This window comes from Erigeron canadensis, chromosome 7 (assembly GCF_010389155.1).
Source record: "Erigeron canadensis isolate Cc75 chromosome 7, C_canadensis_v1, whole genome shotgun sequence".
Lineage (NCBI taxonomy): Eukaryota > Viridiplantae > Streptophyta > Magnoliopsida > Asterales > Asteraceae > Erigeron > Erigeron canadensis.
The window spans coordinates 2,323,814-2,395,902 of NC_057767.1; the positions used below are offsets into that span (position 1 = coordinate 2,323,814).

The 72,089-nt window shown below is 34.9% G+C and overlaps 6 protein-coding genes and 1 long non-coding RNA gene across 9 annotated transcripts; 3 read left to right on the plus strand and 4 right to left on the minus strand.

Moving 5' to 3' along the window:
* Positions 1 to 7,201: 7,201 nt before the first annotated feature.
* LOC122607942 (pectinesterase-like) lies at positions 7,202 to 8,968 on the minus strand. Its single transcript, XM_043781024.1, has 2 exons — positions 7,986 to 8,968; positions 7,202 to 7,893 (listed from the first exon to the last, which is right to left on the minus strand). Exons 1-2 carry the CDS (start codon positions 8,962 to 8,964, stop codon positions 7,202 to 7,204), a joined length of 1,671 nt encoding a protein of 556 aa, XP_043636959.1. The 5' UTR covers positions 8,965 to 8,968.
* Positions 8,969 to 10,810: 1,842 nt separating this feature from the next.
* Positions 10,811 to 13,613, minus strand: LOC122608171 (pectinesterase-like). Its single transcript, XM_043781261.1, has 2 exons — positions 12,716 to 13,613; positions 10,811 to 11,614 (listed from the first exon to the last, which is right to left on the minus strand). The coding sequence occupies exons 1-2, from the start codon at positions 13,569 to 13,571 to the stop codon at positions 10,923 to 10,925; spliced, it is 1,548 nt and encodes a 515-aa protein (XP_043637196.1). The 5' UTR covers positions 13,572 to 13,613; the 3' UTR covers positions 10,811 to 10,922.
* Positions 13,614 to 21,200: 7,587 nt separating this feature from the next.
* LOC122608483 (RING-H2 finger protein ATL3-like) lies at positions 21,201 to 24,139 on the minus strand. Of its 2 annotated transcripts, XM_043781589.1 has the most exons (2): positions 23,229 to 24,139; positions 21,201 to 21,512 (listed from the first exon to the last, which is right to left on the minus strand). In XM_043781589.1, the coding sequence occupies exons 1-2, from the start codon at positions 24,065 to 24,067 to the stop codon at positions 21,509 to 21,511; spliced, it is 843 nt and encodes a 280-aa protein (XP_043637524.1). In that variant the 5' UTR covers positions 24,068 to 24,139; the 3' UTR covers positions 21,201 to 21,508. The 2 variants fall into 2 exon arrangements, with proteins under 2 accessions (XP_043637524.1, XP_043637522.1); XM_043781587.1 differs by lacking the exon at positions 21,201 to 21,512 and having other exon boundaries at positions 23,125 to 24,139.
* A 3,047-nt stretch (positions 24,140 to 27,186) lies between these two features.
* Positions 27,187 to 31,243, minus strand: LOC122606884 (protein STRUBBELIG-RECEPTOR FAMILY 7-like). 2 transcript variants are annotated; one of them, XM_043779770.1, is made up of 17 exons: positions 30,944 to 31,243; positions 30,545 to 30,677; positions 30,385 to 30,456; positions 30,225 to 30,290; positions 30,075 to 30,146; positions 29,924 to 29,995; positions 29,733 to 29,804; positions 29,590 to 29,655; positions 29,447 to 29,509; positions 29,076 to 29,356; positions 28,668 to 28,951; positions 28,318 to 28,589; positions 28,104 to 28,236; positions 27,902 to 28,029; positions 27,671 to 27,827; positions 27,448 to 27,589; positions 27,187 to 27,340 (listed from the first exon to the last, which is right to left on the minus strand). In XM_043779770.1, the coding sequence occupies exons 1-17, from the start codon at positions 31,014 to 31,016 to the stop codon at positions 27,297 to 27,299; spliced, it is 2,130 nt and encodes a 709-aa protein (XP_043635705.1). In that variant the 5' UTR covers positions 31,017 to 31,243; the 3' UTR covers positions 27,187 to 27,296. The 2 variants fall into 2 exon arrangements, with proteins under 2 accessions (XP_043635705.1, XP_043635704.1); XM_043779769.1 differs by having other exon boundaries at positions 28,668 to 28,954.
* Positions 31,244 to 33,230: 1,987 nt separating this feature from the next.
* LOC122607176 lies at positions 33,231 to 33,935 on the plus strand. Its single transcript, XM_043780104.1, has one exon. The coding sequence runs from the start codon at positions 33,231 to 33,233 to the stop codon at positions 33,933 to 33,935; it is 705 nt and encodes a 234-aa protein (XP_043636039.1).
* Positions 33,936 to 42,898: 8,963 nt separating this feature from the next.
* On the plus strand, positions 42,899 to 44,385 carry LOC122606530. Its single transcript, XR_006324932.1, has 2 exons — positions 42,899 to 43,225; positions 43,907 to 44,385. It is a non-coding gene; the product is annotated as an uncharacterized LOC122606530 (long non-coding RNA).
* Positions 44,386 to 48,285: 3,900 nt separating this feature from the next.
* Positions 48,286 to 49,823, plus strand: LOC122608737. The gene is made up of 4 exons (XM_043781832.1): positions 48,286 to 48,384; positions 48,520 to 48,628; positions 48,722 to 48,842; positions 49,229 to 49,823. Exons 1-4 carry the CDS (start codon positions 48,313 to 48,315, stop codon positions 49,704 to 49,706), a joined length of 780 nt encoding a protein of 259 aa, XP_043637767.1. The 5' UTR covers positions 48,286 to 48,312; the 3' UTR covers positions 49,707 to 49,823.
* Positions 49,824 to 72,089: the final 22,266 nt, after the last annotated feature.

Sequence of the window (72,089 nt, forward strand, 5' to 3'; positions counted from 1 at the left end):
AGCCCCTTCTATTATTTTTACATTAACAATCACACCACCGCCACCACACCACTCGTCACTGTCGTCGCCACTACACCGCAATATCGCGTCGGCATATGACTAGTGCCTATTAATATGTCTATGACTCTATTATGTTCATTTATTGACACATGTATTACACATTTTCTCCTTGTTAATCTCCATTAATTTTGTCGTATGTTTACCTCTCTTGCTTATACACATCTTTATGTTTATTATTTTAGCATATCAAACATTTTTTCTTATTATAAATAATGTCTTCGTTCTTATTTTGACATGTGCTAGACACATGTGTTAAGCTTCAGAGCAACAACTATCACTACAAAAAATTAATTCCTTTGCACACATTTCATTTAACATTTCAATATGCATGAACGAATTAACACAAAATTAAACATAAAATTTGATTCTATTACACAATAATATGGAATTTTTCTATATAAAGAATATACATTTTGAAATTACACGTATAGAAATAGAAACATAAAGCATAATTGTTAAAAAAACATAAATATAATTTCAAACATATGAATAATGGTTTGTGGTTCAAAAATCTTTATATATACTATAAGACAGTTGAACTAATAACTTATTAATTAATCACATCGCTTAATTTTTATCAAATTGACTTTTAATGATGTCATAATTATAAATTAATTTAATTAACTATAAAATATTTAATAATTTCAAAAGGGGTTAAAAAAAACGGAAGGTATATGTTTATTTTGGATAAATCCTAAGCTAATTAATAAAAAGTGTTTAACTACAATAAAAAGTCTTATATCTTTATTTTGGATCAATTAAAATGTATTTAACATTAACATGTGTCCCCTTATCAGCCCATGTATTTTACATTTACCCAATATACATTAAAAAAAAAAATCCAATGTGTATCTACTTTCTGTTCGGTGTCGTCCTCTACCAAGAAATTCTTTTAAAAAATATGAAAACAAATCTTGTTCCTTATTTCCAGGATCACGATCATCTACACAAACACAAAAAGGTAATCTTCACAATATGTTCATCGTTGTTATTATTACTAATTGTTATCGAATTAGGTTTTTATCCCCTTTTAATTGTTATCCAATTAGGTTTTTATCTTCTTTTTGTGTATTTTAATTTATAATAATACCTGGATTTCAGAAGACCTAATTGTAATCATGTGACACCCCACTAAAACGGAATATACGGGATGCACAGATAAGCACAATTGTACACAGTACAAGTTCCAACACAACCAATAACATTAAAAAGAGAAGAAGTATAATAGTTATTACAGAACATGGGATATACCCAAAATAGTAAAATCAAAAGACAGAACAAATGTCTTTAAGTACCAAGTCTGAATTGAACAAGCAAAGGAAAGGTCTTCACAGCTTCTGATCTTGAATGCTCGAACAATCGCCAAATGAATGAGCTTAAAAGAGGAAGACTCCTATGCTAAAGATCTATTTAGCCTAGCCTGAAAAGCATGTAAGTTCAAAAGGTCAACTACGAAAGTAGTTGGTGAGATTCACATAAAGTACGATTTAGTTTACATATAAATAATATGTAGAGTAAGAACAAGATCACAAGATTCGTACGTTTAACAAAAGTACTTTGTAATAGTAGAAAAGTAAGAACTAGGTCATAAGATCTGTACGTTCACATAAGTACTTTGTAATAGTAAGAACAGTACAAGAACATATAATGAACTGTAAGTATATTTCGTCACTGCTAACCCGATTGGCCAGAACTGAATTGTAATATAAAGATATGCTCATAATATTCAAGTACGTCAAGTAAGATCTAGGTCAGAACAAGAACAGATAATATGCATCCTCCAGAACTGCGGAGAATGAGGGTGGGCCTACCCTAAACAGCGCTGTCCATAATTACCTACGGTTCAATCCCTGAACTGTGGGATGTGAATTGATAGCAGTGAACAAGAACTGAACAAGTACAAATAAGAACTAGAACATGATAATGAACAAGTAGAGTAGTATAAATGTATTTAAGGATCTTGCCCATTCAAGACTTAAATACTCTTTTTAAACAGTTAAATATCATATCATAAGTATCTCATAAGTTCATATAATAATATGTAAAATAGTTCAAGAACATATGTACAAGTACAAAATAGTTTTCATGTTTTTCAGTCCCCAATAAAAGAACTTGATCAAAATGTACGAAAGGGGGATTAGTGAACTCACAGTGATCTGGTACAAGCACAGTTTATAAGCACAAAGAACAAGTGCAGAGATAGATAGGTTGTATCTATCAAAATCCAAGCACGTCTTGATGGAAGTCTAAGTACATGTCATTGATCATAAATAAGTACGTATATTAGTTCATGTGATTAATTATTCACTGAAATGTCCTTAATGAACTGATGATTTGGTCCTTGATGATCTTTGAACGTTTTGACTTAAAATGAGTTTGAATGAACTTAGGTACTTGAAATGGACTCGATCTGAACGTTTTTGAACTCACACATAAGTAATTACAATGTTAATTAGTTGAACGTGTCTTTAATAATGAGCTTTAGCCCTAAGAACTTAATTTGATTGCTCATAGAACTTGAACTTTAATGATTACGATGAATCATGACTTTAATGTACTCTATTAGGGTTTGCACAATGTACATAGCTCTAGATCGTTTTAGGAACTAGCTTTACTGTCAAAACGTAGCCTTGAATGAGGTTAATCAGATGGTACTGAAGCTACGAATTGATTTGGTGATTAAGTACATGATTAGATCGTTTTAAGTTTAAGTATGATAAGTTATAGGACAAGTTTGTGTTGCTGTCTGATTACACAAGATCGTTCTAGGTTTTTGGCACAAGATCGTCTTAGCTTCAAGGTTCAAGATCGTCCTAGGCTTTTAGGTCAAGATCGTCCCATGGTACTTGGTTCAGGATCGTTTTAGATGACAAGCTCAAGATCGTTTTAGGTGACAAGCTCAAGATCGTTTTAGGTATTAAACCAAGATCGTCCTAGATGTATTAAGTACAAGATCCTTTCATGGTTACATGGTTCAAGGTCGTTTCATAGGCCTAAGAACAAGAACAAGATCATTTTGATTCAAGAACACAGATTGAGCGAAACCGATCTTAGAAGATCAATTACCCAGTAGTGTACCAACACAACATCACAACCACAACAACAAAACCACAACACAATTACCAAACGAGACCAATCGAGCAAGCACGAAAGAACAAGAGGCTGCCCTAGGACGGTCTTGGTGATCAAGATCGTCCTAGTACATCAAGAACAGGATCGTCCAAACTTCAAGGACAGGCACGAGCACTACAAGAATGTCTAGATCGATTCCAAGACTTGTTTAGACATAACACTAGTACATTTATACACAATAACATCATCTTTTAACACTTTTACTGGTTTTCAAGATCAAATATCACATGAACAAGTTGTGACTTCAAGAACATGTTGTACCTTTACTTTCAAAAATGGGTTTTGTAACTTAAAGCATGATATGACCCAAATTTGTTCACATAAATGTATTAAACACATTTAGACACAAATCCATGAACTATAAACACGATTTTCATTCAAAAATTGGACCAAATCATCAAGAACATGAACTTCAAAAAGTACATTTTTAATTTGATCAAAAACTCATCAAGTGTTGTTGTTACCTGAGAATTGATTCAAGAAGTGTGTTTTGATTATCACAAGGATGCTAAAAGTACAAACGATTTTGATTGAAAGTATCAAAATCAAGAGATGCTCTTGTGTGTGTTTTATGGTGTTTTGGTATGTGTTTTAGTGAGAGAGGTGAAAGATGGAAGAAGATGAATAGTGTTGTTTCTCTCTCTAGGGTTTTCCATCCCTTTCTATTTATACCTTCCCATAATAAATGAACTCAATAAATGCAAGGACTATTTGCGAACATTTTGAACTAAAACTTTTATGAACATGAACGTTTACGAACCGAACTTTAATATTTCATCGTACTTAATCATAAACTCATCATATAAACCGAGATTTAAGATCAAACTGACCTTCATATAAGCACATAATTTGGTCTAAAGCACGTCAAGAACTTAAATAAATTGAACTGTCTAGTCGTTCTAATGGCGAAAGTACGATTCAAAGAACTTATTTAAAACATTTCTAAGACGGTTGTTACAAATCAAACTATATTAAACTCATTATATAAACCGTAACATAATCATAACTTGCATAATTATTCACACCAACGAAGCAACTATGGCTGACAAAAACCCTACGACAACTATGGCTGACAAAAACCTTACGTTTTTGCAAGACATCAATGACAATTCTGCAAATTGCACAATCAAGGTTCAAATTTTGCTTCTCTAGAACACATTCTACCAAAAAACCCACTCTAAACCAAGCAGCCTCGATATGATTTTGGTCGATGAACAGGTAATATCTTTCATACTCTGCTTTTTATTATCATGTATACAAACATTTTAAATCGTTATATATGCTTATTAATAGGGAACCAAGATTTATTGTTCAATCCATAACACCTTGATTTCAAAATTTGAACACACGCTTGAAGAAGGAGGGTTCAGAGTTATTTCGAACTTTGATGTAAAATCCACTAAGTCCATGTTTCTGCTAGCAAATCACTCATATAGGCTTTGTTTTTTGGATGACACGGTTGTTTATGACGCTCTTGGCTTTAAAATTCCTGGCGACAAGTTTGAGTTTTATTCGTTTGAACAACTCAACCGCAGATAAGACTACAAGTTTTGGTAAATCTTCCTTTTTATCATTAAATTTTTGCATTGTTTATTAATAACTTTAAAAAATATCATAGGACAGGTGATTGGAAATAAACCTATTCGTGTTATGGGCACAAAACAAGATCCAAGACATCTACTTGAGTGTCAACTAGGTGATGACAAGTACGTTTTGTTAATTAAGTTCTTATTTGTTAATTCAGGTTGACTGTATAATTATAATATTAACAATGACATACTACTGATCCGATAAAACCATGTAACAAAGGAATTGTTATACAATGTGCTTTATGGGATGATTATGGCAAACAACTACATCAATACGTGTCAGCTAATGAAGACAGTGATAAACCAGTTATTATTCTGCTACAACTCGCGAAGTTCAACAACTGGAACAATAATTTTTTTTACCTATAGTTTATTTAGTTAGAATTCTGTTTAATATTTATTTATATTATATTCGTATTTTATATGTATTCAAATTAAGTAGATGACTAATGCTTACTTTATTCATAGACAAGCCTCAAGTCTCTAACTGCATGTACGGTGCAAAGCTATATATCAATGAAAACATTGGTCCTATCATTGAGTTTAAGGAAAGGTATACTTTATAATTTCAACATATTTTAATATTGACTTACATATAATAGTAATAATACTTTTTTGTTTTAATTCTTAATACTTATTTACCTTTATGTTTTAAAATTTTAGCTTAAAACAAAACTCTTCTCAAATGGAAGGCTCGGATGAATATCCAAAGCTTTCAAGCAAGATGATACACATCAAGCCTTAAGATACTTATTTGAATCTTCCATTAAAGAGCATTCTTGAGTTATCTGTTATAAAACAAGTATGATGTTTTTTTTAAACAACTGTTCAATTCTTTGTAAAAGTAAGTGTTATCTGATTCACATTACTAATGCAATATCACAGCCTACTACATGTGTTGTTATTGGTACAATTACAAGTATAATAACGGACAAAGGATGGAATTACTTAGCTTGTCGTAAATGCCATAAGAAGGTAGTGAAGCTTGAGAAAACTGATAAACAGGGAAAAGTCTACTATGAATGTGAAGATTGTAAAGTTGTTCTTGATGTTTACTGCCGGTAAGAAGCAACCACTTTATCCATACATTATCTGTGCTAACCAAAATACTTATATACTTATATACTAACTTATATACATGTTTTGCAGCATCAAATTGCAAGTAATGGTCAAAGACAAATCTGGAAGTGGTCCGTTGTGGATTTTTGAAACCGTTGTGACCAAACTGGTTAAACGGTCAGCTTCATACTTGATATCAAGATTAAACCGGTAATACAGTCATACATATGTATTTAAATAAAAATTATTATTCTCATAAATATAACTAATAATACAATTACATAATATAATTATTATGCAATGGAACAAGATTGAGGATAAGTGGATAACAAGATTAGGAAAGCATGTCATTGAAGCAGAAGTGATATCGGGCAACAACATTGGATACAAAACTTACATCCTGAGAATGAAGTTAATACCGTCAGATCAAAGAATCCCGTTCAAGTTTCATAGAAGACTATTTCCGTTGGTCGTTTCTTTCGCAATGACAATAAACAAAAGTCAAGGCCAATCTTTATCAACCGTAGGTTTGTATCTACAACGACCAGTTTTCACGCACGGACAGTTGTATGTTGCAATCTCTCGGGTGAAGTCGAAAAAGGGTCTCAAGGTGCTGATATGCGACAAAGACGGGAAGCCTAAAAACAATACAACGAATGTTGTCTACAAAGAAGTGTTGCAAAAGATGAACGACGATACATCCTTCTAATTTAACAGTATTCATTTAGCAAACATTTCATCGTTTACTTATTATCATTCGAATAGAATGGTGGCTTTTTTAATGCATATCAAATTACAAGTTAGAAGCTTCTACATGCTAAATATATGAATATATTTAATATTGATAATTTCATAAAATCCGTGTCAAGTATTGGACACGGGTCTAAAATCTAGTATAAATATTAGTTAAAAAGGACGTTTAAGAAATAAAAAGGTTTGACCGATTTATTCAAATTTGACTGATATTGACCTATTGATCGTTGAGTCCGATTAAAGCCCATGGCCGGTGACAATAATTCCGTCATGGGGGCGTCTTTGGAGCACATGACGCATCGTGAAGGTGCGTTGTCGATGGACGTCATGTTTTTGATGTTGTACGAGGATGAAGCGTTGATATATGATGTGGCTCACTTTTATTAGTTTACAGCGCTCGCAAGTAGCAACTATGTACACATTATTTATTTGCAATATATAATTATTTCTTTCTTTTAGATAACATAATATAATATTCATGAGAAGAAAATCATGATGATGGAGTGTGTACTGTGACATCGATCATGTATGAAGCAAACCGATCGATCTCGAACTCGAAGAGCTCTTATTTGAAGAATTTGTAGTTTGCCAAATTTAATTACCATTTACTACAAACCTAGAGAGAAAGGGAAACCCGTGTCTTGCAGCCAGCTATATCCAGTAATGAAGCTCCCGGAGGTAAAACTCTCTGCTTCTGTAGTATTCTTAATCACACCCCAACCTGTCCATGTGACCCTGTTAGCCGTATCGGCCCCTGGCCCCGTGTTTTGGTACTCTCGATAATACAAAGTGTCGAGAGCGAAATCCCCATCCCAAGGGTACCATCCTGCGGGGTTGATCACGTCACTGATGGTCGATTGCATCACCACTGTTCTAGAATACTCCTTCCATGGTCTTCCAAGATAAGTTGGAAAATTGGCTTGAACTGGTTGCAGGTCAGAAGTAGCACTTATTCTACATTTTTGAATGACGATACCCGTGTTTTGGTTGGGATCAGAGCGGCCATGAGCAGTGAGCATATTTCTTTGGTTAGGGTTGGGTTTGCGAGCTTGTATGTCACAGTTTTGAAAGACAACAGCTGCATTGCCAAATATAAAATCAACGGTACCGACCACCACACAGGCGACATAGAACTGACGATTGGCATGGACATAAAGGGTATCTTGGTAGCCTTCCATACCACATTTGTGAAATGCTGATAGATCTGCAGTTACACGTAATGCCACAGCTTGATGCCCCGATGGCCCTGCTGTATTTTGAAATGTAATATCTCGTGCCAAGAACTTCGCACCCAACACCGCTATACACATGCATATATATATATGTATAATTTGGATCAATAATAAATTAAAATGAAGATCTCTTAAACTAACACAAGCTAAGCTAGCTAACCTACGGTTGCAGAGGTGGAGGTAGTAACACCGCCGCCTGCGACATTCTTATTTCCAGTAATAATTGTGTTACTTCTTCCGTCTCCGATAAACATGATGTTGGTTTTCTTTTTTGGAATTTCCACATTCTCATCATAAACTCCTGCGGTTATCTTTATCGTGTATCTCTGATCACTTTTCTTTGGTGCCGCCGCCACTGCTTCTGCCACTGTCGTGTAGTTCCCCTTACCATTCTTATCTACTGTCACGTAACCTTTCACTTCTGGTAATTGCAACAATTTCCTGTCTGTTGCAGATAACCACTTGGGCCAAATGATGACCTCCTCCTTTAACTTTCGACGACCACCTGCATCGTTATTGTTATTGGCTAAATTTGTGTCTGATGATGTCAGCATGCTCTTGGCGATAGCCAAAACATTGCTACACATCTTTTCTGCATGCTCTTGGTGTTGGATAATTGAACTCATGTACTGTAATCCCTTAGAAACTTCTGAATTAATGTAAATGAGGCCGTCTAAACATGTTTCATGGTTGGTGATGGTGGTGCTTAGGTGAGTTATAAGGTTGTCGTCTTTCTGGTGAAGAAGAGATTCCTTTTTCCCGAGGAGCTCTTGTATCACCATGTCAAGATCTTCTAGAGTTGAGGCACCCATCTCTACGCACTCACGAAGAGCCAGTTTTGTGAGATCATTGGCTGTTGTTGTTGCAGTGATCAGCAGCTTCTCTGTTATTTCCAAGTTGGCTAATCGGATGGCATCCTTTGTTTTATTAATGGCTAGTTCGATTACATCCACTTTTGTTGAGACCCTTTGGGTGTCGTCGGTAGTGGAGAACATAGATGAGTAGCATATGTCTGGATATAAAGTGACCGCACATGCGGACTTGATGATGGCCGGCGGCATGTCATAGTTTGAAGTTCCATGGACATGCTGCAGGGAAGTTATTATTAGTAGTGAAGCAAGAAGACTTAAAAGTTTCATGTATGTTAAACCAATATTCCTAGCTAAATGCTAACAAATTGAACTGGCCGGATTTTTGAGAACTAAAAGTTTCATAAATCAATGATGGTTTATAGTTTTTTGGTGTTTTTATTTGCTCTGTAAATTAAGTTTATAACTTGAAGAATGGTGTTTGTGCACCAAACCGAGATTAGGTTTAGAAAGAGGGATGATTGGTGTTTTTGGTTGTTTGTTGGCGATTCCCCGAAGGTAGAGTGAATCTCTTTACGCCAATCAATTATGATTTTGATTGTTAGCCGATTAAGATCGTGCTATTATGCTTTAGATGTGATTGATCGAATTGAGTATATTATGAATAATAATGCCTTCGTGAGGTTTTATGAATCTCCTTTTATAGGGAGAATTTATCTTGGAGGAAAAGTTAAGCCTCTTTAGGGTTTCCCTAAGTCTTAGGCCAGGAATATTATTTCCTTAGTTATTGATCAGAAATGATAAGACCAAATCCCGACTTTGTAGGAGGGCGATCCTTATCACATTATGTTATTTGTAAGATTCTTCGTGACGAATGTCCCTTCGTATCATAGAGTCAAGTCCTGCGTACCGCTGGGAGGGTACGTCATCAAATGGGTAAAATTAATATGGATGTTTTCATTATCAAATAACCAAACTTAAAGTGGTTTCTTCGTATATTCAAATTGTATGCATCTCTTCATGTATACATGTGGAGTTTGTTAATCTGGCCAAACTTAAGCATGGTATTGTGTATCTAGTGTAATAACTAAAAGTTTCCAACATGTATTACCTGATAAAACCACAAATAAAGTGATGTAGACAGAATATCATCCATGTCAAACAGTACTACTTTGTTCTCAGGAAATTACATGAGACAACCCTCGGAAATAAAAAACAAAGCTTCAGATACTTCTTACAACACTACTAAAGTATTAATCCTAAACACATATATACTGAGACGGTTTAAAGTTTAGAAACCTATGGTCTTATTTATGTTATAGCATGCATGTAGTAGTATTGCTCAGGTTTTGATGTATTGCTATTCGGCTAATTAACCTTGAAATCGAGATTCGTTTATTAGCAGACTATCCTGTATTCTGCAGTAAGGTAGCAACAGACTCATAATATACCTTTGACCACTTTAAACTACCAAGCTTTGACGACTTTCATTGAACATTCACTACTCGATCGGTATCTACCTTTGGTAAGTGTTAAAAATGTAGGTTGAGCAATAATAAGTTAACGGTGTCGTCCTTCAACCACAAGTTTTGATCTGTATAAAATCAATCTAAAAATAGGAGTACACCAGAGACCCCTAGATCAGTTATTTTGCTTTCCAAACTTCTAGAACTATTTAGAACCTTATTATTTAAGTGTTAAGTATATTTGTAATGACAACATGCTTTCGATAAGCATTCATTACTTGGCATTACTGTTACAAATGCAGGCTGTACATCCATAAGGCGAACCTGACCCAAACTTCTTGGCAGATGGCCTGCAAGAATTACATTGACTACCCATTTGCGGATATACTGGTCCAATTATGTCCTGCCAACAACCTCACGTTTCTTAAATCATTTTATTCCTGTAATTAATTCAAAATCATTTTATTCTTTTAATTCATTCAAAATCTTTTATCTCAAAAACCGTATATCGATAAATTATAAAATTTGTATGGGTGTTCTTAAAATTTCATGTTCTTTTATTAGAGATGTCATTCGATGGTGGAGCCATGTACGGCTAAAGCATTTGGCTATCACACTCAATGACTTATCACCTCCTATGACCTATCACCCCACCATCTCACCGCCACAACGCGCGAACACTATCTCTCGCATATAAAAACAATACAGAATGAAGCAAACTGCATACCTCTTATTGGGACAATAATAGGTTCCCAAATTATTTAATTTATAGCTACTAAAAGCCCACCAAATCTGGTTCATTAATTGCCATTACAAATTAATTTACAAACCAAGCGAGTAAGGGAAGCCAGTGGCTGGCAACCAAGTACCTCCAGCAATGAAGCTTCCAGGGGTAAAACTGGCGGCCTCTGTAGCACTGGTAATGACACCCCATCCAGGCCATGTGACTCTGTTAGACGTATCAGCTCCAGGCCCGGTGTTCTGGTACTCTCGGTAATACAAAGTGTTAAGAGCAAAATCCCCATCCCATGGGTACCATCCTGCAGGGTTGATCACGTCACTGATGGTCGATTGCATCACCACTGTTCTAGAATACTCCTTCCATGGTCTTCCAAGATATGTTGGGAAGTCGGCTTGAACTGGTTGCAGGTCAGAAGTAGCACTTATTGTACACTTTTGAATGACAATTCCCGTGTTTTGGTTAGGATCGGTCCGGCCTTGAGCAGTGACCATGTTCTTTTGTTTGGGGTTGGGTTTACGGGCTTGTATGTCACAGTTCTGAAAGACAGCGGCAGCATTGCCAAATATGAAATCGACGGTACCAACAACCACACAGTTGACATAGAACTGACGATTAGAGTGAACATAAAGGGTGTCTTGGTAGGCTAGCATAGCACATCTATAAAATGCGGATAAATCAGAGCCGACGCGTAATGCCACGGCTTGTTCCCCTGAAGGCCCGGCTGCATTTTGAAATGTAATATCTCGTGCTAAGAATCCATCACCCACCGCAGCTGAACATCAATATAATACTCCAGTTATTATATATCCTTGATAATATTAAGTAACAAATAAAATATAATAATACTCGTAATATAAATTAAATAAAATCAGGTTGCAGGTTGTATAGGAAAAGAAAATTACTGTACTAATAAAAACAAAAAAGCACGTGGTTATATTCTATTCTGAATTAAAACAAACATATACAGATCGAGTATATCACAACGTGGGTAGGTTGAAAACTAAGACTAAAAGCTCCCCGCCTGTCTGGCCACTTTCAATCTTAGCCTAAACAATGTTTTCATACGAGTATTAATTAGTATTAAAAACAAAAAAAAATTGTCTTTCCTTTGTCTTTTAACTTTAATTTGAATCAAATCAAATCTTGAACAATCTAGCTAATAACTTATTTTACATTAAGTGTCACGATCGAGTTGATCAGAACATGGAGATATATATGTAAATTAAAAGCGACGTAAATCAGGGAAAAGTGAGTGAGTGAGTAAAGTCTATAAACGACAAAATCTGTGCACAAAGTAAATAATTAAGCTTTTGTTTCTTTGACAGGATGTTGATCTTCCCTATACATTTTACAGTATAATCTTCAATAAATTAACTAGCTATTGTTATTTGGATCTTACGATGAGACATAAATTAAAAGAGGAAAAGTAGTACAGTACGTTTTTTTCAATTACCAATGTTGTAGTATATATTTGGATCATATGTTAAGCGGGTGGTGTATCCCAACCATATTTTTTGGTATCTCAACCAAAATAGTGTGGGCTCCCATGTCTGTAATGGTATATATGGTAGAGTAAAAACGAGCCCCCTGTCACTAATAATCTGATCGAGTTACCAAAATCATGTCGGGATACCGGGCGCCATTTTAAGTAGGGAATTCATTACAATTTATTTAAGTAAGAGAAAACTACTTTACTGCAATCACGGCTGCAGAGTTGTAAATTTTTAGCTCAAAATGCATCCGTGCGACAATTATAAGTTTTTAGCCGATATCAGTTATTAGTAATTTGGCTTTATATATTTCTAAACTAAATAATTAATAGGAAAGAAGGTAGTAATGTATAATTAATGAATTACGTAACGTAGGTACCTACCTACGGTAGCCGAGTTGAAGGTAGTGTTGCCGCCAGCTACGCTTTCGCTTGCGGTGATAATAGTGTTACTTCTTCCATCCCCGATTAACATAATGTTTGTTTTGCTGCTTGGTATGTTAACGTTCTCCCTGTACACCCCTGCCTTTATCTTTATCACGTACCTGCTTCCGCTCTTGGAGGGTGCAGCTGCCACCGCTGCCCCCACGTTCGTATAATCCCCGCTGCCATCCGCGGCCACGGTCACGTTCGGGGTCACCTCCCCCCCCGACTGTAACAATCTCCTCCTATCTCCCACAGACAACCATTCTGGCCACGATACTACTACTTTTTTAATCCTTCTATCATCACTACTAGGAGTAGTCATGTTTATAATCATGGCTAGAGCATTGCTACACATCTGGCCTCCACGATCCTGTCCCAGGAAAATCTTTTTACGCACTTTCTTGGAAGGTGCATCATGGGATAATCCATCCAAACATGTTTCTTTGTTGGTGATAGTCGTGCTCATCATGGTTCTAAGGTTATCGGCCGCAGATGCCTTATTATAAATATTGTTGGTTGTTGGATACGCTCTAAGCTCACGAATGACCATGTCGAGTCTTTGTAAGGTTCCATCTCCCAGCTCCAAGCAATCTTGGAGGGCGATTTTCGTGCGATGATCATCGGGATTGGCTTTGATGAGAAGGTTGTTGATGGTATGTAAGTTGGTTTGGATGATGTGTTTGGTTTTGTTGATGGTGGATTCGATCATGTCTTTTTGGGTTGTAGTACTAGTAGTAAGGAGTAGCAAATTAGCAAATACAAATAAAACTACCAATGAACAAGACATGCCGGAGTTGGAGTAGTAATCCCACATCTTCTCTCTCTCTCTCACCAATAACTTTTATGATTGTGGGTGGTGTTTAAGTAAATCAAATTGTCGATCGTGGATATATGCCCTATTTTATATACATATCCCTGCCCCAGTCCTACTTTCCCTTTTATTATCAAAAGAAATTATTGTTTGCATCATGTTATTAAACTTAATTATTAAAAGCAAATATGCTTAAAATTATTACACACTCCAGTTATAAAAATAGTTAATTTACACTTTAAGTTTTTATTTTAATAATTAACACTTTAAACTTTTATTTTTCTAAAAATTTACACTATCATAATTATATCAATCTACACCACTTCACCGACATCACCACCAATAATACCATCACCGACACCACTAATGACTAAACCGCCTTCCCCACCACCGTCACCGTATTGCGCGGATACCATAGTCGTACGTATAACGTAATAAAAATTAGCATAACATTCACGTTAAACATTAGTTTAAAACTAGATTTTAAACTCGTGTCAAATACACGCGTTTTACAATATTTATTACTAATATAAGAATTGCTATATGGAAAACGAATTGACCAAGGCTTGTTAGCTTTATATTTTATGGTGTTTAATTGTAAAATTATATTTGTGGAAGGGGTGTTAATGTTAATTAGTGGAATGTATAAATATCCCCTTCCACCCCCATTTGTAAGAAATGCTTTCATATATATAAAATCCTTTTATTTACCTTTACCGGTTTTCTCCACAAACCTCACGTACACATATACACACACTTGATCTAATCTATCATATATCCATCATTCAAGAATAAATTTAAACTTTACAATTGGCATCAGAGCCCATGGCGCCACATCCTACCTGTTTTCGTGTTTAATTTCATATTTTCGGCGAGTTTTCCGGCCGCCGTTTTTCTGCTTCCTTCCTTCTTCTGCTACACTCAAATACCGGTTTTCCATTTTCTTTGATTTGTAATTTTAATACCGGTTTTCATACCGGTATTCCTGCTGGTTTTCACTTCTTTTCTTCTTTGAATTTCAGTTGAAATACTGGTATACCTACCGGTTTTCCTACCAGTTTTCACCTTTCCCATTCAAATACCTGCTTTACTTTCACCATACAAAAACCGGCTTTCATTTTAATCTATACAAATACTGGCTTTCACCTTATTGACATCATAATACCTGGTTTACCCCAAAACCGATATTAGTTCTTTAATTCTTCATTTTACAAAAAGAATCTCTGTCCAAATTTTTTTTCTCGAAAACCGGTATTAGTTTTTCATTCGCCAAAATCGGTATTTGTTCTTCATTTTTAATTTCTTCACTAATACCGGCTTTTGTTCAAATACCGGTATTAGTTCATCAAATACCCAACTCAAACCCAATAATCTTTAAAACCCATTTGTTTTATTAAGCAGAAACACAGTTACCAGTTTCTTGAACCAACCTTCTTCAAACTCGTCCTTCATTACCCGTGGTTGTGAGTGGTTGTTTGAGTCTTTTACGTGTTTAATCTCTTGAGTAGTTGACTTTGTAAAAGAAAGCATAATTGTTCAAAGCGTTAATCAAAGAAATTTTGTTAACAGAAAAATTGTGTTCTATTTGTTTGGTTGTGAGAACTGTTCGAGAGAGTGTGTGTGAGGTAAAGAGTTTGAAGTTGTATTGATAATAAGTAAAAAGAAAAGGAAATCGAGTGATATACATCTTGAAGACTTGAAAGGTATCTCGAGAAAGGAAAGATAAAACAAGTGTGGTAGAACGCATGCTTTCGTGTGTATCAATGGATAACGTGTATTGGTAATTGTGGGTGACAAGTTAAAGTGTGTCACGCGTGATTATATAGCAAAAGTGAATTGTCATTTTGAAATTGTGCTGTCACGTGGTGACTCTCTTGGAACTCATAAACTAGTTGTCAACTTTAAATTCATTATTTCTTTTACGTTGAGACAAACAGTTTATTTTTGGGTTGCCATTTTTGAAAATTCATTTTACTTTGTAAGACTGAAAGTTTCATTGGGCCATGATTTAGCACTAGTTGGTTTTGGGCTAGTATTTAGTTGTTAGGCTAAAGTTGTTATTAGGCTGAATATCTGGACTGAATTTTAGTCAAGATGTCGACTCCTTCAGACATTTTCTCGGATGATCCCATTTTGAAAGAGTTATTTTCGAACATGACAACAGAACCTACATGGGATCAAGAGTACCGTCATAAAAATAAGGTGTGCACATGTTATCAAACTACTTCCGTACAACCTCATAATTTTCCTTGTGCTGTAAAGATTTATTCTACAAAGTTTTATGCTTTTAACAAGTTTCACGGGATCAAGACTGAGAATGACAAACTTAAAGAAGAGAATAAAAAAATCAAATTATCAAATGATTTTTTCAAGAAAGAGAATGACAAACTCGAAGAAGATTTAGACAAACTCAAATTATCGAATGATCTCAGTCTGGAAAGCATTGAATATCTTGAAAAGGAAAATGATCATTGGTATTCAAAGGTTCGGAGTTTAACAAATAAATTGGAAGATTCTGAGACAACTCAAAGAAACCATCTCATCTTTGGAATCTAGTCTTGCAGAAAATACCACTCTTGTTTCAAAAAATACAATCTCTTGAAGATGAGCTTGCAAAACTTCTGAAACAGTCAAGTGAATCTTCTGTTCCAAAGATTGAGAAACCACAAAGCTATCCGAAACCAACACCATCCAAACCAAAATTCAATATTCCAAAACCCCATGAAAGAAAATTTTCTCATTTCACCAACTATTCCTTGCAAAAGGATAGAAGGTATTCTCCGAAACCAAATTTTGATGGAACCAAGACTCTTATATCTTTCCTTTCATTTAAAGATAATTCACTGTTTATCTCCCGAGCAAAATCTCATTTGACAAAGTCAAAATGGAAACCTATTCACAATCCCAAATCATCTAAGTCAAAGTCATTCAAATATTCGTTTTCGAAGCTGTTTGACCTTGCACCAAAACCAGTGTAAAAAGTGAATGACTTTGTTTCACCACTTCTTCCACGAAAACTCTTCTCATATTCAATTCCGAGTTTTCATCCTCCGTGGAATGCATATTCTATTCGTCGAATCGATGAAACTTTTCTCTGGACTGTCAAGACAAAAACCGTTGGGCCGGAAGTCAAATGGGTCCCAAAGGTTGTTTGTATGTGATTCGATGAAAATGGCTTATACATAACTCAATATATAACCCGAGCTGCAGCTGTTTATGTAAGACATCAACTTCATAATCAACCTATCCCTGTGATATGTCGTATTTTATACCCATTTCCCACGGTTTATATAGTTAAGTTAGCATGTTTAATGAGCGTTTCGTATACATTTGTTGCGTTTATGGTATTTGTTAGTGTTTCAGGTTAGTAGCAGCTACTTGAGCGTATTTCTTAAGAAAACGACACTCTTGGAGTGAAATAAGTGCTTACAGATGATTTCCGGGTCGTTTGGATGAAGTTTGGTGAAAGTCAACGAAAGTCAAACATGGAATCAAGACAAGCTGCGCAGCAGCTTATAAGCTGCGTGGCAGCTGTAAAACAGAGGGCCGAAGCTGCGCAGCAGCTCGTCTAGTAGGTTTCCAGCAAAGTCAATGAAAGTCAAGAAGTCAACTGCGGTCAAAGGGAGCTGCGCAGCAGCTTAAGGTCGATTCTGCACAATCTTTTTGGGAAACATATAAATAGCTTGTTTTTCAGTCCAAAACCCTATCTCATACTTTCCAGCCGTTTTTAAGACCTTTTGAGGAGACTTTTGATCAGATTTATCATCCTTGAAGATCGATATTACGATTGGATTATTCTCGTTATTTCCGTTCAATTCTTTGTATTCGGTAACGATGAATTCTCTTTATTTGATTTGTTATTTCATATTTAATATGAGTGGCTAATCGCCCTGTTCATCCATCTTGATGGAGTGAGACATTATGTAGGGATTGCACAATAATTATTAATTCAAGTGATTTTATTTAACGTTTTGTTGTGATCTTAATCTATTAATTCTTTGTTATTCAATTATTGATTGCGGATAATTTGTACTCATTGCTTAGTGACGACTAGGATTTGGGTATAAGTTATTTTGATTGCTTGGTTAGAAGCAATTGGTTCTATGACGGGTACGGTAGAGGGTAATTAATATTTGATAAGAATTAACGGGTTGATGGTTGGGTACAATCGATAGGCAAAATTGTTATCTGAAATGATCAAAACCATTGTTAAACTAGGGAAGTTATAAAAAGGCGTCTCGGGGTACCGGTCTTAATAATGAAACTAGTTTATACAAAAGAGTCGAATAAGTTGTTAACTTGACGGGTACGGGGTTGGCGATTAATTTGAGTCTCGGTCGTTTAATCAATAAATTGAATTTGAACTTCATCAAATGTGCAATCTTAACATTTTGTCGAGCGAAATCAAGATGGATGACCTTTAAATTATTGTTTTCAACAACAAACTTCTCTTTCGATTAATCCTTTGGGATTACTAACTTTTCAAACTAATTGCTCGCAACGTGGCAACTCGGCCACAAAACCCCCATTTTTACTTGAATCATTTAACGTTTTACAATTGCTTATTTAAGTCCTTGCGAACGATCTCGGCTTACCATTTTTAACTATACTGCATACGATCAGGTACACTGCCTGTGAGTGTGTAGTTATCAGTGTTTTTCGGTAAATCGTGTTATAAATTTAAAGCTAGATTTCGCACATCACCCTGTTTTCGACTTATCATTACACATGATGAACATGTTAGTCACACATTCATCATGAGGGGGGAGAAAAAGCATATAAAGTCGAAAAAGCTTAACTGAATGTTTATTTGAGGGGGAGCAAGAACATTACCCTCAAGTGAAACCCCCACAAAAGTTTGTTTGATCGCATATGCTTTTGGGTGGTATAATACCAAGCTTGTTATTGCCAATGTGGTGGGTTAGCCGCTAATACACCCTATATATAAGCGTTGGTGATACAAAGAAGATCATTTGTTTGAGGAGGAGCTAGAATTAAAGACGATCTGTTGAAGATCATTCATTTAGTTGATAAGTCGCTCCAAGATACAAATGTTTGTTTGAGGGGGAGCAAGAATAAGTTGATCAAAGAATCAAATGCCCAAAGATGATTGTTTATCCAAAGACAACTTAGAAATGAAGTTTCATAGTCAAACCAAATTTCCAATTTCCAAAACCAAGCTTCCGCAATGCCAAAAGAATTCAAAGATATCCAAGCTTCCGCAATGCCAAAAGAAATTCAAAGCCAAGCCAAGCTTCCACACTTTACACCAAGTCAAGATTCCGCATTTTTCCAGAAACCCCGAGTCTTCGCTTCCACATTATGTTTAAGGATCCAACAAGTCAAAGTTTCAAGATCACTCAACATCAAAGATTCTCAACAAAAAGGACCCGCCTAAAGCGAAAGACGATGCATCATTTACAATTCAACACCAAGGGGGAGATTGTTAGCTTTATATTTTATGGTGTTTAATTGTAAAATTATATTAGTGGAAGGGGTGTTAATGTTAATTAGTGGAATGTATAAATATCCCCTTCCACCCCCATTTGTAAGAAATGCTTTCATATATATAAAATCCTTTTATTTACCTTTACCGGTTTTCTCCACAAACCTCACGTACACATATACACACACTTGATCTAATCTATCATATATCCATCATTCAAGAATATATTTAAACTTTACAAGGCTGGATGGGGTAAGAGAGTTTCCTTTTATACAAAATTTTCCAGAGAATGAAGCATTATCTTAACTTTGATTACACAATTAATCAAGTTTTCATTGATATCTTGCAAAAGTAATTATATTTTCGTTAGTCATGGTTGTTAAAAACAATAAAAGTAACGGCTATTTCGAGAGGTTTTCAAGGATTTTTTGTGATTTTATATGTAGAGTTTATCTTATTTAAGAAGAATCTATATCCTAAAGATAGTTTGATTCTAGAAACTGATAACAACAATGATTATCCTAATTATAGTCTGATTACAATTACTAATAACAACATTATTTTAGTTTGATTACAATTAATAATGTAAAATAAAATATTGATATAAATATTAAATCGTATTAATCCAACTATTGTAACTTCTCTAACTTTTAGTTATATTTTGTTATTAGATAGACATTATGCAATAAATTATTAATTATTTATAAATTGGGTTAAATGTGTAAATTGGTGATGAAAAACCAAAAAATGTAAATTAATTTAGACATGTATTGATTTAATCAACTTTGAAAAATTAAGAGTTGTGATTGGTCAATTGATGTTAGCTCAGTTGCCTTTTAGTATATACTAAGATTAAAATTTTTTTTATCAACGATATTCAATAATTGTTCGCTTTTAAGTTTGTGAATAATTGAAATAATTATTTAAACAATAAATTTAAGGAATTTGCCTAAATTTTAAGCCTAATAATGTATGATTGACAAATGGCATGATCAAGGATAAGGATTAAGAAAGAAAATATGTGGAATCTATGTAAGGGTCAAGATTTCCCTAACTTGACTAGTCAAGTTAGAGAACTTTAAGTTAATCTTTGAATATTGTCCCTTGATTTTAGTTCAATGGTCAAGATTTTTGACAAACTGAAGAAACAGGAGCGCGCTTATGTGAAATAAGTTATGAAACTTTAGGAAATCCCTATCCAAATTTAATAGATTAGACATATTTTTTGGCATATTTATTAGGCATGTCTATATATCATTATCTTAAATTTAAATATACATACTCTTTCTTTATGAGAGATTGAGAGGCGGCCGATTGGATTGACCCTAAAAACAGAAAAGCCAAAACTAATTAAGAAAAAGAAAAAGACAACAACTTACGTACCCTTCTTTTTGTACTAAAACAATAAAGTTATGTATATAATCTAATAATAATTATAATAATAATAATAATAATAATAATATTATTATTATTATTATTATTATTATTATTATTATTATCTATACTATATTATAAAGCAAAAAGTTCATGTCTAATTTAAGTTTCAACATTTCCTTTTCCAAAATGTCCATATATCAATTCTATATTTACTTAAGTTATCTTCAATGCTAAGGATGCCCTTAGGCGTCCTTGAGCTGTCACATCATATCCTTACAAATCCTTACACATCCTTATAAATCCTTAAAATCCTATAATTTTATCTCCAACCATACAAACATCCTTACATATCATTTAACTCCACTAAAAACAAAAAAAAAATAAATAAGTAAGGACACCTAAGGGCATGCCCTTGGGTAAGGGCATGCATTAAAAAATCTTTAGTTTTAGACAAGCTTCAACCGCAAAGGATATCCAAGAGCACCAAGTGAAAGGACTAGACTCGATAAACTGAAAAACACAATTTTTTTTTATACCCCCACTGCGTCGCAATGGGATAGGACACTCCCCACTGCGCCGCAGTGGGAAACCACGGCTCTGCAGTGCAACACCCCCACTGCGCTGCTGTGGGATTGGACACACTCCCACTGCGCCGCAGTGGGAGAAAATCATCTCTGAGCCGCAGGTTTTCACTGCGCCGCAGTGGGCAAAATCACCCCCACTGCGCCGCAGTGGGCACCAGATCAGCAACCCTAAACTCCTTTTGACACTTGACCAAATTTACAACCTTCAGATTTCAAAACGAACTTCTTAAAACACATTTTAAACATAATTACAACATCAACTTGTTTAAAACCTCATGAACACCATCATTGGGTCATTTACCCATTTTGACACTATTCTCGCCCAAAATACAACTATACAAACTTCCCAAAAGCTTTGCGTTTGACCTTTTACAAAAATTTAACAAAAGTATAACCATCAACTGAATGTACCAAGAGCCTCTATTCCAAAAGATTGTCATTCATCCATGAATGACCTAATACCTTCTAGTCTTGCAAAATCTTTACTTCTAATGCTTCAAGCTTCAACCAACAACTAGTTTCTTCTTCCGGAACTACCTATAAAATGGTAAACAACTAAAATATAAGCAAAGGCTTAGTGAATACACTTGCATACATTTATGAACACGAAGGAGGGCATCGTACAAAGGACTATCACATGTAACCTATGACATCGTCATGTCACATTTACATACTCACCTTTGCACACTAAACACTTTACATGGATCCATATAAGCAAACAACATAAACATGATCGACTATCGGGGTTCTTAGGCCCCGGAGGTTCTTAGGCCTCATAACTATGCCCCACACGGGCCTATGCCAAATCAATCACCACACATGGATAAACAAACTTCAACATAGTGTGATCGATTGACCCAACGTATACATGAAGGTATGCAAATATACTCACCTCTTCCGCAACTTGGAAAATAAAGCTAAAACAATAACGCACAACAAGCTTCAACCTATGATCATATCATAAAAATGCATAAGCTTATATTCACAACTTGACTAGCTCAACCTAGTCAAACTCAATCACTAGCCTTTCTAAACCCAAACCCAACCCATTTGTCACCATTTGTCATTGAGTTACTTTCATTTCCAAAAATCACAATAGGTAGTTCAACCTACCATTTTCATCATCATTTCAAAAACTAGAAAAACTCATCTTTTCTCATAAACTCAAATTATCACATGAACTTATCAATTTCATAATCAAACTCAACACATAACTCAAAGACAACTAGGTTATCTAAGGAATTGAGAAAAATTAACCATAATTCACATTCTAGCAAAAACCCCCAATTTGGTTCATTCATGAACCCTAATTCCAAAAGAAAGATAAAACCAAATTAAGGGAAATCTATACCTCAACAATGGAAGACAATAGATTGTGGTTTTCAATTCACAATTTCTTCCCTTTATTCTCTCAATTTTCAGCCACCCCCAATAAACCAACAAACCCTAACTTTTGATTCTTGAATGAAGATTATTTGGTGGTGATGACTATTATTTTGATTTCTATCCTTGAATTTGAAGGATTTTAGCTTTGATTTTGAAAAGAACAATAGAAATTGCATGAAAGAAATGATGGGGGAAGAAAGAAATGGAGTGGAAGCATGAGTCATAACCAAAAGGGATGGCTGGCACTTCCTGGAGATGCCACGATCCATCTCTCCAAATATGGGTATTTTACCCGCTATCCGCTAAAGTTCCAACTAAATTAACCCCATAACTAAAAACAAAATACTAGGAAATTAATTTAATGTTAGAACTATAAAAAAAGAGTTAATTTCTTTTACCTTAAAATCTTTGGGGTGTTACACAAAGGGCGCCCAAAAACATCCCCATTGGAGATAGTCTTAACACCTTTTCTCTCTTCTCAAATCTCAAAAATCATTTTTTTTCACTCTCCCATAAATCATTTATTTTTCCAATTTATTCAAAATCTTTTATCTCAAAAACCGTACATCGATAAATCATAAAAATTATATGGGTGTTTTTAAAATTTCATGCTCTTTCATTAGAGATGTCATTCGATATACTTTCGAAAAATTTTTAAATCCGAGAGCGGAACCCGTAAAGCTAAGGTATTTGGCTATCACACTCTATGACTTATTAAGCCCACCATCTCACCGCCGCAACGCGCGAGTACTTGCTCTTGTAATAAATAATGTACATTGTAACAAATGGACGAATCAAATAAATGAATACAAAGTTTGGGGTTATTAGGGAATATTGGGAGTCGAAGGGCTAAAATTAGGATAGAACCTTCTACTGCTGCTCAAGATCCTTCTTAATGATCTCATCATCGGAGTAGATGATTGATCTTCTTCTTCACCATTATTATTATTGTTATCACCAACGCTTGTTCTTGGTATATCAATTACTAAATCAGCTGCTGGCTTCTTCAGTCTGTCATGGACATTTGTTTGTGATGTTGATGTTGAGGTTGGTTCAAAGGGTAATGAAATCATAGGATGTCGTTGTTGATCTTCTAGCTGAGAAGTTAAAGTAGTGCTTACTTCCGTTTCGTCACCCCAAAACAAAACATTTGCAGGGAATGTTATTGAGTCGCTATTATCGGTGTTGTCAATTGTCGACTGGTTATGGTGATGCAGCTGTAAACTTTGAACAGAGAGTCCTTGCTGCTGCTGATGATCATCAGAAACAAGGGTTCGACAAATGGGACAAGTTGAATGTGAATGAAACCACATGTCAATACATTCAGCATGAAACGCGTGATGGCATTTAGGCAATATCCGAATGTCCTCTCCTTGTTGGACTTCACATAAACAAACAGAACATTCCAAACACCCGTCTTTAAAGGCTTTTGAATCCAACTGTGAAACGGGTAAGGTTTTGAGGAAAGAAGCGTCAAGGCCACGACGAAGGACGGCGACACCTGATGATGCCATAGTGGTAGTAGAGGTGTGGCGACGATGGTTGATGTCATCTATATGCTGTTGACGACGTAACCATAACCACCTGGCGTAAATGTGGAACAAGAAAACAAGGACAATGACGACGAACAAGGCAACGATGGTCGCAATCAAGATTTTACCCGTGACCTCCATCATCCCTGGATCATCAGCACCACTGCTACTCATCGTATAGTAATTCCCTACGTACGTACTACCCTAGCTAGCTCGATCAGTGTATTTTGTATATATATAGTTTTTGGTGGAATATTATTCCAAAATGAAATGAAAATTGGGGAAGTTATGAGAAAGAATATAAGCAACACGGAGTGGCGGCAAAGATAATAGTTTGGTCGCCAAACACGAAGGAAGAAAAATTCAAAGTGCAAACCACTTTCCTCATTTCATTCATTATTTCATTCTATTCTTTGGCCATCACTTTGACCCAATCCACGTACACGTCCAGCCAACTAACTTTCAACAACTGGATTGACGAAAAATCATCTTAACTTATTAACGCTCGACTCTTTTCTTTCATCTTATCTACTTTCTTTCTTCTTAAATCGTGACATAAACATATTAGCATTAATTAGGGGTGTTCATCAAACCGTTAAACCCTCAAAACCGAACCAAACCGGGGTATATGGATTGATTTGGTCGGATTGAGTTGTTGAAGTCTGGTCCGACGGTTTATGTTTTGAAAAACCGGGTTCATTGGTTTTGTTACTGTATTTTAAAAAAAAAACCGTTATAAATTAAACCGGACCGGACCAAAAAGTATATATGTATATAACTTTTGATAATATTTAGCCGTTTAAAGGAAAAGGAATAATATATGTTTATATTTTACGATAGCGTGTTGGTACTACAATGGATATAATATATTTTATGTAAATATTTTGCTTCTACCTAATAAACTTTTTCTTGTTAATTAAATTATGTGGGATCTATATAGATAATATTATACGATGATGAATGTTTTTTATAATTGGATCAAACATATATTGTGTTCTAGTAATGCGATAAATGTTCTAATCTTAAGTGTTCGTTATTACTTTTTGTCACAAATTTCCACATATATACACAAGATTATATGGAAATAAAAGAAAGAGAAATAAGAATTTGAAACCGTTAAACCGGCCAAATCAGACCGGCTCACATGGTCTGGTCTGGTTCAGTTTGGCAACATACTTGGTATGATTTGGTTTAATATATTTTGAAATCAGAAATACAGGTTTGGTTTGAAATTTAGTCAAAACTGTACTAAACCGATCCATGAACACCCCTAGCAATAATATAGTTAATAATTATATATTGATGATTGAAAAAACAGAATTCGTTTACCGTCATCCGTTGATGGTTGACCATCGTCAACATAATGTAGAGTTCAAGCGATCTTTGTTCATTTTATAGATATCGACATTCAAAAAAATCTTATGAAATTGGAGAAATTTGAATATCCCCCTCTTCCTATTCGTTCCAATTAAGGCTGGCATAACAGGTCACACGAAACCTGTTAAGACACGAACCTGTTAAGGTCAAACACGAATACGACCTGTTAACTAATCGTGTCATTTTTTTCAAACACGAACACAACACGAAAATTAACAGGTGTACCTGTTAACATGTTAAGGAACCTGTTAACATGTATATTATAGAATTTTTGACTAATATTGAAAAAAAAACCTTAAGGATACAAAAATTCTTACAAATTCCAACTATTATATAGCGACAATAATCCTTACATTATAAAAGTTCATAAACATCTTACCTTATAAAAATCATATATCAAATCACAATATCAATTCTTGGTATTTTATATATATGTATAATCTTAACATGTCTTAACAGGTCCTAACAGGTCCGGATCTGTTAAGACACGAATCTTAACAGGTCTTAACAGGTCCGAACCTGTTAAGACACGAAACCTGTTAAAAACAGGTTGTGTCGTGTTAACAGGTTCCGTGTCAAAATTGTCAGCCTTAGTTCCAATAAACACAATTAATTCAATTGTTTCGTGTCTTAATCCATACCAAGATATCAGAGGAATAAATTTATAGAAACTGAAATTATTTAATCATATCCTAACAATTAAATATGAGGTATAATATACATTGTTTTAACCGAGTTCATATTAGAGGGCTCTATGCTAGACATATACTAGACATCCCGCTGTCGAATCGTGGCATGAAAATTCAAACGAAATTCATTTTTTAAAAAAATAAAGTAATAACTAAACGTTGGTATGAAACCAACAATATCAAACAAACGTTACCATCTAAGTCCTTAAAAAACATGAAATTACATTTTTACCCCTCACGTACAAGTCACGTGGGGGGTTTTGAGGGTCAGCTAACGGCGTTTGGGTCCAGGTATAATCCGAGTGGAATTTTAACAACGTTGGCCGTTGGGTATGATTCGCGTAATAACTAAAAGTAAGGTATGAAACAAGTATAATCGAACAAACGTTATACACCATTTAAGCAATTAACTCTTAAATATTAAAGTAAACTTTGCAATTATGTAACACTCATGACTTGACCTTGACGACTTAACTCTATGGTTATGTAGTTTAAAAATGTTATGCCAAACTAACACATAATTAAAGGAATAAGCTATATGCTTTTTAAAGCAAAAAAGAAAATAGAAAAAATAGAATACAAACCAATTAGGCCTTGGTTTTGAAATGTTTGTAAAATAATTTTATTTAGCGGTCTCATCCCCCACACACTTTTCTTGTCTACCCGTTGCTTTAGCTGGACAACGACGACCCAGGATGACGGGGCTTTGAGACGAGGAGACAAAGCATAATAGGGATCGACCGTATAATAAACATTAAACACATCTTGACTTTGCTTTAATAAAAATGTAGCATCTAACTTTTAAAACATTTCATTTAACTGTAAATGATACAAAGTGTTATATTAGAGTATAGCAAATGTTGCACTTAGTCTTACAAGTGTTGTCTTAATAGTGTAAAAAAGTGTTAGCACTTTCAAGACATAGGCAACACTTTGAAACAGTATTGCATATTATGACAAAAGTGTAATTCTAGAACTGAGACAATGTTAGCTAATGCAGGATCTGCAAAAGTGTTAGCTTAGGCAAAATTGAACATTTTAATGCCAAAATGCAACACTTTATGAGTGTCTGCCTCAACTTCATTTTGTTTTGCGATTCAAATCCCTGCCAAGATTGATCAGACCCTGTCTTGTTGTTTCTTGTTTGTTGAGCTGCCCTGATAGAACACCAGCACTTGCTAATAATAGTACCAATGCATACTATCGTACATATAATAACAAGAGCAATGGTAAAATTTTGGACCTAAAAGCTAACATGTGTGTCAAGTGATAGAACATGATGACTGATAACTAAAACAAAAATCAAGTAATGTTTTCCTTTCCAGCTCCATATATCTCTACATGGCCACATGGGTATCTACCTGTTCACACGGCCGTATACCTAACTCAAGGATATGAAATTTATTAAACAGTACCAATTTTGACCAAACAAGAATAAAGATGACTAAAACAAAACTAATAGGTACAAGAAAGGACTTTATGGCGTACTTTCCTGAGAATCTTGGTTGCCAGATCGTAAAGATGAACCTTGTTCAATACCAATAGTTCTCTTGCTCATATTTGCCCTCTGCACCAGTCGAACCAACGCCTCAACCAGTTCTGACATGGGTGGCCGAAACTCGGGCTCAACCTGACAATTGTTGTGACCAACCATATCAGTAACAAACTAAAAGATGAGATAATTACCACCAATTGAACTTAAAAACAGTACCTGTACACAAAGAGCAATTACATCTGCAAATCGAGAAAGAGATTTAACAGGATACAATCCTTTGAGCGTTGGATCAACCATCTTGGCAAGGGCATCCATGTCGTGAAGCTGAGGTGTCGCCCACCGCACCAAAGACTGTTCTGCCCTTGTCCTTGAGCTGTACCAGCATATAGCTTAATGTAAGAAAACATATTGGCAACTAAAATTAATTATCAAGGGAATTTCTTTTACCTATCAAATGGTTTTCTTCCTGTAAGTAGTTCCAACATGGTAACACCAAAACTGAAGATGTCACTTTTTATTGTGTAATTACCAGACATGGAAACCTCCGGGGCACTGTATCCGTTGTCATCCAACCCCTGCGAACAAGGATAAAAAGAAACTTTATTGATTAATACTAAAACCAAACTTCCAACAGGCACTTACAATGTACCTGATATGCATCTGAGACAAGGCTTGATAACCCAGAGTCCGAGAGATGGGGATTGAGCTCTGAGTCTAGCAATATATTTGCTGATTTAATATTTTTGTGAATAACAGATGGCGAGCATACTTCGTGTAAATATCTGAGATAAACAAGATGGCATCCACATTACTTAAACAATAAGGTCTCTCGAGTCAACTTAAGCAATGAAATTCTAACTTACTCCAAAGCACGGGCCATCCCTAAAGATATTTTGACACGGGTATTCCATATCAATGGTTTGCTGTATTCGTCTGAGAGATGCAAGAAATCATATAGAGAGCCATTTTTTAGGAACTCATAAACTAGGAGATGTTGTCCGTGCTCTGAGCAATACCCAACAAGTTCACTTAAATTAGGATGCCGCAATCTAGATACATCTGAAACTACATTAATGAAATACTCGGACAAACCACCATGGAGAGCAGATGATTTTAACTTTTTAACAGCAACAACCTAGAATACCAAGGATGAGATGAGATTATATACATTAATAAACTAAAAATTCTAGTGCATGCATAGAAGATATTATACCTTTCCATCTTCAAATTGAGCACAAAAAACACGTCCAGTGGATCCTTCACCAATTAGATTGTCAGCACTAAAGCTGTCTGTAGCTACTTGAAGATCCGCTATTGAGTATGATATGGCATCTGGTGGAGCCACACATGTTTTCTTAGGAATAACAGGAATTGCCGAGAAATCATCGTCATCAAATGATTTCTCATGATCCATAGGTGGTGGTTTCAGATTTATAGATTCTGGAGACTCGAATGCTTTTGTGATGTCCATGGATGAAGCTTCAACAGGCTTAATATCTACTGCAATTTGATAGGCATGTTAGTATAGCAACTAATTGAAAGTTTCTATATAAGATTGTAACAAAATAATACAAGTATTTTTCTGGTTTATGCCTCCAAATACATGTGAAGATTAGTTTACCTGGGACTGCCTGTTGCTGTAAAGCAACAGGAGCAAAAGACTGGTCCCGGGTCTTTTCTATATCCGTAGATGATCTTTTGGATCTTCTTTTCAGCAAAATGAAGGCAATAATTGCACCAACAACCAAAATGGATATCACAATTCCTGCTATAGCTCCACCACCGACACCAGATTGACTGTTGCCCTTCGGTTTCCGATTTTGACTCCCCCCTCCAGCTGCTGCAGGTGTACCAGGGGGAGGTGGGGGCGCATTCCCTGAGTTCCATAAATTCCCATCTTTTCTGGCAAAATATAACCATAAATAATGTTCAAAAAATTGTTGTAATTTCCATTTTATGTACAAAACAGATACATTAGAGTTTGATGCTCACTGCAGATTTATGTTGTTCAATTGACTAGGAATCCAACCAGTAAATTTGTTATTACGAACGTTCCTGAAACATGGACAGGTAAACAGCTGTTGATAACAACACCAAAAGAGCAGTTACTTAGGTGAAGTACAATAATTACTCACAGATTTTTAAGAGTAAGATTGGCAAGGACATCAATAGTGCCTGTAAACTGATTATTCTGCAAATACCTACACAGCAATCAAGCATGAAAGATGATTATATGGGATCCTGAACGCCACACCAGATTATAGATTCGTATACGTACATATCAGTTGCACTGGACAACATGCTGAAGCTCTTAGGAAGGTCACCCGTTAAAGAATTAAAAGATACATCCCTGAAGCATATACAATCATTCAAATACAAATAGTTATATTAACCGAGAAACGAGCGAGAACACACACACACACCAATAGCAAAAAGACGTAAGAATTTCAAGGTTGGGGGAGTTCTTACAGAGTGGATAGAGCTGAAAGTTGTCCAAACATGTCAGGCAGTGGGCCACTAATTTGATTGCGGGCAACATTTCTGTTCAAAATGTGAAGATAAATAAACTTTAATATATGTGAAATTATGAAACCAATATAAAAGGGAGGGGACGACTGACAAGTATTTTAAAGAAGGCATTTGTGATATGGAATACGGAAGGTTGCCGTTATATCCACATCCAGCAAGATTTCTGCATTACGATACATAAGGCGTTTGTATAAGAAACGAGATGAAAGGAGAAAACAGAAGAAGTTAGACAAGTGCATACAATGTTTGCAAGTTTGGAGGAAGACTGTAAGGTATCTGATTGCCAAGATTATTGTTGCTGACATCACTGTACCATCAGATGACAGAATGTCAGGTTTATTTATATGCATGTAGTAGCACGTAAAAAGAATTGAAATAAAGAGAAATGAAGTGTCAGTTACAAATCAGTTACTGATGTTAGGCTTGACAGTTGATATCCTATTCCACCAGAGAGGCCGAGACTGGGTAGTTTGCTAACCGAAAGGAAAAAGGAAAAGGAAAGAGTAAGTAAGTAAATAAATAAAAAGGTTGATAAAAGTAGTACAGTATAAGGTAGCATACATTTGAGTGACTCTCGAGCCCGAACAGGTAACGCCTTTCCAATTATCTCGGCAGGGATCACCAGCGGTTGAGGTCCATTTGGTTAATTGTCCGGGATAATTTAAGTTTTGGTACATGGCATTGAGAGCAGATACTGTGCATATACCAACTACTAGTAAATAAGATAAGAAAAATATGGAGCTGGAAAGGGACAACTAGTAAAAGTTGAATGCATTATCGGAATGGTTAATTAAAGTTATGATGATGGATGGGATTCTACGTTCTAGTTTGTGCGTAGATACAGATAATATACACCGGAAGTCCATAAACAGATATTAATTGAAATATAACAAATAATTAATTATGATCTATCTTAGTAATCAATCTGGAGGAACGGAAAGGGGAAAGAAATGAACTAACCATCGGAAGGATCTGTGTCGGCATTGACAACCACCACCAAGAACAATACTACCAAAAACCCTAATGCTGCCATTCCTTCCTCTGTCAACCCACGAACTAACTCACTCGGAGGATTTGGAGACTGATGATCATAAAGTGTGTATGTGTATGCATATATCAATCAATAGCTAACTAAGAATTAAAAAAAAATAAAAGCAAGAAAAGGGTGGTTTTGGGAAGAGCAGCCAGCCACAAGTAGCATAGCAGTAGCAGTAAGCAATGCGCTCTCTCTCTCTCTCTCTCTTCAGTACAATTTTCTAAACTCCACTTAAAATTAATTTAACACACCAAAATAAAATCTAGTTATAATTAGAACGAGATACGTAGAAATTATATTTATTGTGTTCTATACTATGTAAAAGTTATTATATGCTTTTAGAAACATTATATAGCTTAAAACCTGAGTTGATATTGATTTTTTAATGAGGAAGCAATTATAAATTAGAAAAAATCGACAGTATAATTTTATAACAGATTAATATATTATATAAATTCTAAATGATAATAAGTATGAATGTAAAATATTTAAAATAAAAAAACAAATTAATAATACAAACATAATTAAAGCTAATTTCTCAAATAATTGAAAATAAAAAGTGAAACAAAAATAATCCATAATAATAAAACATCAACCGAAATAAACATTGAAACTAATAAGTATTGCAAACAAATTTTTCGGAGATGGTTAACTGTATATATTCAAAACATACACCCTATTGTTATGTGTATATATACTATGTAATAGTTCAGTTGTAATAAGATGAGATAATCTTAAAAATGTTACAAACTTAAAAAATAATAATATGCAATTAAAATAAGTGATCTTTTGTAAACAAATTGAAAACAATTTAAAAGATCAAAACATAATTTGTCAAGCCCAAAACATAAGAAAATCAAGTGGCCCATTAAGAAAATGAAAACGGACCCAAAGAAATAAAATGGTCCGTTACTATTCTTTGCACGCATTTCCGTACCTTTGTTTTTAATACATATATTAATTAGTCTCTCTCTTCTTATCTTCTAAAATAAGGGCGTCTCCAAATGGAGAGTTTTTTATAAAACTTTTGTACTATTTAATCAAACTTCTGGACAAACTATTTATCATTGTAATGAAATTTTATTTTAAAATACTCTCTTTTTCTTCTTTGTTTTAACTAAAAATATTTAAAAACTAAATTAAGCCTCATACGATATACGATAAACTAAACATAGATTATTACGATATATAAAATGATATATGACCTATATCTTAGGGGGAAGGGAGTGGCGACGGCATAGGTCGCGGCATGCCCAGCCCTGCGAAGGAACACCGGCGCCATCTCGCTGACATGAAAACGGCATGGAGCTCAACGGGCTTAAAGCCCTGCGAGGCAAAGGAGAATCCGAACGTTGGGGGGAGCGGATTGAGGTGGGGTCCAGTTACTTTGGTGACTGCTGCACACTAATTAAACAAAAAAAATTTCCCTACCTATTTATCTATAAATACACTTCTTTTTTAACCAAAAAAATCACCAAACAAAAACATATCTTCACAAAAAAAAAAAAGTAAGTAAGTAACTCCCAATGCCGTCTTCCACGGGTTTTGGGTCCCAATACCGTCTTAGACGGTGTATGGGGGAGGTTGAGATGTAGACAGCCTTACCCCTACCTAAGGCAGAGAGGCTGCTTCCATGTTCTACCATAGGTAGAAAAGGCCCTCCAGCCTTGCTGGGCATGAGGATCGAACCCTTGACCTCTGTCTCCAGAGGCAAGGGCTCCAACCACTGATCCAACCCAGCTGGTTTTCTCATATCTTCACACTTTCACCAAAAAAAACACCACATTACTAAAAAAATGGATTCCTCTTCCTCATCTTCTTCATTTTGTGTTCCACCGAAGTTAGACGATTCGTCTACGGGGAGTACTTTCAGTTTTTTAATCAAGTGTACGCCGAGCTTGAAGATACCGGTACCCTTCCGACACTCGTAGGTATATCGATCGAGACCGAGAAGAAGCTCACGCGATACTAATGCGTGACTACTTCGTTAAAGACTCAAAGTTTGACGAACCATTTTTTCGTCATTGTTTTCGCATGAGCTCTCGGTTGTTTTTGAAGATTGTTGGTGATATTGAAGCTACATTTGATTACTTTTAAGAGGGGTACGATGCACGGGGTAAAAAAAGTTGCACCGCTCTTCAAAAGTGCACATTGGCGATCAAGCAATTGTTTACGGGTGAACCTTCAGACGCGTATGACGAGTATTTATGTATGGCTGCTAGAACGGGACGCGAGAGCATGGAGTACTTTTGTAATGCGGACATCAATTTATATCACAAGGTACCTACTATTATGATTGAATGTGTTGCTTCCCATGACTTGTGGATTTGGCATTCGTTTTTCGGTCCTGCTGGATCGAACAACGATGTCAATGTTTTGCAGCAGTCGCCGTTGTTTCAAAACGAGCGTAATGTATCCGCGCCAGACATTTCATTTAGCGTGAATGGACATGATTACAAGCGCAGTTACTACCTTACCGATGTAATTCATCCTAGGTGGGCTGCGTTTGTTAAAACATATCCTTATCCAGTGGAACAAGATGAAAAGAAATTTAAAAGACTACAAGAGGCTGCAAGAAAGGATGTTGAGTGGGCGTTTGGTGTTCTCAAGGTAAAATGGAAGATTTTTGACCGTCCCCTCCGGCTATGGACAAAGGAGAAGATCGGAAAAGTCGTCGTTGTGTGTACTATACTACACAACATGATCATCAAAGACAACGGGCGGGCAATATCACCGGTTCATATTATGGATCTACCGGTGCCAAGAGTTTATAACCCGGAAGCAAACCGGGAGTTACAGGACGAGGACGTGCATTATCGGCTTCGATATGATCTCACGACGCATATATCGGCTTTAAACTTATCATACCTTGACGATCCAGCGATGCAGCCACTATCAATTGCGAGTTTGATTTAGTTGTCTTCATTTTAGAAATTTAGAATTTAAATTTATGTACTTTTTAATTTATGTTTATGTAATGTTTAGTTTTAATTTTATTGAATATTAAAGTTTGATGGTCCACAAATGCACAACTTATGTTTTAATTAAATAGACAAGAAAGAAAGTAAGCAGGTAAGTAAATAACAAGAACAATGTAGAGTTCAATTGTAATACATCAATGCAAGGATAATCATATGTATCATTGATTAAACGATGAATACATGGTTGATCTTACACTTGACTTACAAGAATACAAAAGAACAAGGATAATTGCTAAGTCTAGACACACTAAAAACTTAAGCAATTACAAGTGACACACACTTTTCAGGTGACCAACCCCCTGATACAATGTGGCTGTGTTGCTTTATATAGGGGAAGACTTGAGGCAACACAGCCTGATTTGATTGTGACTTGATGGTGGTTGTCGACTTCCTATTGGCTCATGGTACTTGAATCATGTGCCCATTGTCTTCTATACCAAATCGGGTAAGAGAGAGAGAACCCTTGCTTTGGTCCCAACATGTACATTTGCCATTCAGGGCAAATTACAGTTGGTTAACCACCATGTGACTTCTTTGTCTTCATGCAATTTGAATGTTTCCCGCCATGATGAACTTTGGTCAGCATGCATCCCGCTGAAGAGTATAACTAGACTCACTGAAGACTTGCTGATTATACACAGCAGCGAGTAAGTCTTATCAGCGAATCCAGGTCTCAACAAAGTTTTTATTTAATGTTTGATTAAATTAAACGAAAAAGAAAAAAAAAAGGAGGGTTGAGAAAGTCATGAATGCCATTAAAAATGGTTGGGAGGATTGGTTGGGAGGGTTGAAAAGGAAAATTGAGTTGGAGGTATTTGATTGGTGGGATTTGGGAGGGATAAAATTTTGGGAGGCATGACTCCTCTCCCCCTTATTATAATATAGTTATTAGTATATCTAGAAAAGTTAAAAAAAACATTGCTTGATTAAAAAACTAAAATGTTTTAAAGCTTTTACTTGAGCAACATAGCATACGATAAATAATTTGATTTAATTAATGCTTTAAATCATTATAAACTTGGATTACTCAAACATATTTATAAGAAAACTCAATACACTGGAAAAAAAAAGTTAATTATCCACTATAAAACTTAAAGAAAGAATAAAATAGTTCGATTAAAAACCAATCATATGTATGTACTAGATTATTCTCTTTTTAACATCTCTTATCTCTTATATAAATAAAAAAGGATTGTGATGACATAAAATATTTTAGAAAATAATCTATGTGTCAATTTCACACATCGTTAGGCCTATCACGATATGGTTGTCAACAACACTTCGAAGGGCTCGTCGACGATGCCCTTATTGTGAGGAGGTCATCGATCACCCTCTTCGTTTGTAACCTTCGATCCGTCGACACGCATAGACGAGGGGGAGAGAGAGAGTGAGTGAAGAGCGTAAAAGAGAGAGAGAGAGTACAAACTGCAAAAAGAAAAAGAAAATTTGTTTTTCCAAATTTTGAAAGCAAATGGCTAGTTTGTTTCTTTTATATTTTTCATCTTTATATAAACTACTCTTTCCCAACCAATTTTTCACAAAAAAAAACACATACTATCAAAAACTCTTTCACAAACTTCTCCAACTAAAATTATGTCAAACAACGAAAACCAAAATCAAATTAACGATATTTGGAATGTCTTTCTTGAAAACCTGATCCCGGCTATGTCATCAACTAATCAAAGTCAAACAAGCCATGCATCAAGCTCCTCTAACCCACCCCCAATAGGTCCTCCACATTCTTGTCTCGTTAACTCATTTTCAACACCTTATTACAATCAAATTAACTATAGTTCAATTATGGGTCATACTTGGAACGAGGCTCAACGTATGGCATTAGGCTCAACACACAATCATCATCATTGTAATACTTAGATTGATTAATTAAGTTCTCATATTGTAATTATCTTCAATTATAATAATAAAACAACAAAGGCATGGACGATTCTTCCCTCCCGAGGTTTTTATGTCGGCAATCCAGAAGGATTTAGGGTTTTTCCTCGTAAATACTTGAGTCGTGTTGCCTACCTTATGGTGTCGTATAGTTTTCTTACTCTTGTCCTGTTTTTATGTTTAATCTTTGTCTTCATTAAGATTTTAACACTATATTTGTAACAACCCTACTTTTTAATATTATATACGTGCTAGTTAGGTTGTCTATGTTCCCGCAAGCCATAGTTATACTTGAAGCTAGTAGATAATGCCCCTAAATTAGCACTCTATAGCTATTGTTAGTGTTAAATTCAATTTAATAAAAAGTCATTGAACAAAAGTTTTTATTAATGTTTAATCAAATTATAAATAATAATATAAGTCTCACAAGTTGAGATAACGATCAAAATTCTTATAAATGTCCAACAAAATAAACACCAATCCAACTTAAGTAAATATGACAGGAGGATAAAAATTTCTATCTCATAGTATATCTATAAACTAATATGTACATAAAAGTGTTTAAATAATAATAAGTATATATATATATATATATGCATAATATAAATATAAGTTATAACCAAAGAGATAAGTAAAATAATAAAGCATCAAATTTTTGCATATACATATATGCATTCACCCCATATATATGTACATATTCTTGTCTTGAAATTGTTAGTAGTAAATGATTTAAAGCACCATGCATGAACCTAGTCAACTAACATATATCCATACCTTATGTATTTAACAAAAAATAAAATATCCTTACAAAACTCAAACCAAATTTCGGCTCTCCCTCTCCCTCTTAAAAACGAGACACCCAATGGGTGTAGATAAGCATGCTCACATTTTATTTCTCCAAGGAATATCAAACTCAAATTTGCACCAACGTTCTATACAACCATAAACACCCTTTACACTTCCGATACATACACACACACACAAGCATATTTTCTCTCAAAAAAAAAAAGGTCTCTCTTGTCCTCCATCTTTATCATTTCGGCCAGGACACAAAGCAAGAAAACACAACCTAAAATTAATCTAAACATATATTAATAATAAGGGTTTAGGTTAGATTAAGCAAGGGTTATATTAAGCTAAGGTTTAAGGGTATTTTGCAAGCATTAAAAAGGGTATTTTTGGGGTTAGAAGGCCACGAATTTTCTGCTCTTTTTCATCATCTAAAAATGTTCTTCAAGGGTATATATCTTCATCTCTTTACTAGATTAATCTTATTCTTGTTCATATTAAAAAGGTTTATCAAAAGATTATGTTTTCTTTTGAATATACACTTGATGAGGGCAAAGTTGATAGAATCTTTCTTTCCATGCTCATGCATGTTGAATCCATGAAGAAAGATCCAAGGATTCAACTAGTTTAAGACCCAAAAGTGTAGATATAAATTATATAACTTTTAAAATAATTGTTCCTTTGAAAGATGGTCATATTTATATCTATATTGAAGTTTTATTTTCTGGAAAACTTCCTGAAAAGATGTATTTGATGTTGTCTTGTTAGATCTATAGAAGTTTGCATCAAAAAAGTGTGGTTATATGATGATTGTTTGTAAAGAGACTTTTTGCATGAAAAGATTAACATGTTTCCATATAAATTTTATGTATATTTTCTGGACTTTTTCATAAAATAATATTTTCATGATGTTAAATAAAAGTATGGTCAAGATTTGTTGTTAGAATAGTGAGATCTTTGCATGCATGCTAGATTTAAGAAGGTTGGATTGTTGTTTGGATTATGAGATGGTTAGAGACTTGTATTTACTAAAAATATGTTAATCTTGAAGTTAATATTCTGGAAAAATTTATAAAATATCAAAAGTATAAAGCTTGGATCAAAACAAGTTAAAATATGCTTGAAATCGTAAACCGAAAGCTTGTAAAAATGCATTTTTAGCACACACATGCACCATAAATATTTTGAGCATGAAATCATGACAAACCTACTGGAAATATGATAAACCAAATGTATAAAATGCAAGTCACTTGATGTATGGCAAGAATTAGCTCAAAAATCACATTTTCGGGTCAATAAATCACTAACCGAAAGCACAAAATTACACATATCACACCACCACCACTATCACGACTTGAACCACCAAAATATGATGAACTTACTATAATATTTGAGTTAAGAATGAAAATCCATTTTGAAGTACCTTTATAGCTTAAGAAATGAGGCTAAAATCACTATTTCGGTAAACGATTTTTAATTATAAAGTCCTCAATTTAAGCAAGACACAAGAGAGGTTGAATTGATATGAATTTGTGTTGATATAAGTTGCCAAAAAGGCCTGGAATTTTCGGACTAAAACTCTTGTGGTGATTTGTAAGGATTTCTATGATTTAATGAATTAAAATGGTAATTAAAAGATATATAAATTAATTAATAAAATTATATAAACCATGAATCTGATCAAAGCTACTTAACCAATGATAAAAGTGACCAAAACCTACTGGGGAAAAATAATTACAAGCAAGGGAACAAGAACTATACAATTTAAAAGTAAATTATTAAGTAAAAGTCACTAATTAATCATTATTATTAAATAAATAGAAATAATGCACAAATAAATATAAAAATCATAATATTACAAATAAAAAGACTTGGAAATCAGTAGATAATCCATCTATAATTATCTATGAATTTTAGAGATAATTTAAGGACTTAAAAATAATTATAAGGAATTATTTAATTAATAAATCAATAAAATAAGTAAACAATTAATTAAATAATATTAAATTAAATAAATAATTATAAATCAGTAAGATATATCAACATTAATATTATGAGAACACAAATGTCAAATATGGTTATTAAACAAAGTATGCAATAGAAAATATATATAAAACAAAGTTAAACTACCGAAATTCCAATAACCGAACAAAATCGTATGAATGACCTTTACTACCAAATGTCTTCCAACCAAATGAGGTGAACAACATAATGTACTTAAATTCCATAATTAAACAACAACCAAAGTTGGGCAAGTCTACTAGCATACATCTCATGATCTAGTTTACTAGTCATGCAACACACACTTACGTTGTGCATATTTCGAATACCATGGTTTAGGCTTGCTTGAGGAAAGACACCACTAGCCGAAGATCTCACTTTTGATCAGCTCTCTTTCACTCTCAAATCAAGTGAGTCATAGCCCCCCTTTTAAACTATTTTATGTGTTTAACTATCGGGGTGAAAAGCATGATATGTAAATGAAAATTGCTTTATATATATATATATGTGAAATGATTCTTGATTTTATGATTATGAAATGAGGTTATATCGTATGTTCAACGTGATAAATATTTTATGATGAGCTTGAGTTCTATCAAACCGTTTTCTTTCGGTGCACTACTATTTACTCCGAAAGTGGAGGCCTGTAGTTAGATAGTTGCGCAACTAGGATTTGTCCACCCACCCAACGCGTAACGGTGGGATGTTTGGTTGCCTTTGTGACGGCCATCATTCCTAGTCCGACCACGCGGTGTTCTAGCTACCTTAAATTGAATGGTCGTCTCCATGGCACGACCCTATTATTATTAATACGGCACTTGATTGACAGCTTGTGCTATGAAATATATACATATTGATGGACTTAATAAAATGGTAGTAGTAGTGGCTCAAGCATTTACTCATCAAAGTTTACTTGAAATATGCCCATGTGGATAGATGACTTTGATATTATTATGTTGATTATTATAAGTTGAACATGCGCTTAGAAATGACTATTTGAAAGAATACTCGGAAATTTTAAGACTCATTATCCTTGAATATGGTTGGGTTGTATATATATGCGTTGCTAGTTAAAACCTATGAACTCACTCAACTCTCGTAGTTGACATTTTTTTTCTTCATGCTTTTCAGGTTTAGAGCAGTAAGTAGCTTCAAGGACCGCTCTTGGACTCTATGTGTTTCTTGTTTGGTTGGACAAGTATTGCAAACATTTGATCTTTTAAATTATGAATTTGGTTATGTAATGGATTTAGACGTCATCTTGGACTTGTAATCTTTTGGATTTGAATGTCATTTGAAAACTTGTGTTGATGTTTTATATTTAAATCTTTTGTACCATGTCGTTCTGTGACATCTCGTGTTTCCGTCTTAGTCGGGGTGTTACAATATTTGCACAATTATTAGCCTTTATAATTAAATCTTTAGTTTTAAAGTATTATCCTTATAAAAACAGTAGATGTATCTTCATTTTAAGAATTCACTTAAGATTTACAAATATGTTTACATTTTAGCAATTGTCATAACATTTTAGCATTATCTTGAACTAGTTATATGATCCGCGCTTCGCTGCGGAAATGATCAACTTTTGTTTAATGAATTATGTATTGTTAGCATTATCTTGAACAAGTTATAACATTGTTTACTTTTTTCGCCTTTAAATTACCGAATAATAAGAATGAGTAAACAAAAAATAAAACCTAAACTCATGAGTCATGTAGGTCTTACAAAAACACACGTATGAGTTGTAGGTAGTGGTTACAATTTAGATGAAGTTGAAAAAGTGAAACCAAAATCACCCTAAACCCTAAATCTCAAATATCGTGGGGTATCTTTAGTACCACCTCCACCTACTTTTTATCTACTTTACTGCATGTTAATATATTTTTCTTCCCATCATCATAGATTTCATAGTGATACAACAAACTAATCCAGGTAAATTTAATTTATTTTTTCTTTTAATGTTATTGTATCATAATTCTATACTAATTCCATGAAGAATCATCATGATCGTTTTTCTAATTTGTTATCAGTTTAGTCTTGAAAATAAATGTTTGGATGGTTGCTGGAAACTGTGGACAACAAAGTATATAGTACAAAGGATGCTTACGACTCCGGTTACCGGCGTGAAAGTCCCCTATTTCATGAATTTTGTTTTTTTTTTCATTTGTAATATCCATATAGATGGAGGTAGTTGTGTCAAATTTTACAAGTATTTTATTTTTTTTTCTTTGTGGAGATTGAAATGTCACGTGTTTTTAGGTTTATATAATAACTCTGATAAAAGTTTATAAAAAATGAAAAACCATGTGTAAGGCTCTTATTGATGGAGCTTAGCTACAGTTAAGGCAGACTTTTATTCTTTGTTATATTATAAATTTTACTTACTAGATCATCATTCTAATTCAATTATCTTAAAGTTTACATATTATTTAGTGTAATTTAGCATTTACTTTATTATAACGTACTTTCGCGAGGATTTGATTTCAAATTTTATTTATTTTTATGATCTTATAACACTAAACCTCACGAACGAAAGTTTGGACATATTATTTGCTTAAGTCTTCTTAGTTGATTATCTTAGCTAGATTTTTGACCAAAACACTAAAGTAGATGCAATGTTACATCATAAAGGTACTATCAATTAACTTTTAAGGACACTTGTATGTGTATTATAAGATTAAAAATAGGTAAGCACATGTTAAAACATTATAAAAGTATCCTAAATTGTTTTTAACAAGACGCTAATAAGATTGTTCATAAACATATTATGCGACCACAAAATTGGTTTCATAATCTTACTTGAGATATTAGGACACTTGGGACTTATTACGACCGTTTTACATGAAACACTTTTAACGTTGGTCCTATCATAAAAAAGTTCCTATAAAGTAGATTATAGGACATTTTTGGGTACCTAAAAGTCTTGTTTTGTTGTAGTATATATACCTTCTTGTCAAAGTGGTTTTTGTTGATTCCATTGAAGTCTCACATCCATCAAACATGACAACCAAAGTTTCAAAGGGTACACAATTTGGCTTTTTTTTTTCTTTTTATATAAAAATACACCTTAACTTATGGTACTAGTGATTAGAAATCTCGAAGCAAGAACATTTAGCAATGAAAATACCACATCGTCCCATCTTGCAGATAAAATTATACATTTTGTAAAATAATACCATTACGGTGTCCCACACGCTACAACCATTGTTGCTGCAACATACGAGTACTATATTAGTTATAGTTAACTTATTTCACTAACCACCTGAGGAGCAGTAACAAGTAGGGATGAGCATATGGACCGGAAACCCGAAACCCGTTTGCAAACTGACCGAACCCGGACCGACCGAGACCCATACGGTCCGGTCCTCGGGTCCCCATTTCCTGCCAATTCGGGTTTCGGTTCGGTCCGGTCCAAAACCCGAAAAAAAAACGGGTTGACCGAGAAAACCGAAATGTGTAATTTTCTTGGGCTTCAAGCGCGTTGTTTCATATAAATGTGTATAATCTACCGAAGATGATGGAGCTATTGATGGTTATGTTGATCGAGCAGTTAATGACTTGATGTTGTAATATATATATATATATCATTAACATTAACATTGATAATAAAGTAAAAAGGTGAAAAGAGAAAAAAGAGATATCAGTATGGGTTTTCTCATCAGACAATCATTTCTTTAAATCAAAAAGGAGATGAGTTTTTCAATAATGGATGTTTTTGAATTTTTTTGTACTATAAGAGAAAATAAATGGATGTTTGAGTAACTTGGTTATTGTGAAAGGAAATGAGAGTTGAAAATGAATGGAGCATTAAAATCGGTTATGATAGATATAGATACATATTAAGAAAAGTCTTAATATACGTGGAGCTCAATTGGTGATTTGGTGGTAGTAGTGTAGTACTCTGTACTTTTGTAGCCAATTACTCGTAGTATATATATTATAATAATAAAATAACAATAAAATAATAATAATAATAATAATAATAATAATAATAATAATAATAATAATAATAATAATGGAAATTCTATTTAATTTTAATGGGAAAAAAATAATCTATAATATTGATAAATGTATATGTTCATGTGGAGTACAACTCATTACATAAAACAAAACAAAAAGGTTGTACTTTCATATCCAAAGTAACACACAAAGTCTGTACTCCTCAAACGGTCAAACCAAAAAGCATTTTTCTTTCTTCCCCATTTTTACCCTCTATTAAACCTAAAAATAAAAAAATCAAAATAACATACTTTCATAAAACCATACCACCGTCAACCAGCATACTTGATCTACAACAGTTGAGCAGGATTCAAATTTACAGGCCCAACATCCATCCACAAGTTTAGCCCAACAAGATTTCGAGTCCATTTGCTATTTTCGGTCCAATCATACAAATACCGAACCCAACCGGAGCTAACCCGGGACCGAACCGGACCGCCCGAGCATGTATTGGGCCGGGCTTCGGTCTAGGTTTTCTTGCCATGTCGGTCTTCGGGTCAAGCCGGTCCGGTCCATCCGGTCTTAGGACTATGCTCATGCCTGGTAACAAGTACCTCCCTTGGGGTCGGGTGATCTCTTATTCTACTATAACACTTTAATTTATGATCCCATCACAATAAAAATATTTTAAGAAAAATCTCTAAATCAAAAGCCTTCCTTTAATCAATGGTATTTGAGCTCTTTCATTATAATAATAGATTTCTAAGCAATGTTGAAATAATACAAATTTCTATTGATTAAAGGAATTCATTCCATTTCAGATTCCTTCAATTTATCCAACTTAGAACAATTTTAAAAGTAAAATTTTCAAATTCCAATTCCAATTTAATTGCATTCCACGAATCAAACGACCCTCTGTTTTCTTCTTTAGATCAAAATAACTTTCACCGTAACATTGACATTTTGATTTTCCTTATGGGTAATGAATTAGTTTTTTAAATGAAACTCATAAAAATTATTTACGGTACTTTAAAGATTTCTCGGGTTAGCTATTTAGTCAATTGAAAAATATTTATCTTACGAAATTGAGCGTGAAAATTTAATTAAGGAATTCGATTCTAAAAATGCTGCAAAAATAAGCTTATTCGACCCAACTCGAATAACAACTACGATAACAACTATACTTGATATCGCGTATTTTATACACATTTATTTTATGCGATATTATTATATATATATGAAATGATAAACTTAATACTTAATATATGATTTGTTTGGTTGTAGGTTCGTATAATCACTGAGGATTACAAATATTGCTAAAAGATGGTGATTTTCGATGAGCAAATGAAAGAAATAACACATCAAACATCGGTGCCACAATTCTCATATTTTGAGCAACCATTATCTAGCTAGTCCATTTAATATTTTTACATAGTCAATATTTTGACTTTCACATGGCGCTTTGACAAATAATTCATTCAACTAGCTTTGGGATAGAGGGAAGTTTACGAACATGTGAAAAGTCAGTACTAAATTTGATTTTAGATTTGAGTGACAAACTTCTAAGATGGGCTAGTGATTGTTTGGTTGGGCTGAGAACAAAGAAGGAACGAAGAAAGAAAGCCCGTCAAGTTTATTGTTTCGTTTGATGGGCTCGGCAAATTATTTCGCATTTTATTATTATTAGTTTGCGTAATTGTGAGAGTGAGACTATCTTATAATACAATTATCATTATGAATTTCATCTATATGATTATTATGAATTTTGTTTGTCTTCTCATGAGTAGCTAATCTTTACTTCATTCATCTTGATGAAGTGAGACAATATATAAGGATTGCACTATTTTTAATTCGTTGTTGATTTCATTTAAAGTTATAGCGAGATCTTAGCGTATTTCTTCCCTTTTTTTTTATCTTGAATTGATTGGTGTTATATGTGTGTCTTTAATGGTAATTATTGATTTCATATATGTCATTCTGATTGTTTGGGTACAAACGATTGGGTCTATGACGGGTACGGTAGATAGTCGTTCATGATAATAGGGAGAAATGTGTTAACGGTTGGGTACAATCGGTAGATATAATTGTTACTTTAATAACCAAAACCATTGTTTGATTATGGAAGTTTTAAAAGATGTTTTCGGTCTTTGTAATGAAACTAGTTTAAACAAGAGAGTCAAATAATGTCATTAACTTAGACGGGTATGGGGTTGGTGCTTTGTTTGAGTCTCGGTTATTTAATCAACTTAAATTGGATTTGAACTTCGAACATGTTGTTGAGCGGATTCGAGATGGATGCCTTTTAAATTATTGTTTTAAACTGTTTGAGCATGAAATATCAAACTCAATCACAAATGAGATTTAACCACGAAAACCATTATAATCTCCTACTATGTAGTGCAAACCTACTAAGTTCTTCGCGAATCTAAGGTGAATAATGGTTTTCCCATAGAGATGTTTTGATATTTGGAGGATATTTAATATTGATGATTCTGATGATGATTGATTGATAGATTTAGAGAGCGAGAATGTATGTATGTGTAAATATGATGAGAATGTTGAATTAATATATATGTGTGAATAAATTGAATGAATTTTTCTAACATCCAATCAAGAGGTATTTATAGGCCGATAATTAGGGCATTTCGTATTTTGGGCCCTGTCAGGTATGGGCCTGGCCTCTGAATCCAAAATGTCAGTACCAGGAATAGAATCTTCCCGAATCATGATGATATACTTTTTATATTATGTCCATATCCTTGTTGATCAATCCTTGCTCCCTTGCCAAGAGAATGTAAAGAAGTTATGTCATAGACTTTATTCCCAAGGGCAAGGTTCCAAGGGCAAAGGAGTTCCCAACTAGCAAAGGAAATAAGACTTTCCAAGAGAAGGGAAGGAAGGAAGATTCCCAAGGAACTTTCGGCTGGCCTCACCTGGAGGTATACTCCCAATTCTCTCTCCTCACCAAGGAGCTCTCCCTAGGCTTGAGGATTCCCTCTCCTCCCTAAGGAGCTCTCCTTAGGCTTGATGATTCTCTTCCCCCCAAGGAGCTCTCCCTAGGCTTGAGGATTCTCTCTCCTCCTTAAGGAGCTCTCCCTAGGCTTGAGGATTCTCTCTCCTCCATATGGAGCTCTCCTTAGGCTTGAGGATTCTCTCTACTCCCCAAGGAGCTCTCCTTATGCTTAAGGATTATCCCCAAGGACAAGGGAATTAATAAGGATAGGGGATAATAATTGCCTGGGAACTCACATGGGTGTTTACTATACCCTTCGTGTGGGGATTGGCTTGGAGATAGCCGGACTGGTAATCGGCTGGGATTCAGGTCGGGGCAAGGGAAGGAAGCTTTATTCCCCACTTGAAGCTTTCCAAGGGGCAAGGGAAGGAAGCCTAATTTCCCATATTACTCTTTCCATCCTTTACGTGAGCAATCATACCCAAGCCTTTGTCTTTTCTTTCCTACCATAGACATTTTTATATATATATTTATTATTTATATTTATTATTTCTGAGACATAAAAATTGTGTTATCTTAACTCGAGTGTGGGTGTAAATCCGACCACACCTCATCAAGTCCCCCGAGTTCGGGTGTAAGTATTTTCTCTTGTTAAGACTTAAACTCGAACTCTATTTTTTCATTGCGCTATCATTTTTTCTTTATCAAACAAACTCTTTGTCTTCTTCTTATGTTTAGGCGGAGTTCCCAAGGGCAAAGGAGTTCCCAACTAGCAAAGGAAATAAGACTTCCCAAGGGAAGGGAAGGGAAGGAAGGAAGATTCCCAAGGAACTCTCGGCTGGCCTGACCTGGAGGTATACTCCCAATTCTCTCTCCTCACCAAGGAGCTCTCCCTAGGCTTGAGGATTCTCTCTCCTCCATATGGAGCTCTCCTTAGGCTTGAGGATTCTCTCTCCTCCCCAAGGAGCTCTCCTTAGGCTTAAGGATTATCCCCAAGGACAAGGGAATTAATAAGGATAAGAGATAATAATTGCCTGGGAATTCACATGGGTGTTTACTATACCCTTCGTGTGGGGATTGGCTTGGAGATAGCTGGACTGGCAATCGGCTGGGATTCAGGTCGGGGAAAGGGAAGGAAGCTTTATTCCCCACTTGAAGCTTTCCATGGGGCAATGGAAGGAAGCCTAATTCCCCATATTACTTTTTCCATCCTTTACGTGAGCAACCATACCAAAGCCTTTGTCTTTTCTTTCCTACCATAGAAATATATATATATATATATATATTTATTATTTATATTTATTATTTCCGAGACATAAGAATTGTGTTATCTTAACTCGAGTGTGGGTGTAAATCCGACCACACCTCATCATAAACAAAAACTCTCTTTTCGATTAATCTTGAGGGATTACTAACAAAATTCATTAACTAATTGGAAAGTGACAATTCGGTCACAAAACCCCCCTCATTTCTACTTGAAGTACTTTATTTTGACAATTGCTTTACTTAGTCCTTGTGATCGACTTCGGATTTACCAAGCTAACTATACTGCATACGAACGGGTTCACTACCTGTAAGTGTGTTGTAGTCAGTCGCTAAGTGATCCGTGTTTATAAATTTAAGACTCGATTTCACACATCAGTACCCAATTCTTATTCGAACCAACTCGAATAACCCGGACCTAAATAACCGGAATTTTTAGTGTTTGGATCACAGTTTAAACGTATGAATTATTAATTTATTATTGAAACCCATATTAACCAACTGGACTCAAATAAATGGAAACCCAATTAAACACCCGTAGTCCACGGCCCATAATAATACTAGTGGTTTCATACATTAGCAACTAAATTAATTAATTGGTATGCGGTTTTCATTCATTTGATGGATGAATCAAAAGTGGGGATTGATGATCTCACAATTCATTAATTGATTTCATTCGTTTGATTTCAGGTCTAAAATCTCATCTTGAATCCTAGTACGTTTTCTGCTGTAAGTTATCGATCCATCCATCTGTCTTTTATCTATTTTCTAAACTTTTTTTTTCCCTCCTGCTAGTTGGATCTGTTCTAGATGATGATCGATGATTATTGTTGGTGATTTACTTTTGATTTTTAGTTATGATTTTGTTGTTCATATATTTTATATTTTTTTAAATCAACCGGTTATTTTGCAGGCACCCTTTAATCATCATTTCGATGGACCTAGGCGAGGTATCTATCTGTGTTCATCTCTGTTCTTTTTTATGCTATCAATTTCAATAACTAACTAATTTGTTGATATATATATATATATAGGGTAACCTTATTTTGAGAATCCATTTTTTTTGTAAGAACCTTGAGAACTCTTAAAATATGTATTGGATCACATGTTTTTTTTTTGTACGTTCACATGTGAAATGTTATAAAAATACATGTTGTAGAAGAAAGTTTTTTTCAAAACCTTGTATATATCCATTTTATGTGAACATATTCATTCACAAGTTCAAAAAAGGCTATTTTGAAGGTTTTTAAAAAAACTTTCTTCTACATATTCATTTTATCTTGTTGGGAGGTACTGCCCAAGGAAATTTCACATGTGAATGAACAAAAAAAACATATGAACAAATATATTATCTAAGAGTTCTCATGGTTCTTAAAAAAAATGGTTCTCAAAATAAGGAAACTCTGTATATACATATATATTTATATAAAATATGTTCCATGGTATAGTTGTCTGTATCGACAATTCGAAGTCGATGATGGATAATCCAGAACAATTTGAGGCTCAATGCCATGTTATTCAAACTTATTGCCAAGCTAAACTTGCCGTACGTATTTCTCATGCCCAATAATAATAACTTTGTTCATTCTACTTGGAACTTTTCTGCATTATTAACATCTCGTTATCGTATTGATATATATATATATATATATCCAATGTGTTGTGTTTTGTTTTGTTACAGGCACATCCAAAGACTGTTGTGGCTTTATGCACAATGAGTACAGAAAGGTCTAGAGAGTACCTTACTCCTCCTACTAGATCTCTTGAAAAAATCATTGTTTATCTCGAACGTAGACTTCTTTTTAATTAATACTTAAATACGTACATAAAGTTTTTTTTCCCTTCATATTAAATTACTGAACAGGATCATGCTTGTTTCTCAGGTCTACGTCCTGACTGTGGTATGTTGGACTTACTAAGTGCGGCACAAAGTGGCCGGATCCCTATTGCTAATTGGATCCGTGGCCGAAAGAAGAAGTTGAGGATGCTTTTTCTAGTTGGAGGGTATTTAATTATTATTATTTATTTAATAGAAAATGCTAGATATAGCCGTAGGGTGTGTTTGGTTGGGGGAAATGGGATTAGGGAAACGGAAGTAGTTTCATTTCCCATGTTTGGTAGACCAAGGAGTTGAGCCACTGAGAAATGATGATTTCTCAGGAATTGAGTTTGTGTGTATGGATTTCCATCCAATCTGAGGTGATTCTTGGGGAAATGAGTTTGTTCATGATTTAATATACCTATGTCCATATTCATATTTGGTGGATGAATAATAACATCTAATTTTGGTATTGTCAGTTGTGTATTTCTTTTTTAGATTAGAAAAATATGTAACTTTAGTACATAGAAGGGGTAGTTTACTAATTAATTATGTGTTTCTTGGCTGCCAGTCTTACAAATGTGTCTTATGCATGGGTGAAGTTTCTTGGAGAGCAATATATACGCATGGGTATTGCTGTTGACATTGTCAGCTTCTATAAAGGTAAAGTCCCCAAATTAAAACTGGGGTTTTCTGAATACCGATTTGGGAATGGTGAGCTTGCTGCTTTTGCCAAGGTCTGCAATGGTAATCAGGATGGCCACTTTGTAAAAGTTAAACCTGGATTATGTGCTAAGGTCCGCAATGTTATTGAGGATGGCCACATTGTAAAAGTTAAACATGGATTATGTGTTCGTGACATCAATGATATCCTATTCAAGTCCATATTAAAAGGTACTCCTCAAGATGATGATGATGCTGCTGCTGCGGACAATGAAGCACAGGGAAGTAAATATGGTAAGCATGTCTCTCTTTCTAAGGTGGATTTTTACAAGCAGAATCCACGTCATGTAGATACTGAAGATTTGAGAATTTTTTTTGAGGGCTGATGCATCCATGCTGCTAAATTATCCATGCATGTGTACGTACACTGCCAAATCATATTTTATGTTGGTTTTATGTTTGTCTGCTCAACAGATGATAATGATATGTATCAATCACTCTAGTTTGTTGTTATCTTCACACATACTTTACAGTGTGTTTGAGTGAATTTGTTATTATGTCTTCTCTACTTGAGTTCATGAACCTTCTCTCATGTTGGAAGTAGACAAGTACCTTACAACAGAATGTGTCATTGCCCTTTTCAAGAAAGGTTTTTGTTGTTCGTTCTATATTAGGATCTTCTATGTTGATATATAATCTGTTAATAAGTCATGGGTATCTTTATATATACTAAAATAGACCTAATAGTTTATTAACCAATCAGAGGTCAATTTAATGAAATTAAGATTTAATGAAATTAAGATTTGATGATGTCATTATTTAATTCTATTAATTATTTAAAGATTTTATTATTAATATTAAATATTAAATAATTAATAATCTATCGATTGATATCAATATACTAACAAAGTTATTCAATTCGTATCAATATCTTAGAGTGAGTTTCACTTTTTTATCTCTCAATTTTAATTAATATTTTTTAGTAGGTTGATATATTTAAATTAATTGAGTAGATAACCTCTAGATTTATAAAAGATATATTTGTTCCGCGCTTAAAGTGTGATTAATATGCATGTATGAGTATATCTATATCATCCATTTATTCTTGAAAGCAAAATTAAAAGCAACCATTTGCATATACGCCAGAATAAATCAAGCATGCATCCATAGTTGCAGAAACAAATATACGTGTTTATATCTATCGTAAGTATTATTATCATCTTTCAAATTATTTTTAGTTGCTATGAATTGATTATGTGACTATTGAAATTTATCCGAATGTATCTATAATCATATTCTTATCTGACTATTAAAATCCTATATATGTAGATATATAGTCGTTTTTCATTTTTAGTGTATGGTTTTTTAGATAAAAAAAAAAAACATTTTATGTATTTCTGCTTTTTTTTTTTTTTATTATGAGTTGTGTGAAAAATTGATGACAACATGTGTTTTTATAGTATACTAATTTAATTTAATTTTTCAATTGTATATTAAACTTTGAAATTTTCAGTTCACTCATATATTTGTCTTTTTTTTTTTTTTTATAGTTGTATCATGGTCAAGACCTTATTTCTTACAATTATATAATCAAAATTAAGATAGTGTTATCTAAAAAAGTTTATATAGAAGAATATTTGTTATAACATACACCTATGCTTTAGCATTATCAAAAAAAATATTTAATATATTTCTATTTGACGTATAAGTATTTTTATTCCATATAACAATTCTTATATTGATAATATTATAAAACACGTGTATTTGACACGGGTCTAATATCTAGTAAAGGTCTATATGTTATATTGTTATAGTTAAAGTCTGGGTCAAATATGTATATTTAGAAGTTTATAACCGTAATTTAGTGGAAGGGTGTGATGAACGAGTGTGACTGTTCGTGTAGGGATAGGGATGTAACCATTAGTGAAGGGGTGTCTTTACATCCCTATATGGCTATATTATATGTGTACGTAAAAACAGACTTATAACCATGATTAAATAGAAATTCAGTTTCTGTCAATTTGGTTCGCTGTGTTGTGATTCGGGTCGATGAAGATACACGGGTTTAGGGTTTAGGTTTTTTTTTGGGTAAAAGGGCATTTGTCCTTTTAAAAATTTTATATCATAATAAAATAAAGGACAAATTACTATGGGCATACCCACAGGGGGATGTACATTTTACAAAACATTAATGCACATCCCAAATTTTAGAGTCATTAATACAAGAAATAAAAACTGAGTATTTGCCAAAAGGCTTATTACAATCAAGAAACAACACAAAAAACATATGATAACATAAACTAAAAACCATAGCTATAAATCTTTTAGCCTTCAGAAATCTTCCAAGAAACACTTCAGCCAAATCTCTAGTCAATATCCAATACAAAAGCCCATGAAGAGAAAACCTGTACCAAAGCCCAATAAAATGAGCAACAAAAAACTCTAAGCCCACCAACATTATCCAAGACCGGAACCCATTCTGCTCCAATTTCAAATTATACCCAATCAATATTCCCTCCACAATTAGATAACTGATGATATACCCCTATCGGTACACAGGACATACCACTAGGAACTGCGATACGAAGGGTTGTCCGTAACGAAGCCCTCCGCTGAAAAATAAAGAGATAGGAATTGTTCCCCTATAATTCAGAGATTTGGTCTTATCTCTTAGTCCATGAAAAAAGGAAACGGTCCTCCTGGACTTTCTATTCCCTAAAACTTAGAAAGTCTTTAGCTTTTCCTCCAAGATAAAGTCTCCCTATAAAAAGAGACCCATAAGACCTCACAAAGGCATTCAATTTATTATTCACACATATACGATCAATCAGATCCAAAAATATAATCATCGGCATGATCCCAATCGGCCGGATACTAATCATATTCAAATCGGCGTAAAGAGACTAACTCTACCTTCGGGGAATCGCCAACAAACAACCAAAACACCAATCATTCCCCTTTCTAAACCTAATCTCGGTTTGGTGTACAATCATTTAGTGTCATCCGTGAGACCCGCTAGCTTTGTAAAAAGAATTATGTACTCCCACCGGAGATGGTAAAGAAAAACAAAGGCGGACCCTTGAGCCGCAGGAGGCCCACCCTAGCAATCGGCCAGAGAGCCGCCCGCCACTCAAGCCCAGTAAAGAACCTGAAGGAAGGTTTTTACTTCCCACCATTGGGAAGAGATAAACCTTCCAATGACCCACTTATCATCCACGCCTTAATATTCAATATCGAAGTACGAAGGGTTTATCTGGATAGCGGGAGTGAATGTGATGTGATATTCGAACATTGCTTTCTCAAACATCTGGAGGCTCTAAGGGCCCGACGAACGGACCCCCGCAGCCCCTTGGTCGGTTTCTCCGGAGAGCATGCATGGCCACTAGAAGAACTCGATCTAGATGTCACTATCAAAGATGGGGAATACGAAAGGACCGAAACACTGGATCTATTGATAGTACGATCCCCCTCACCTTATACTATCATTTTGGGAAGAACAGCGATGCAAAAGATGGAAATGGTCCCCTCAGTGATCCATAGGCTTGTCAAGTTCCAATCAAAGAACGGGATAGGCACGATCCGCTCGTCCTATGAGCAAACAAAACAAATTAAAGACGTCAAAAGAGTGGAAGAGGAAGTTAAGTCCTTAAAAGAACCTTCGGAAGAAGAGAATATCGTTAAGATCATGGTTAATCCAGGATTCCCGGATCAAACCATTTCCATAGGTGCCAAGCTCTCCGATGAGTGTAAACGGAAACTCCAAAAATTACTACAATCGAATATGGACATATTCGCGTGGAAATACACAGACATGACTGGAGTCCCGAGGGTCATTACGCTGGAAGGTAAAACCATCGTAACGGAGCATCGCTTAAACGAACGAAAGCACATAGAACCGACCCATCAGAAGAAACGAAGCCTCTCCGCCGATAGGGACGAAGCGGCAAGAAAAGAGGTAGAAGAACTATTAAAAGCAGGAATAATAAGAGAGTCAGTATATCCGATCTGGATTGCAAACCCCGTAATGGTCAAAAAAGGAGACGGAGGGTGGCGGATGTGTGTCGATTCACCAACATAAACAAGGCGTGCCCGAAAGATTGTAACCCGTTACCCGAAATAGATTGGAAAGTGGAGTCGCTAGCAGGACACAGGTTGAAATGTTTTTTGGACGCATACAAAGGCTACCACCAAATACAGATGGCAGAAGAAGATGAAGACAAAACTGCGTTCTACACCAGCAAGGGGACCTACTGTTACCGAAAGATGCCCTTCGGTTTGAAGAACGCAGGAGCTACGTGTAACAACCGTACTTTTAATATTATATATGTGCTAGTTAGGTTATCTATGTTCCCGCAAGCCATAGTTATACTTGAAGCTAGTAGGTAATGCCCCAAATTAGTAATCTAAAACTAATGATATGTTATAAGAATTACCTAATGAAAATACCTCGGAACAAAAATTTTTAGAGGTGATTAATCGTTACGATAATAATAACTTAAGTCTCACAAATTGAGATACCAATCAAAATCCCTATGAAATATCCAACAAATCAAAAACAAAACCAAATCAAGTAAATATGATCATAATAAGTAAAATTTCCAACTAAAAATATAATTGGAAGTATTATGTGCGTAAAAGCGTCGAAAACTTAATAAGTAAGCATATAAGCTTAAAAATGAATACGAATTTACAACCAATGACCTATGCAACCAACTAAAAATACAAAAATATATCCTTACACATATATATACATGACATATGCATACATATACATATTCCTACCTAAAACAATCAATTACTTACATTTAACTAACTAAACACTTACAAAACAAATACATAATTAACATATACTTATACAACAACTTATACATTATAATTTAACAAAAAAAAAAAATATGAAACCCTTTCATTTGCCCCCTATAGGCCGGCCTCCATACCCTCCCACACATACATTCCCTTTTCAAATTTTACATGCTTTAAGTCTTGGAACTCACCACCAAAACACATACTACACACACTCACTAATCATTCCATCTCCTCCCAACACATTTCTCTCTCAAAAACTCTTCTTCTCTCCCTTTTCTCTCTTCATTTTCGGCAGCCAAGGAACAAGGAAAACACCAACAAAATCAACCTTAATACTTGATAATAATAAGGGTTTAAGTTAGGCTAAGCAAGGGTTGGATTAAGCTAGAGATTAAGGGTTATTTCAAGGCTAGATTGAGGGTATTTTGGAGGGTATAGGCCACGAATTTTCTGCACTTTTTCATCATCCAAAAACTTGTTCTTCAAGGGTATAATCTTCCTTCCTTTTTCTAGATTAAATCTTGTTTATGTTTATGCTTAAAGATTTTATCAAAAACTCATGCTTTCTTTATGAATCTTCAAGTTTTCTTTCAAATATACACTTAATGAGGGCAAAGTTGATAGGATCTTCCTTCTCATGCTCATGCACGTTAGATCTATGAAGAAAAATCCAATGATTCAACTAGTTTAAGACCTAAAAGTGTGGATATATGTTTAATAGTTCTTGATGTGATTCTTCCTTTGAAAAATGGTTATATTTATGTATATTATGAAGGTTATATTTCTGGAAATTTTTATTAAAATATAGATTTTGTTGTTAAAGTGTTGGATCTATAAAAGTAAGCATCAAAAAGGTGGATATGTGTTGATAGTTGTAAAGTAACTTTTTATATAAAAAGATGAACATGTTTTATATAATATTTGCATATATATTTTCTGGAATATTTCATAAAAACATGTTTTCATATTGATGGATTTGAGATGGATAAAGCTTTATGTTAAAAAGTATTGATTTAAGTGCATACATGCTAGATTTAAGAAGGTTGGATTGTTGTTGGATTATGAGATGAAGCTAGGCTTGTCATAGGTGAAAAATATGTTAATATTTGTGTTAATATTCTGGAAAAATTGTTAATATGTCAAAAATACAAGTATGGAACTAAACAAGTCAAATTAGGCTTGAAATCGAAAACCGAAAGGTTGTAAAAATGCACTTTTAGCACCCACTTGCACAAAAATCAAATGACCAAGAAAATATCACAAAGTTACTGTGAAGAATTTTTGGACAAAAACCCTTGTGGTGATTTCTAAGTGTTTTTATGAATTAATGAATTTAAAAGGGATTTAAAGGATAATTAAATCAATAATAAATTATATAAATCATGAACTTGGACAAATTCACATAACCAATGATAAGATAACTCAAACCTACTGTAGAAAAATAATTACAAGAAAAGAACCAAGTTTCATATGGTTTAAGAATAAATAACTAAGTTAAAATCACTAATTAATCACTATTATTAAATAAATAATAATAAAGCTTGAATAAATATATAAAATATAACATTACAAGTTTAAAAGCATAATAATCAGTAGATAAATACAATATAATTATCTATGAATTTTTAAAGGTAATTTAAGAACCTAAAGATAATTATAAAGAATTATTTAATTAATTAATGAATAAATGGAATAAATAATTAATTAAATAATAATAAATCAAGGAAATTAATATAAATCAGAAAATATATTTTAAGATTCATAATATTACAGTACCAATATCAAATAAAATTACAAGGCTAAGCATACAAAAGAAATCATGCGTATCAAAGCCAAACTACCGAAATTCCAATAAACGCGCAAAAACGTATAACGCGAAAACTACTCTTATCACCAATTCTAATTTAACCAAACATTTTGAACATCATAATAAACTTGATTCCATAATTAAGTAACAACCAAAGATAGGCAATCCTACTAGCATACATCTCATGATCTAGTTTACTAGTTCATGTAACACACACTTACGTTGTGTATATTTGAATACCATGGTTTAGGCTTGCTTGAGGAACGACACCACTAGGCGCATTCCACGTACTTGATCAGCCCCTAACACCCTCCAATCAAGTGAGTCATAGCCCCTTTCAAACTATTTTATGTGTTTAACTTTCGGGGTGAAAAGCATGATAAGTAAAGTTATTTTATACCTATATATATGAAGCGTTTCTTGAAAGAAAGTTTGATATATGAAATGACTCTTGATAAGTATGAATATGATATGAAGTTATAACATATGTTCCAAGTGATAATTGTTATATGATGAACTTGAGTTCTGTCAACCCGTTTTCTTTTCGGTACACTACTATTTACTCCTAAGGGAGGCCTGTAGTTAGATAGTTGCGCAACTAGGAGTCGTCCACCCATCCAGAGTGTAACGGTGGAAGGTTGGTTGCCTTCGTGACGACCATCACTTCCAGTCCGACCATTAGGGTGTTCTAGCTACGTAAGTTTAATCGGTCGTTCTCATGACACGACCCCAAGTATAAGTAAGGCACTTGATTGACAGCTTGTGCAAAGATAAGAAGTATTATAAAGCTTGGACTTGAAAATGGTAGTAGTAGTGGCTCAAGTATTTATTCACCAAAAAGCTATTTAAATTTTGCCCTCGTGGCTAAAAGAAATTGAAGTTGAAATGATCGGATATTAAGATTTGAACATACGTTTTTGGAAAAGAATATTCGTAAAGATATTTGAAGGTCCTTCTTGGTGGTTCTTTATTTTTGATCATAATTGGTATATTAATATGTATATGTTGCTAGTTAAAAACCTATGAACTCACTCAACTCTCGTAGTTGACACTTTTTCTTCATGCTTTTCAGGTTTAGAGCAGTAGGTTTGCTAATGGACCGCCTCTGGATGTTGTAACTGTTTGATGTTTGAAGGCTTGTAATGCAAACAAGTATCTTTTTAAATTCGGATTTGGATTTATGTAATGGTTTTAAACAATTGAATTTGAACTATGTAAACGGTTATTTTGGGATGATTTTAAGACTTTAATTATGATGTTTTCCATTTAAATCTTTTGTACCATGTCGTTCTGTGGCATCTCGTGTTTCCGCCATAGTCGGGGTGTTACACTACGTATCAAAGGCAGATATTGTCAAAACCTGAGAAGTCGGGAAGAGTAGCCAAATGGGCTATCGAGTTAGGAGAACACGACATAGAGTTCAGAGCACGACATGCAATTAAAGGGCAAGTACTGGCAGATTTTATTAGCGAGGTACATGAAGGCAACGACTCCATGACACACGCCGTGTCGCTAGAAGTAACGGGAAGTGTCGAAAATGACACCTGGAAACTATATACCGACAGATCAGCTAGCTCTGATGGTTGCGGAGCTGGACTTATGTTAATCAGCCCGGAAGAGAAAGAATTCACCTATGCACTCAGGTTCGAATTCGAAGTGACCAATAATGAGGATGAATACGAGGCACTGTTGGCAGGGCTTCGTATCGCAAGGGATATGAAGATACGAAATATCCAGGTATATGTTGACTCCCAACTAGTGGCGTACCAAGTGAAAGGAACATACGAGGCAAAACAAGGTACCACGAAGCTATATCTACAGAAGGTACAGGAGTTAATAGAATACTTTAGCCACTTCGAAATAGAGCACATAAGAAGAAATCAGAACAAAAAGGCAGACGCCCTGAGCAAGTTGGCATCTCTTACGTTCGGGCACCTGGGAAAACAAGCGCTAGTGGAAGTCCTGAAAGCAAGATCAATGGGAGAAAAACAGATATTGGATCTCGTAGAAGAGGAGGGCAAAACATGGATGACCCCCATCTATGAATACCTTGTAAGTGGGATACTCCAGGCCGATAGGAGCGAAGCTCGCAAGATAAGGGTCAAAGCCCCGCAATATAAGATATTGGATAAAAAGCTGTACAAGAGAGGTTTTGTTACACCTTGGCTCTGTTGCGTAGGGCCTAAGCAAGCGGAGATGATCATCCGCGAGATACATGAGGGGATTTGCGATGCCCATTCAGGAGCAAGATCTGTCGCTACGAAGGCCATGCGACTCGGATATTTTTGGCCAACAATGCACCAAGACTCCACGGCCTTATTAAAGAACTGCGAAGCCTGTCAACTACGTGCTAATGTTTCGCGGCAACCGAAAAATGATATGATTTCAGTAACCTCAGCATGGCCATTCATGCAGTGGGGAATTGATCTCGTGGGACCCCTTCCCGAAGGTCAGAACAGAAAGAAGTTCCTAGTCGTAGCCATTGATTACTTCACTAAGTGGGTGGAAGCAAAGCCACTTGCCACAACAAATGGGGACCAGATAAAAAAATTCGTATGGGAACATATCATATGTAGATTCGGGGTACCTCATACAATAATATCTGACAATGGCCCACAGTTTGCAAAAGGTGTTTTCCCTGAGTTTTGTAACAACATGCAGATAAAACAATCTTTCACATTTGTATATCGTCCCCAAGGAAATGGGCAGGTAGAGATGACGAACAGGGAAATAATAAAAGGCATAGAAAAGAGACTCGGACGGAGTCATAAAGGATGGATAGATGAATTACCATTGGTCCTTTGGGCCAATAGAACAACACCCAAAAGAAGCAATGGGGAAACCTCCTTCAGTTTAGCGTATGGGACGGAGGCTGTAGCACCTGCAGAGTTCCAAGTCTCTACATATAGGACACTAAATACCGAAGGAAACTCAGAAGAATTAAGGGTTGACCTCGACCTATTGGAGGAGCGACGAGAAATCGCAGCTATCAGAGAAGCTGCTTTCAAAAAGAAGATTGAAGGATACTACAATAGAAGGGTAAACCCTACAACATTCAAAACAAGGGACTATATACTACGATTAAATAGTGCAAGTGAAAAGGAATACACCGGAAAGTTAGGTCTAACATGGGAAGTCCCATATCGGGTACGAACAGCATTCGGGAACGGAACATATAAACTGGAAACACTCGAAGGAACCCCGATGGACAGAACTTGGAACAGTTCGAACCTAAAAAAATTCTATTGTTAGATTTTCTCTCTTTTCACATAAGCATTTTTTATGTATTTTATATAAAGCAGAAATCCTGCAAAAAAAAAAAAAGGACCAATAGTCTTCAACTAAGAGACGGTTATAGTCCTACATGGCCACGAACCATATTCAAAGCCCCACGAGGGACATACGAAAAGACTAGTCATTTACAAATAAGAGGATCGCAACCTCATAAAGGGAAAAAGCTGACAGGGACGCCTGAACAAACGACCCTATAAATACATAAATATAACGGAATCCAAATAGAAGGCATACAAGTCTGATATAAATTCCATATAGCTAATCAACACGGGGCTTAACCACAAGAAAGTGATACGCCCCGGGATCACGAAGATGAGTAATATCGTGAATATAGTTACTATGATAACTTGCCAGATTAAAAATGGATTGGTCGAATGCCTCCTTCGCCTTTAGGTATTCTGGAGACTCTTCGGAATGGGTAGCAAAGAGAATCCCTTTCTTCTTGGACGCATTCACAATAGCATCGACCAAAGCAACAGCCTCAGGACCCATTGCAAGAGTCTTGCAGACGTGAGGAATCACCTTCTTCACAAATGTCTCCACTTCCTCCCGTAGACACATGTTCTCCAGATCCTTCTGCAAGATCTCATCATGACGCCTTCCTAGACTAGCCTAGAGCGCTTTTACCTCCACGTCCTGTTCCGACAACCGCTTTTCAAGAACGGCGATTCTGTCAAGTAAATTCTCAGCCATCGCCTGCGACTCTTTCAACATATCTTGAGAATACTCGTATTCTCGACATAGCCCACGGACCAATAAGTTCTTGCGTTCACTCATTTCTTCTGATGCCAGCTCTTTCTCCATAAACTCACGAGAGGAATTACCTGAAAAAGATATGGGGGGAACAACAGTAACACCTTTTCCTTTCTTTGCTAGAGCATCATCCATAGGAGCAGCCGATGATCCAACCTCTGCCGCCTTTCTTTTTGAAGTCATGACAGTGAAGGACGATAGAAATTAAAGGTATGATATCACAATAGAGGAATAAGGAAAAAGCGAAAAAGAGTTATTTAAAGTGGTGGTTGTATACTGTTCTGAGGGAGCAGTCAAAAAACCTTAGGGTTTAGGGTTTAGGGGTTTTTTTTTTGGGTAAAAGGGTATTTACCCTTTATTGTTAAGAAAAAATAAAGTCATACAAGATACTATGAGCATACTCATAGGGGATTGCATTTTACAACAAATCAATGCACATCCCAAATACAAAAATTATAAACTAAAATTATAAAAATTAAACCAACATAAATCTTATTACAACAAAATAAAATACTAAACGAAAAAGAAAAAGAAACAATAAAATCACTAGTCTTGTAATCTCTCTTGAACCTTGTCAACGTAGTCCTCGGCCCATATTTGTCAGCCCATTTCTGAATATCTTCCAACCTTCGAACAAATCTTCCAAACACCCAATAATACTTAGCCCAAGAATCATACTCCAAAAGTCCATATATCCAAATCCAGCAATAGAATATTGCACCAAGTCCCTTTATCCTGCCTGAATTACTCTCCCAACCAATATAACAGATTTTCCCTCCGAACCTCAAACTAACTAAACAACCCATTAATAATTCAAACAATAATTCCCACATTTTATATTTCCAGACAACAACCAAGAACACCAAATGACCCCAAAACTCAAATCTTCCAAACTACACCTATACAACCTTTTTGTAAACACAATTCCCTCTATCACAAAAAACATAAACCTCATACAGCTCCTTCCAACTATCAAACATCAATCATATAACCTTAACTCAACCCTAATCTTGCAACAGAAAGCTCTAGACCACGTTTGACTAGACAAGGTCTCAACAATAACCATTATACTATGCACTTTTCCCCTTACACACTGCAAATTCCCCCAGCAATATATAACCATTCTCACAGTGGGATCCTTTCTAACATACACAGACTCATTAATACATCAAAACCCTAATTCAATAATCCAACTACTATCAGATTGACTTTCAAAAGTCAAGCCTGTTCTCAAATACCACACATGCATATCAAATCTGTAAACTGAAATCAAATTGTAATACATATTCCCCAATAAAACATCCCAACCCAGAGACCAATAAGGTTTACTATCTAAATTATCATAGTGACCAAGATCAAACAGTTCAGAAACAATTCTATCAAACAACCCTACTCTAATATGCATACAAACAACAAACCACCAAAACTGTACCAACTTAGAACTTTCCCAAAACCCCATCAACATTAAATCATTCCACATTACAGGACCAACAACAATTCTGCAATCCCAACCCAGAACCCCAATAGACCCTAAACTCAGACACAGACACAGAAAATAAAACAAACCCAAAACAAACTCACTCTTGGCCTACCTGCAGCACCAAAAGAAACTTAACCAAGCCAAAAAATAGACTTGGCTAACAACCCAGATCAGACTCAAGGCATCCCAATCCTGACAATTGGAATTAACAGCTGAAAAGATAAGAGAGAATACCAAAGTCAGTGCAAAACTAAGGTATAACACAAAATAAAGAAGATTCCACCTTATATCTCCATAAAGGAAAAAATAAGAGCATTCTCCATGCAAGACTCCTAACCTACTCACCACTAAACCTATACTTACTTGGACCAAATTTAAGCTCATTAACACACACACACTAAAGTCCCCAAGAGATATAGGACTTGACACAAAATCAACCAAGGCAAACCTCCAACACCAAATGCCCAGTTTTAATTTATATATTCAATTGTGCACAGTAAGTACTACCAAAACCACCCCCCTTATATCTCCATCCCAACCTATCCATAACCCAAGAACCCTCCCAGAATAAAAAAAGAACCAAAACAGACTCAAGACAATGGAACAGAAACCAAGACAACCAAATTTAGCAATAATAGACCAGATTCTAAAACTTCCAAAACACCAGAATCTGACAATGACACTAAAAATCCAAATGAGGAACAATCCCATTAGATCAAGACAGAGCTGAAATGAAATAAAATGGAACATTTTAGCCCATAAGGGACTAAAATTCATTAAAAAGACAGCACATTTCTACCTTATATCTCCAGAAACAATACAAGAAAAGCATACTCCATGCCATTTACTAACCCTAATCACCACTACACCTATACCAGTTTGGACAAAAAGAAAGTATTTTAGACAAAAATAAAATAAAACCCCCATAAGACATAAAGTTTAGGGTTTAGGGTTTTTTTGGGTAAACAGGGGAATACCCTTCGGAATATATTAATCAACTCAAAAAATACACTTTACTATGGGCATACCCATAGGGGACTACACCAATACATGCATTAGTGCACTTCCCAAATAATATAGTAACCTTTTAATCTAACTATGAAAGTAACCCATATAAAACTAACTATACAAAGAAATTCACTATTTTGAGACAAAATACAAAACTGATATCTATTTTCCTTCAAAAAATACCCATGTAGCTTCAAAAAAACCCAGTCTTCACAATCCAACTGCTTCATTCGGCCCACATCCTTAGCTGGGCCAAACAAAACCCCAGATCCCAAAAAATTGCATAAGCCCCAATCAATATCATCCAGTAAATTCCAATACCAACAATTTACTTCGTTAATACCTTGATTCAAATCACAACTGACTTCCTCCATTTCCCACCTTATTTTTGAAATTAACTTCATTAATACCCTGATTCAAATCAAAATTCCACAATCTATCAGCCTCAACAAAATGAGCACTAGACTTAAAATTTAATCCAATCAACCTCAACCTTATAACTTCCTTAATTAAACCACATAATTCAGCAACACTTCTCTTCTTTCCTTGGAACATTCTAAGGTTTCTTTCTTGCCAAATGTAATATACAGAAGCACCCAGAATTAACCTCTGTATAATACTATTAACACTTTTATTCAAGGGCATTCTCTCCATTTTCTGAACAATACCATCCCACTGATCAAGCACCCATCTCATTTTCCCTATCTTTTTCATTTCACTCCATACACTACTAGGAAAACCACATTCAAAAAACAAATGGTGGTGACTATCAGCTTGACAACCGCAAAAAACACAAGCATAATTTGCCTGGTCATCATATTTGTCATAAGTCTTCAATCTGCACTTGATTGCCAACCACAAGATAAATGAATGCCTAGGAATGCATTGACTATACCATACTAATCTGGTCCATTTCAGGTCTTCATTTCTATCACACAAAGTATAAAAAACCTCCTTTACAGTAAAAGGAACTGCCCTTCCATGCTCATTCTTCCACAGAATTCTATCACTCCTGTTTGCAGATAAGTCAGGAGGAGGAAAACTAGAGAGAGCAGGGAATTTATCCACCCATTCACTAGGCCAACACCAATTACCATCAATCACAATATCAGCAACTTTGGAGTCAAGAGCTAACCCTGCATCATATGCATCTCTATATGACAGAAACTGGCTTAAAGGGCCAAGCTGATGCCAATTATCAAACAGAACTGAAGTGTTTTTACCATCACCTAACTTATACACAAAATGCTACCTCAAATAGTCTCTAATCTTTAAATTTTTCCTCCAACCCCAACAAGTGTTATTAAAAGAGTACATATCCCAGAAATTCCTATTTCTCATTCTTTCAGCCCTAACCCATTTCACCCACAAAGAATCCTTATTAGATATAATATTCCATGTATGCTTAGACATCAAGGCTGAATTCCAAGTGCCCAAGGACTTAATGCCTAAACCACCTTGACACTTAGGCTTACAAACCTTAGCCCAGTTCACTTTGGCCTTCCCCTTTTTCAATTCACCATGTGACCAAAGGAAACCCCTAAACAGGCTCTCAATATCATCAGTTACACCTTTAGGCAGTATAAAAACTAAGGACCAATAAACTTGCAGGGAGCTCAACACAGAATTAATAAGTTGAAGCCTCCTTGCAAAAGACAAAGACTTATTTTTCCAATCTAAAACCTTCTTCTTTACCTTATCAATTAAAGGAATACAATCCTTTATATACAACCTAGTAGACAATAATGGGACCCCCAAATATCTAACAGGCAGCTGAGCAACATTAAAAGGAAGATAATCAGAAATTTCACCTTTAACTGCAGTCTTGACATTGCCAAAAAATAAAGAACTCTTTTCCAAACTAGCCACCAAACCAGAAACAGAACTGAATTCTTCTAGAGCCTTCTTCAAAATGGACACAGAATGGGCATCAGCATGACAAAAAATAAGCAAGTCATCTGCAAAACACAAATGGGTTAGTTTTGTCTTCTCATACCTCCAATGATACTGGAATCCATCATCATCTCTAATCTGCCTCTTGATCATCAAAGTTAATACCTCCATTACTAAAGTGAAAAGATAAGGAGATAAAGGATCTCCCTGCCTTAACCTCCTTCTTCCTTGAAAAAAAAACCTTTATTATCACCATTTACACATACAGTGAAGGCAGGGGTTGAAACACATTTCATAATCCAACCAATCATACGATCATGGAAACCAAACTGCTTTAAACACTTCTCCAAAAACACCCACTCCACTGAATCATAGGCTTTCTGTATGTCAATCTTGAAAGCGCACTTAGGAGGCCTGTGACAACCGTCATCTGACCGTATTTTCCGAAAGCACTTTCCGGTTATTTTTAGTTCGTATTGTTTATGTACGTAATTAGTCTAATAAGACTTTATCACGGAATAAATGAATTTCTATTAGATTTGGGCTTATTGAGCGTTTAGACGTTAGAAAAATTGTATGTGGACTCGAGAACAGGAGGAATGCTAGTTGTCCTTAGTAAAATACTTAAAATTAAATCAAGTAAAGATTTAATAAGTAAAAATAGACATGTTTATATCCGTTAGAAAGCTATTAAAAAGTTACGTTTAAATATGACGACAAAATAAATTTACGGGTCATGAGTCTTGTAAAATGGTTGAGTCAAACGAGCTTTGTGAAGGTCAAAGATGGTCAACTCGGTCAAGGGTCATGGGTGGGAACTAACAAAACCCTAACCCTAACTCCATTTCTCTCATTTCTTCCCCCCTCCCCTTCTCACTTCACTCCCTCTCCTCCCTCTCTTCTCTCCACAGCCGCCTCCTCCCTCTCTTTCTATACCACCGATCGGCCACCACCATCCACCATTAACCACCATCTTCTTCTTCAATATTTTTGTATATCTTGGTAAGTGATGATTAAATCTTTGGATCTAAATGGTTTTCTCCTTCAAATTCTCATATTTTCTTTATATATATATATACATACAAATCGCAACTATATATCATATAGGTATATAGGTCCGTTTTCTTTTCTTATATATTTGTATGAATAGATCCGAAAATTTCATCTTGGGTATATATATGTATATTCGATTATATATCCGAGTTCTTGATATATATATATATATATTCGGCTATATATTTTTAGATCCAATTTCTTCATCAGAATATATATATATTTCGGCTATTGTAAGTATATGTAAACGTATATATATGGATCGAAATCTTGGTAGATCCGAAAAGGTTTATCCGAAAAAGCATCAAATCCGAAAACCTTTGAATTCGAAAAGCTTGGATCCAAAATCTTGTTGATCTGAAATCTTATACCGAAATCCCTCCAAATCCGGAAACTTTACAATTTTTTTTGGTTGTTTTTTTTTTATCGGTTTGTATGTGTGTATATCGTTGGATCCGAAATCGTTGTTAACATAAATAAGTTTTCGGTTGCATATATATATCCGAAATCCGAATTATATGTGACTTTGGTTTAGTTTTTGGTCTTGGAAATCGGTTATGGTTCATAGATCCACCGGAAACTTGATTTTCGTTCGGTCAACATTAGTCAAACCGCCGGTCAAACTTGGTCAAACCGGCCAGAAAAGAGTTTTGGTTTAAAAATTGGATTTGATTTGTATTTTGGTGTTAGGTCAAATTTTTGGTTCGGTCAAACTTGGTCAACGACGGCTTATTGATAAGGATTAGGGTTTTGGGTATTATTTGGTCATTTAGTCAAAAATTAAAGTATTTAAACAAAGTTAAATGGTATTTGAATTAATTGATCTATATTTAAAATTTAATCCCAAATTTTTATAATAATGAAATTAATATATATATATATATTTATATATATGTATATATATATATAGATAAATTAAAGACTAATTTGAATATATATATACATAAATATATTAAAAGACCAATTTAAGCATATACATATATATTAAAAAGACGTTGAAAGGACCATTTATAAATTATACATTCGTTGAACGACAGTAATGACTTATCGGACTTCTTAGACTTTATAACGACTATATATATATAGACAAAGAATAAAAAAAAGACTTTGTAAAAACGATGTACCAACTATATGACTTTCCGGACTTAATATATTTTATAATGACGTTGACACGAAGACTTAACGGATATAAACAATAAAACGGGACATTATTAAATGAACTATTTCCTTGGACAACTTATAAGGACAAAAAGACTATTAATAATAGTATGACATTTGATGAGATATAATGGCATTTCCTAAGACACTAGTATAGGACATGGACTTATACAATTTAGTAAGTACTTACTGGATGACTTGTGGACAATGTAGGACTTTTGGACAGATAGTGAGCTCATTTCAAGTGTATTTGACTGTTCGTGTTCTTGTTCGTTCATCTAGGGTATTTATGCTTGTGCTGCTTTCAGATGAGTTTCGTAGCCCCTCTTTTTATAAGTTTTGGGGTGGAAAGTATACTTATTTTCAAACAGTTTTGTCGATTTCTGTTTTATGTTCAATATTGAGCCTGTGCGTATAGAGTTACTTGTGCCATTTGACGTGCTTGATCTTGGGTATGTGTGTGATTATGTGTTTGTTTGTTGTGCTTTGGACGTACTTAATGTGTGTGTTGAGACTTGAGACTTTGGACTAAGGCAGGTACCGTAAGACCAGACTTTGTGACATTGAGACTTTTGGACTTATTATGGCGTAACTCTGCTCGTTATATATTGAACTATTTCGGTTTAGACTTAAAATAATCGACAAAAGACATATCTCTTTGACTAGACTTTTGATTAAAACCTACGAACTCACCAACCTCTGTGTTGACGCGTTTTAGTATACTTTTCAGGTGCTCAGGTTAATCAAGGATAAAGACTGCTATGCTAGGCTTGGACTTCGGAGATTAGTGCTCCTCTATTTATTTCCAGACTTTAAGGCTACATGCCTTGGAATATTTCTTTATGGACTTGGTTGTAATAAGCTATTTTAGCACTGTTATGACTTTGAACTCATGTATTTGGGAATATATTTATTATATTCTATTTCATTTAGCAGTATCTATGTAATTCCATGTCGTACTGTAATTTTCATGACACCTCATGTTTCCGCCAACGATGGGGTGTTACAAGGCCCTCTGTTTCTATGATAATTAATCATTAATTCCTGAGTAAGTAAAATGTTGTCACTAATTTGCCTTCCTGGGATGAAAGCACTTTGATTTTCATCCACAATACTACCCAAAATACCTTTCAATCTATTAGTAATTACTTTACTTATGCACTTGTAAAGCACATTACAACATGAGATGGGTCTAAAATCAGCCACTTTTTTAGGGGTACCCTGCTTGGGAACAAGGGCAATAACAGTAGCATTAATCTCCTTAAGAATCCTCCCATTCATGAAAAATTCTCTCACTGCTTTGCATACATCATCACCAACCACTTCCCAAGCTTTCTTAAAAAACTTTGCAGAGAACCCATCAGGGCCAGGGGCCTTATCATCATCTATATCAAACAAAGCCACCTTAATTTCTTCATTAGAAACACTTCTGCACAGATATTCAGCTTCTGAACATGGCAATTTATTGACAAACAAACTCTCAGGCTCCTCAATAGGCATAACCTCCTTACTAGTCCCTAACACACCTTCAAAATGCTTAACAAACTGTTCAGCAACATGAACCCCATAAATATGATTTCCTTGCATATCTTCTACCATCTCAATTTTGTTTTTATTCAATCTACTTCTTACAGCTTTATGGAAATATTTAGTATTTTGGTCACCCTCTTTCAACCAATGTACTATAGCTTTTTGCTTCAAAAACAATTCCTCATCCCTTAAAGCCTCATTAAAAGCTTTCAAACAAGCAGCTTCTTTAGATCTTAAATCAGCCACCTCACATTGCAATTTACCAAGCTCTTTTCTAAGTAATTTTACCTTTTCAAAAAGGTTACCCTGTTTATAATTCAGACTTCTTAAAGGCTTTTTCAAATTCTTCAATCTAGAAACAACAAAATACATGGTGCACCCTTCAATCTTCTTATCCCACTCACCCTTAACAATAGGAATAAAGTCTTCTTTAAGAGTCAAGTAATTCATAAATTTAAAAGGTTTGGGACCAGCTTTTTTTAGTTCAGGAATAACCAAAACAGATGGGCAATGATCAAAAGTCAAGAAAGGCAAAAATTGAGCATTTGCACAAGGAAAAACATCCATAAACCTCTCATTACCCATTACCCTATCCAATTTCTTTAAAATTCCATCTTTCCTTCCAGGAGATTTATTCCAAGTAAATTTCAATCCAGAACTACCCAAATCATCAACTTCAATCTTACTAACATACTCTCTAAATTCATTCATACTATCAAAAATAGAAGAAGGGCATGCAGAATGTTCATCAAGATTTAATGTAGCATTGAAATCACCCAATAACACCCAAGGGTCCTTTTTCACAAACTTCTTGAACAACTCCAAATTTTTCCACAACTCCCTCCTTGGCACCATCCTGTGCTGCCCATAAACAAAAGAACAAAAGAATCTAGCAATTCCATTAATAGGTTCTATATAGCAATGAACAACTTGTTCATGTTGTTCAAGCACCACCAGTCTAACAGAATTTGGATCCCACCCTACAATAATTCTAGTACCCCCAGTACAACAAGAAGTAGTAGAAACCCATTGCCAATGCCCAAGAACTCTGCTACAAATGCCAGTAAGCTTCGCACTTATAACATGAGTCTCTAAAATACCACATACACTAAAATTTCCCTCATTCATTAAGTTGACCACCTGATCTTGATTAGAAGACTTACACAGTCCCCTAGTATTCCAAGCAAAGAGTTTTAATGACATTTTAAAGATTTGGGGGGGGGGGGGGTGGTCAGACTTACCATCATTCTCCTGTTCCATTCCCAATTCATCAAAATTCCCATCCAGTTTCATGGCCTGAGCAGTGTCACCCAAGTCAGAGTGCACATCCTCCTCAATACCCACAGGTGAAATGCCCAATTCAATACATTTATCAACATAAAAGTCATATTGACTAACAGCCCATTCATCAATGGTTTGTTTATTAGGGACTTTTCCTTCCTTAATAAAAGCCATAACCTCCTCTTTTTGAAAATCATACACCCCATACTCATTATCCCAACCCTCCTCATAATCCAACTCCTCATCTATACCATCTAGAGAACCAAATTTATTGCTAGTTTCCACCACATTAACATCCTCCATCTCTTTATCAGTACCCTTCCTACCATCATTAATAACAACATAATGTTTTTTAACATTATCTTCTTTTCTTCTCTGACCAGCAATCTCAATATTAGGCTTTTGAGATCCCTTAAAAGAGTTAGCCAGATTACCAACATCCTGCACCTTATTCGACTTTTTTAATCTAGAGACAGTAGGACCCAAACTCCCTTTCACAGGATTTTCATACAATATGTCATCACTTTGTTTTTGTTTATCAGATACCCCTTTTTTATTATTATCTCCACCCAATCTTTGAAATACACTCTTTCTACCATTAATGCCACCCCCATTTCTCTGCTTTCCAGCCATAAAAATAGCATTCTGCCTAACATTTTTCTTCTTCTTACCAATTCTTTGAAATCCATCATCACCAAACTCATCAATGTTACCATTCATCTTTTCAACCATTCTCTCTTTATTAGCTTCTCTTGCCACTTCTTCCGCCTTCTCCTCTTCACTTCTTGGCCTACTTTTACATTGCTTAAAACTGTGCCCAAAAACTTTACAGTGAACACATTGAGAAGGTTTCCATTGATACTTAACTGGAAATTTCATACATGTCACTGGTTTTAGCCTTGTAGCAGGAAAAACCACTTCCACTTCATTTAATAACTCATCCCATGCATCCACTTCCACTAACACTCTTGCATACCCTAATCTACCATTTTTCATCACACACCTCTCCCTTGTCACCTTATCCATCATAATAGGTCTACCAACACAACTAAACAGCATACTCAAGTGCCTTGCAGTCCACATTTCCAGCCCCAGATTCTGAATGCAGACCCATAGAGGAACTTTATTGGGCTCAATTCTATCAACAGCCATTCCAGGCTCCCACTCATACAAAAACAAAGGAACATTTCCAACCAACCAAGGTCCACTCTCAAGCACCTCCCCCATTCCTTTTTCATTTTTAAATTTAAAGAAAAAATAGCCAGCGGCATTCTTTGAAACACTAACAATATCATACTTCCTCCACATTCTTCTCAAACTAGCATTCACAAATTGGAAATCCATAGAAGTTCCAATGAAATAGCCAAATAAGTGCAGAGAGAAAACTTCATAACTCTTAGCTAAATCATCCACAGAGAACATTACTCTCTTCTTCCCATCTTGACAATGAGTTGGAGGAATAAATTCTAAGTTAACCTCAACATCATCATCTTTATTATTAAAAAGATTATCAGCAGCATTACCATGTTTATGCCAAACATTAGACTTCACACCCTTATCCCCAACCTCTCCTTCATCCCCAACCTTTCCAAAATCATTTTCAACATCCATAACATTCACCCCCTCCCTATCAGACACCAATTCATCAGCAACAACACCATCCCCGACCACATCCCCCATTCCCTGACTAAGAAAATCTCCATAACCATTAACATTTTTATTTCTTAAATCATCCATTCTCAAACGAATATGTTCACTATTAATACTACTAACCTCATTAATAATATTAATATCAGGCATAGAAAAACTAGGAGCAACATTACTTACATTGGGTTTTGAATGAATATCTTTTTGAGAAATATTCAATTCATCAGCCTTTGCCTCAAAAATATTCACGACATCCTTAACTGACGTCATACCATCATCCCCACCACTATCAGCAGCCAACCCATTAAATTCCTTCAAACTCATCTTTACCTTTGATAGTTTTTTCTTTTTCAGCTTCTTTAATTCAACTTTCTTCAAGTCAGAAGAAACCTTAATCTCCAGACCAACATCCATGGCTTTACGAATAAAAGCCCTCTTTTCAGCTCTATTTTTAGCTGAATTCATAGAACCCATCGACCCAGAATCTGAAAACCCAGAAATGGGTGTGGAAAAGACCTCATCAGTTTTTGGATCTGGATTTTCTCCAGGATCCGGCGGTTGATTAACAAATTCAGATGAATTTGATGATGGAAATGTTTCAAGTTAGTGAAGAAATACAAGGATTTAGACAATAAAAGAAGAAAATTGGGAGAGTTTACGATGTCCGTACAACCGCCCAAAGAGAGAGAATTTTAGTGAGAGAAACAAGAGAGAGAAAAAAATCACGAAATGAAAAATCCATAGGGTTTAGGGTTTTTTTGGGTAAAAGGGCAAATAGCAAATATTATTACAGAAAATAACAAGTTCTTACATCATATTATGGGTATACCCATAGGGGATTGCATTTTTACAAGAAAAATAATGCACAGGGTTTGGGGTTTGGGGTTTAGAGGTTTGGAGTTTAGGGTTTAAGGTTTTTTTTTGGGTAAATAGGGCTTAGCCCCTCAGAATATATTACCACAAAGAATAAAAGAATACAAAATACTATGGGCATACCCATAGGGGACTACACCAAAACATGCTTTGGTGCAAAATCCCAAAAAAGAAATTACAAATTAT

Excerpts from the sequence above, each read along its gene's own strand:
- LOC122607942 (XM_043781024.1), bottom strand. The coding sequence starts at position 8,964 with ATGAAACTTTTAAGTCTTCTTGCTTCACTACTAATAATAACTTCCCTG. Across the intron at positions 7,894-7,985 it reads CTCCACCTCTGCAACCGTAG|CGGTGTTGGGTGCGAAGTTC; the intron begins GTTAGCTAGCTT and ends GCATGTGTATAG.
- LOC122608171 (XM_043781261.1), bottom strand. The coding sequence starts at position 13,571 with ATGTGGGATTACTACTCCAACTCCGGCATGTCTTGTTCATTGGTAGTT. Across the intron at positions 11,615-12,715 it reads CTTCAACTCGGCTACCGTAG|CTGCGGTGGGTGATGGATTC; the intron begins GTAGGTACCTAC and ends ATTGATGTTCAG.
- LOC122608483 (XM_043781587.1), bottom strand. The coding sequence starts at position 24,067 with ATGAGTAGCAGTGGTGCTGATGATCCAGGGATGATGGAGGTCACGGGT.
- LOC122606884 (XM_043779769.1), bottom strand. The coding sequence starts at position 31,016 with ATGGCAGCATTAGGGTTTTTGGTAGTATTGTTCTTGGTGGTGGTTGTC. Across the intron at positions 30,457-30,544 it reads GGCTCGAGAGTCACTCAAAT|CAAACTACCCAGTCTCGGCC; the intron begins GTATGCTACCTT and ends CCTTTCGGTTAG. Across the intron at positions 27,590-27,670 it reads TAATTGCTCTTTGTGTACAG|GTTGAGCCCGAGTTTCGGCC; the intron begins GTACTGTTTTTA and ends AACAATTGTCAG.
- LOC122607176 (XM_043780104.1), top strand. The coding sequence starts at position 33,231 with ATGGCTGCTAGAACGGGACGCGAGAGCATGGAGTACTTTTGTAATGCG.
- LOC122608737 (XM_043781832.1), top strand. The coding sequence starts at position 48,313 with ATGATGGATAATCCAGAACAATTTGAGGCTCAATGCCATGTTATTCAA. Across the intron at positions 48,385-48,519 it reads ATTGCCAAGCTAAACTTGCC|GCACATCCAAAGACTGTTGT; the intron begins GTACGTATTTCT and ends GTTTTGTTACAG. Across the intron at positions 48,629-48,721 it reads AATCATTGTTTATCTCGAAC|GTCTACGTCCTGACTGTGGT; the intron begins GTAGACTTCTTT and ends CTTGTTTCTCAG.